General features: G+C 35.5%; 1 long non-coding RNA gene across 24 annotated transcripts; it reads left to right on the top strand.

Annotated features, from left to right (window-relative positions):
• Window positions 1-23,498: 23,498 nt before the first annotated feature.
• LOC140887419 (uncharacterized) lies at window positions 23,499-40,143 on the top strand. 24 transcript variants are annotated; one of them, XR_012151829.1, is made up of 11 exons: window positions 23,499-23,787; window positions 24,912-25,719; window positions 25,812-26,068; window positions 28,690-28,794; window positions 29,256-29,306; window positions 29,437-29,509; window positions 29,593-29,691; window positions 29,762-29,866; window positions 30,685-30,832; window positions 31,410-31,607; window positions 32,154-32,387. It is a non-coding gene; the product is annotated as an uncharacterized lncRNA (long non-coding RNA). The 24 variants fall into 24 exon arrangements; XR_012151831.1 differs by having other exon boundaries at window positions 29,423-29,509; XR_012151832.1 differs by having other exon boundaries at window positions 29,414-29,509.
• Window positions 40,144-72,089: the final 31,946 nt, after the last annotated feature.

The raw sequence follows: 72,089 nt of genomic DNA, 5'->3' as shown, positions 1-72,089 counted from the left end.
CCTCGAGTTTATAGGGAGTTCACTTTGCATGCATGTATACTCATACTCTCATACTGAGCGTTTTATGCTCACGTCTCGTACTTTGTGTTTCTGGACACCCTATTTCTATGGAGCAGATGCAGGTGCAGGTATTGCGCCAGGTGACTCGGAGGAGTCCGTGTTCAGGGAGGACAACAGGTTTAGCTGTAGGTATTGTTTCTGTTAAGATTCATTCGATTGGGTTGTATATCAAATGTTGTATTTAGTCGGTTGTATTTCGCCGACCAGCATTTATTTAAGCTTCCGCAGTTATGTTTCTGATTATATGTTAATTGCATGCTTAAGTTTTGATTAGTAGGTGATTCCGGGATGGGTCACTACAATGGCCCAATTTGAATTGTCATTTGTAATAAAAAGTGGGTCTGGTTTATGGCCCGTTCCCACCCTTAAATATGTATCCCCTACTTGTCATCGAAATTTATTGTAAATTTATTAGACGTAGTGGGAGATAAAGATTTGAAGACAATGGTGGGCCCAACAGACAATAAAGACCGAAGAAATGTAAATTGGAAGCACAATGTAATAGGATTGCATTGCATGCCTGCATATCACCTAGGATTGGACTTAGACTCGTGATTGGAAACCACGGGTCGATTAGTTATTGGGGTCGATCATCCTTTAAATAATATATGATATTATTGTTGTATGCATGTTTAGACTAAATTGTATGAATCCCGCAAGCATACAAATATTAAATGATGAGACAGTTTTCAAAATTAAAAATCCCTCATTTTAAATATGATTTAAAACTGATATCAAGATAAATAAAGGGAATTTAAATATTATTTAAATGTTCCTATCTTCCATCAACGATCAATGTATGAGATGCTACCCGCGGGTACGGTCCGGCTCATATTATTGGGGGGGGGGCCCGTTCGTCGAAAAGCTGTACATTGGATCGACACAAGTTGTAAGTTGGGTGGAACTCCCATGGGATTGGCTCATATTATTGGGGATCCACATGGCGACCGTCCATCACAACTTAATATTGATGGGTTATCTTGACATGTCACAATAAACGGCGTCATATTATTGGGCCCTTATTGGACATGAGGTAAAAACATGGGGATTGCTTTGGAAGCAATTGGGATCTATCTTTTGAAAATTATGGTTGGCTGATATTATTCGGGACTATAGTTTGTCAATTGGACTCCATATTCCCACTAAGGAAACAAGTTTCCCGTTTTCACTAGAGGGTAGTGAAATCGTTAAAATAGTGGGAGTGAAATTCATAAAATTAAATCTCGCCATATTTTATGTCTTAGTAAATTAATTAAACAATCACTGATTATTGTCTGTTTATTTTCAGTATTTCATTACAATGAATTCGCGAAATCCTCTCGAACAAAAAAAATTGACTGGTGCAAACTATACGGAATGGTTCCGTAAATTAAAGATTGTTCTAAACTCGGAGAAAATTTTCTACGTGTTAAAAAAGAATCCTCCAAAGGAAGCACCAGCTAATATAAGTTCGGAAGAATTGGCAAAACTTGATCAATGGTGGGATCATGATATCAAGGCTAAATGCTATATGCAAGCTTCAATGTCTGATGAACTCCAGAGGCGATTTGAGGATGCCGTGAATGCTGCTGACATACACATGCACCTCAAGGAACTTTTTGGAGCTCAGTCAAGGTCGGAGAGGTATGCCACCATCAAAGAGCTCATGACATGCCGCATGCGAGATGGGACTTTGGTCCGTGAGCATGGGGTACACATGATTGGACTCATTGAAAAGTTGGTAATACTCGATTTGACATTGGAGCATGAACTAAACGCGGACTTGTTACTTCTTTCTCTTCCTTCGTCGTTTGACGGATTTGTGGTGAACTTCAATATGAACAAGATAGAGGCCACCCTTGAAGAGATGGTCAATATGCTTGTGTCTTATGAGGCCACATTAAAGAAGAAAAAACCGGTACTCTTGGTTGGCTCCTCTTCTTACTCCAAGAAGGGGCCAAGTGGAAAGGGTAAGAAACGTTCTGCCCCACCCAAAAAAATTGTACCACAGAAGAAGGGCAAGACAAAAGCTTCAAACGTGAACATATCTGGAGATGTTTTCCATCACTGCAAGAAACTCGGTCATTGGAAACGTAACTACAAGGAATACCTCTAGCAGTTGCGTACTGCAAAGGGTATGTTTTACATTGAAATAAATGTTTCACTTAATACTACTTCTTGGGTATTGGATACCGGATGTGGATCTCACATTTGCAATGATTTGCAGGTGATGACAAGAAGTCGTAAGCATAGGATGGGTGAGACCCAGCTGAGGCTCGGAAATGGTTCCAGAGTTGAATCCAAAGCAGTGGGAGACGTTTATTTAGTTTTGCAGAACATTTTAAGTTATTTTTGAGAGATGTTTTATTTGTGCCAGATTTAGTTAAAAACATTATTTCTGTTTCTATGCTTGATAGAGATGGTTTTTCTTGTAATTTTGTAAATGGGATTTGCAATATTTACAAGAATGAATGTTTGATTGGAAATGGACAACTTGAAAATGATCTATATAACTTAAAATTAAAAGAAGTTCTAATTAATTATGTTGATAAACCGGTAACAACAAATAAAAGGAAAAACGATAGTCAAAACCCGGCAAACCTTTGGCATGCTAGGCTAGGTCATATTTCCTCAAGGAGGATGAACAAGCGAGTGGGAGAGGGCATGTATGATATGTCTGATATTAACTCTCTACCTACTTGTGAGTCCTGCCTAAAATGAAAAATGACTAAATCTTCTTTCAAAGGGAAGCCTGAGCGTAGTCAAAATCTGTTGGATTTGATCCATACAGATGTTTGCGGACCATTTAGTATCGGTACTAAATTTGGTCACACCTACTTCATTACCTTTACTGATGATTATTCTAGGTATGGGTATTTATATTTAATGAAATATAAGTCTGAATTATTTGAAAAGTTCAAAGAATTCAAGGCTGAAGTAGAAAACAAACAAGGTAAAAGTATTAAAGCACTTCGATCGGATCGAGGTGGAGAATACTTAAGTACCGAGTTTTTGAGCTATCTAAAAGAGAATGAGATTCTCTCTCAATGGACTCCTCCATGACACCTCAGCTGAATGGTGTCTCGGAGCGTCGCAATCGAACTTTGTTGGACATGGTTCGATCTATGATGAGCTTCACTGAGCTCCCTCCTTCGTTTTGGGGATATGCACTTGAAACGGCGGTGTTGTTGTTGAACAATGTTCACACCAAAGCAGTGAATAAAACTCCATACGAGTTATGGAATGGAGAAGCTCCTAAGTATTCGTACTTGAGGATTTGGAGATGTCCTGCTTACGTGAAGCAGACAGTAGGAGATAAATTGGATAGTTGATCCACCTTATGTTATTTTGTAGGATATCCGAAGAATTCAATCGGATATTATTTCTATCATCCTACTGAAACAAAAGTGTTTGTTTCGAGAAATGCCAACTTCATGGAGAAGGAGTTTTTATTAGATAAGAAAGGCAAGATGATGGAACTCCAAGAAATTTGAGAAGAACCTGAGATACAAAATAACGATCTCACACCTCAAGAACCTTCAGTGGACACGCCTACATCTAGGAGATCCAAGAGGAATTCTAGACCACCTATTCGATATGGTCTTCTTCTTGAAGGGGATCAAAGTGAACCCGACATTGGATATGATCCAAGAAACTTCAAGGAAATAATTTCTGATGCAGATTCGAATTTATGGCTTGATGCTATGCAGTCAAAAATAGACTCGATGCATACAAACCAAGTTTGGTCTTTAGTAGATCCTCCCGATGGAATTGTTTCAATAGGGTGTAAATGGATCTACAAGAGAAAACTTGGGCCTGATGGCAAGGTACCAACCTATAAGGCACAATTGGTAGCAAAAGGTTATACTCAAAGACAAGGAGTTGGCTATGATGAAACCTTTTCACCAGTCGCAATGTTCAAGTCCATAAGAATCCTTATTGCCATAGCAGCATGGTATGACTATGAGATATGGCAAATGGATGTGAAGACTGCATTTCTTAATGGAAATATTAAGGAAGAAATCTATATGATGCAGCCCGAGGGATTCACATCCATGGGAAGCGAGCATAAGGTATGCAAGCTTTAGAGATCAATTTATGGTCTCAAACAAGCATCAAGAAGTTGGAACCAGAAATTTGATGAAACAATAAAGGACTTTGGTTTCATCAAAAACCCGGAGGAACCGTGCGTGTACAAGAAAGTAGTTAAGGATGCGGTGACGTTCTTAGTACTTTATGTTGATGACATCCTACTCATTGAGAATGACGTAGGGATATTGCAGTCAACAAAGATATGGTTATCAGGTAGATTCTCGATGAAGGATTTGGGTGAGGCCTCCTATATTCTAGGGATACAGATCTATAGAGATAGATCTAAGAGAATGATAGGACTTACTCAAGCAACCTACATCGACACCATATTGAAAAGGTTTTTTATGGATGATTCCAAGAGAGGACATCTACCTATGTGTCAAGGAGTTTCTCTATCCAAGTCTATGTGTCCCAAGACTGACGAAGAGATAGAGAAAATGACACACATACCATATGCGTCAGCCATAGGTAGTATTATGTATGAGATGATATCTACCAGACCGGATGTAGCCTTTGCTCTAAGTATCACGAACAGATATCAGGCCAACCCCGATCAAATGCATTGGAAAGCCGTGAAGGATATTCTTAAGTACTTGAGAAGGACTAAGAATATATTCATGGTTTATGGAGGAAGAGAATTGAAATTGGAACGCTATACCGACTCTAGCTTCCAAAGCGACGTGGATGACTCGAAGTCAACCTCTGGATTTGTATTCATGCTCAATGGTGGTGCTGTCTCTTGGAAGAGTTCCAAGCAGGACACCACAGCGGATTCCACCACTGAGGCAGAATACATTGCAGCATCAGCTGCTGCTAAAGAGGCCGTTTGGATGAGGAATTTCGTCCAAGAGTTGGACATAATTCCTGAAGCTGTTGGTCCAGTTCCGATGTACTGCGACAACACTGGTGCCGTTGCTCAGGCAAAGGAACCAAGGTCTCATCAAAGATCCAAATACGTACTGAGGAAATACCACATCATCCGGGAGATTGTGGAAAGAGGAGACATCACTGTCGAGAGAGTGGCCTCTATAGACAATATCGCTGATCCACTTACTAAGCCCTTGTCAGGACCATTGTTTGACAAACATCGTGAAGCAATGGGATTACGTAGTATGACTAGTTGGTTTTAGGGCAAGTGGGAGATTGAAAGAGTGGGTGCCCGGTTAGCCAACTTGTGGCTAAGGGCTTTTATGACTTTATGTATAAACAATCTTTGTTTAATATAATTTACATTAATTAATGGCATTTTCTTTATCTTTCTTCATATTGTTATATTGTGATATACTATTGTTTTTTTGATAAAGACCTTGAATATACTATAGTGTAAGTAAGATGAGATAGTGAATAAAGAGAGATCACTATTATGAAACACATCTTATAGTCACTGTATATTCTAAACAGTTCCTAGTCAATTGAGTCGTCCGCTAATAAAGATAAGGATCGCTCGAGATTGAGACTAGCATTTGTGATTCCAAGTACCACGTTTCATTGGTAGTGGACATGGAGATGTTCAAAGCATGCAAATGGATATTCATATGATGAATGATCGAACTACCCTATTCGGACTTTCCAAGTGGTTATTATTATTTGAGTGGATAAGTCCGCGGTTTTGGTTGTACACCATTAGTCCTTACTACTTGAAACATCATTGAGACTCTATATGCTAGTACTATATTTTGACTCGTTTACCGACTCTATGGGGGTCATCAGGTGTCAGGATTGGGTACAGTTACGACACATATAGGAGTCGATGCTTTGTTGTCAAGCATTCACCACACGCTTGCGAGTGTGGATATCCTATGCGATCTGAGGAGATATTAGTGTGACAAATCTCTGGCCAGAGTACTCGATGTGATTTAGGTTACTTGGTTTCCTAGTAGCACATGCGATGTCACTATTTGATCTTCAAGATGCATTGCATAGTTATCGAATCTTGAACGACTCTTGATGTACCAATGGTTGTTGATTCGATCGGGATATATGGATGAAGGGACTGTACTGTACGCTAACCAAAACTTACTGGTTCTTGCAGGCACTATCAGTGATACCTAGGGAATCATGGGGCGATATTGCTAGACGCGCTTACCATGATTCGTTGGGTAAGTCGGAAATCGTTGTTCCGAGTCACAAGGAGTTGTGAGCCCACGGCTAGCTGTATCCCTGAACCATTGAGGGTCACACAAGTAATGGATTACTAAAACCCGTTGATATAGTTAAATTTAAAGAGTTAAATTTAAAGAGTTAAATTTAATGAAAGAGAAGTTGTACTTCTTAACTAAAGGGAGTGGAATTTCCTAAAATGACATAGGGATGGACATTTTTGTAAATCACTGAATTTGGATTCAGAAAAATTATCTTGACTTTAAAAGGTGCAGAAATGGTTTCTATGCACATTGGTGAAATCGGTTTATCAATCGGAGTCATGATGAATTTTATATTAATTTCTATAATAACGGGCTTGGCTTGTTGGGCTTAATTTATGGATTGTGGGCCATAAGGAGTTAGTGTCATAATAAAATTATAACTTAATCCAGTCTAGAAATTATATATATATATATATGTGTGTAGGTTTCGAAAATAAAAACTTCTGATCAAGAAATTTTTGAAAATAAAACTCTATATTTTCTTAGGGGAATTTCGAATTCCTCTTGTCCCTTTTGAGAAAATTCAGTCTGTGATTTTTTTGAAAAATTACATTCTGAATTGACAGATCAAATCTGTTTATTCTCTACGATAAACATCTGATTGATTTCTAGTGCAATCAATCAGAGGGTTTCTGTTTTCTATTCGTGGACCTAAGTTCGGAGATTGATCGAGCGAGTCATCGGTTCCTGTGATTTACAACAAGAGCAGATTAAATCTGTTGGAGTCCATAATCAAGCCTTAGCTTGAAGAGGTAAAAATATTTAATTGTGATTTTTATTTTTACTTGCAAGATTTTAATCGTTTGGATTTGATACCCACGATATGGAATCGTTCCATATCGAAAAATAAAATTTTTAAACTTCCGCTGCTCCGGGTATCACATCCGTGTGATCAGAGAACGCGTGTTCCAACAGCATTGCACCATTCGAGGATTTGTATAGACGCCACTGTCGTACGCTTTTGTTTTGGGACGAAGTTGGCGAACGTCAAGTCAAAGGTCCACAGATGATTCAGCAGATGACCGATGCAGTGGAATTGATCCATAAGAGGATTAAGGCTGCCCAGGATCAACAGGCTAGCTACGCTAACACTCACCATAGACCATTGCATTTTGAGGTAGGGGAGCATGTGTTCCTGCGAGTGTCACCTTTCCGGAAGGTGATGTGATTTTGTCTCAAGGGCAAGTTATCGCCAAGGTTTATCGGTCCGTTCGAGATTCTCGAGAAGGTTGGGGACGTGGCTTATCATCTCTAGCTTTGCCACACTATCTTTTCAGCATTCATGATGTGTTTCACGTGTCTTTGCTGAGGCAATACGTGGCAGATGAGTCGCACATCTTACATCCAATCGAGGTGCAATTGGACCAGGATCTGTCCTATGTAAAAAGACCTCTCAGGATTCTCGACAAAAAGGACAAAGTTCTTCGCAATAAGCGCATACCTTGGGTAATGGTGCAGTGGCAGCATAAGGGAAATTAAGAAGCAACTTGGGAGATTGAGAGCCGGATGAGAGCTGAGCATACATAGTTGTTTTGATGTTTTGTACTTTCCTCTGTTAGAAAGATTTGTACTTTGTAATGTTCAGTTGTAATAAAGAACAATTGGTTGACTTTTCGTGTTTTTCTCTAGACTTAAATTTCGAGAATGAAATTTCTTAAGTGGGCGCGAATGTAGTAACCCGTAACCAAATGAAGTAATTAAGAAGTAATTAAAAATAAGTAAGCAAATTAAGCCAGGAGAGTTCGGAAGGCCTGAGAAAGGGATCGGAGGATCCGAAGACGTTCGGACGATCCGAAGTAAGGATCGGACGCTCCGAACGTGATCAGACGGTCCGTCGGCAGGATCAGAAGGTCTGATCAGGGCTAGGTATTACGTCATCAAATATGTCAGCAAAGTGACGTCATTTCTTACGTGTTGATGGGACTTCGGATGCTCCGATCGTGTTCGGACGGTCCGAACGTCATCTATAAATAGAGGAGCCGAGATTCATTTTTAGGCGCACCGAATCCCTCTCTTCTCTCATTTCTTTAGCCTTCTAACTTAGATCTAGGAGATTCTAGGCGTCCTATTGGGAATCCGAAAGTAGCGGAGCTGTGGCCTAGTTTTGAGGCAAGCGACATCAAAGGGCTAACGACGGACGCAGGTTATAGCTTTGACTTTCTAAAAATATTTAGGAATATAAAATAGATTAATTAAGGCTTTTAGAGCTTAAATAGTGATGCATGTGTCTTTGCATTGTAGACGCAGTAGTGTGGACTTGTAGGCGTAGGATCTAGACCAGTGGTGCTAGGTGTTGTCCTGTAGTGTTAGAGGTACGTAAGTACTGACCGAGATAGCCGACATGATATATATGCTTATATGTTGCATGAGTATGTGCTATATGTTTTACCATATTTTATTGCTTTAGCACATGCATGTTTTTACACCGGACTGCATCGGGTATGATGTAAGTCATGACAGTTTCCATCGGTGATGAGTTACTCCTTATGGATTTGTGTCTGGGGAGGCTCAGCCCGTGGTTTTGCTATCACTAGGAGCGACCACGGCGGTGGAGTAGACACTATAGTTGATAGGGGAATATACGAGTACCCCGCAGATTCGCTCTCTTAGCACGATACTGTGTATTCATTGGCGCCCTGAGTAGACTGTTTTACCCAGTATTTTAAAGTCATTTTCTTGATGCATATTAGTTTATATATCATTGCTTTTGTATTGAGCGTTGTCACTCACGCCCCTGTGTTGGTGTTTTTGGGATACCTTGTGGAGAGGCGGGTTTGAGACTGGATGATCCAGGTGACTCGCAGCAGGGTTGAGGTTGTTACCTGTTGCAGCGAGAGTTTAGTTGTAGGGCTTGTTATCCTAAGACTTTCGATTTGGTTGTATAAGATTATTATACACTTTTGCTATCGTCGGTTGTATTCTGTCGATTGGATTTGTTGTATTTTAAATTATCCGCTCTTTATGCTTTAAGTATTTATTGCATGCGCTAATTAACTTTGATTAGGTAGTGGATCCGGGTAGGGTCGCTATAGTTTATTAACAATGTCCTGCAATTGATTCAAAAATTCTTTAGAATATGCTCCATTCTCCATGTTATGCCCAAGAAGTTGATTTGAAAATTTTGGGTAGTGGGATGTTGGAGGATATTGGTGACTCCAACCATGTACTGAAGAATACCAATGTCAGTTGTAAGGCAAGCACATGGCGACTGTAGATTGTTTCCAGAAAGTGGTCAGATTTAGACCAGAAATGGCAGCTGAATGGAAATTTATGGTAAGGGTTCTCGAGCCAAGATCCCTTTGATATATATGTTATCTATGACCCTTTTATTGCTGAGAGGTGCATATTTCTGATTTATGCAGTCGATGTATTGAAATCCAGTCCAGCAGTGACAGATATTCCAGTGGTGCATGAATTTGCTGATGTATTTCCTGATGAAATTTCTGATTTACCTCCAGTTCGGGAAATAGATTTCAGCATTGAGTTAATTCCAGGTACGCAACCAATATCCAAAGCTCCTTACAGAATGTCACCTATTGAATTGAAGATGTTGAAAGATCAATTGGAATATTTGCTAGCCAAAGGGTACATTAGGCCGAGCGTTTCACCTTGGAGCGCTCCGGTACTTTTTGTACGAAATAAAGATGGTTCAATGAGATTATATATTGATTATCGTCAACTGAACAAGGTAACGATAAAGAATAAATATCCATTGCCTAGAATAGATGATTTGTTTGATCAGCTACAGGGTTCAGCTATCTATTCTAAGATTGATTTGCGATCTGGATATTATCAGCTGAGAGTACGAGATGAAGATATCTCTAAAACTGCTTTCAGAACAAGGTATGGACATTATGAATTTATTGTCATGCCTTTTGGTTTAACCAATGCTCCTTTAGTATTTATGGGATTGATGAATATAATATTTCAGAAATACTTGGATGACTTTGTCATTATATTTATCGATGATATCTTGATATATTTCAAGAATGTGCATGATCATGTTGAACATCTCATAATCATCTTACAGATTTTGAGAACTGAAAAATTATATGCCAAGTTATCAAAATGTGAGTTTTGGTTGCAGAAAGTTGTGTTTCTTGGGCATATTATTTCAGGTGATGGTATTTCAGTGGATCCAAGCAAGGTAGAGGCTGTACTTAATTGGCCTAGACCTACATCAGTGCCAGAAATACGGAGTTTTATGGGCTTAGCAGGCTACTATCGCAGATTTATTCGAGATTTTTCCAGCATTGCCAAGCCTATTACGCAATTGACTCAGAAAAATATGTCGTATGTTTGGACTGAATCTTGTGAAGCTAGTTTCTTGGAGTTGAAGAAGAGGCTTACAAGTGCACCTGTATTGACGATTCCATCAGGTACGGGTAATTTTGTTGTATATTGTGATGCTTCTTACAAGGGTCTGGGTTGTGTGCTCATGCAGCGAGGGCATGTTATCGCTTATGCTTTGAGGCAGTTGAAGCCACGCGAGACTCGGTATCCTATTCATGATTTGGATCTTTTCGCTATTGTCTTTGCATTGAAGATATGTCGACATTATCTGTATGGTGAGCAGTTTGAAATCTATTCTGATAATAAAAGTTTAAAATATCTGTTTTCGCAATAAAAATTGAATATGAGACAGCGTAGATGACTTGATTTACTGAAAGATTTCGATTGCGAGATCAAATATTATCCAGGAAAATCCAATGCAGCTGCAGATGCCTTGAGTAGAAAGGTATGTTCATTATCCTTATCTACGATAGGTGTATCTCAATTGGTGGAAGATTGTTGTATTTCTGGATTAGTATTTGAAACAGATATTCAGCCTATCTGTGTTTGTGCTATAAAAGCTGAGCCATAATTGTTGATACGAATCAAAGAAGCACAGAAGAATGATCATAATATTCAGAAATCGATTGTTATGGTCAGATCTGGACATAATCCAAATATCAGGTCAGTGCTGATGATGTGTTATATGTGAATAACAGATTGGTTGTTCCAGATGTTTCAAACTTGAAACAGCAGATATTGAAAGAGGCTCACAGCAATCGATTCAATATTCATCCTGGTGGCAGAAAAAATGTATAATGATTTGAAAATGCACTATTGGTGGAAACAGATGAAGTCAGATGTGACTGAATTTGTATCCAGATATTTGAATTGCCAACAGGTAAAAGCTGAACGAAAGAAGCCAAGTGGTTTCTTGCAAAGTTTATCAGTTTCAGAATGGAAATGGGATCACATTTCCATGGATTTTGTCACACAGATACCACGTTCATCCAGAGGGTGCGATGCCATTTGGGTGATTATTGATCGTTTGACGAAATCAACATGTTTCATTCCGTACAAGATGACGTCCAGACACGATCAGATGACAGAGATCTATGTCAGAGAAGTGGTAAGATTACATGGGTGCCTAAATCTATCGTTTCAGCTCAAGACCCTAGATTTACATCACACTTTTGGTATAGCTTGCAACAAGCTCTTGGTACTCAATTGCATCTGAGTACAGCTTATCATCCTCAAACAGATGGACAGTCAGATCGGACTATCTAGACATTTGAGGATATGCTGAGAGCTGTAGTACTAGATTTTGGTACTAGTTGGCAAGATTCATTACCACTTGCAGAATTTTCTTATAATAACAGCTATCAGACGAGCATTGAAATGGCTCCTTTTGAAGCACTGTATGGAAAGAAATGTAGATCACCATTGTATTGGGATGATATCTCAGACGTACCATGTAGTGACCCTTACCCGGATCACTTACTAAACAGAACTTAGGCATGCAATTAAACTTAATTAAAACAGATATCAGAATAAAACTGCGGAAACCAAAAATAATTTACAACCCCAAGTAAAGGAATCTGTAATTTATCCAATAATATACAACCAAATCGAATAGCTGTATAAACCCAAAACAACAGTAATAAAACCTAAGCGAAGCTCCAGCTGGCCAACCACTGACTAGCCCCTCCTGGATCCACCCTCCTCGTCCAATCGCAAACCTGCCCCATGGAATAGGGTGTCCAGAAAATACAGAGTACGAGACGTGAGCATAAAACGCTCAGTGCGAGAGTATGAGTATACATGCATGCAAAGTGAACTCCCTATAGACTCGAGGTCAAGGATCAGATAACAGAGACAGACCGGGCCCTGGTATGTAGCACGCTGTGCCGTCGCTTCAGGAGGTGGCTCCCATACCGAGATAACCGTGGATACGCCGGACCCAAATCGATGGAAGTCCATCCACTAACAGGATAGGGTACAACCCTACTAACAGAAATCTCGAAAGAGATATAGCAAGATGCAAATGAATGCAGCATAATATCATGGCATATAAATCATGCAGTCACATAATACATGCATAATCAGTCAGGATATCTCGAACAGTACTTTCGTACCTCAAAACAGTGCAAGCTCTACCAACTCTAGGTCCACGCCTATAGTCTGCCAAATGATACTACTATCATTAAAGTGCTCTAAAAGCCTTAACTAAGCTATTGCATACTCCTAAATATTTATAGGAAGCAAAAGCTATACCTTCGTCCGTCGTTAGCCCTTTGATGTCGATGCCTCCAGAACTTGGGCACAACTCCGCTACGACTACCGAACGCCTCGCCGACCTTCGGACCAAGCCTAAGAAGACTAGAACAGCTCCAAAAGGACTAGAATGGAAAGGAGAACTCAGAATTGGAAAATGAAAGTGAAGACTCGGCCTTTTATTTATAGAAACGATCGGAACTTCCGATCCTTGATCGGAACGTCCGAACCTCGATCGGAACGTCCGATCCTGCCATCGGAGCTTCCGAAGATCCTGATCTGCCACGTGTCAAAATATCACTTGTTGACTCCGGATAGGGGTGATCGGAGCTTCCGGTCCTGATCGGAGCTTCCGATCTTGCCACACGTCATGCCTGACGTAATATTGATCGGAGCTTCCGATCCTGTTCGGAGCTTCCGATCCTGATCGGAGCTTCCGAACTCACCTTCGGAGCTTCCGAACTCTACCCAAGTAATTATGATTAATTCCTTAATTACTGATTTTGGTTACGGGCTACTACATTCTCCCCCACTTAAGATATTTCGTCCTCGAAATCAGATCTTAAGTACCGAATGCAAATACAAAAATCAGAAACATTCTTTATTCAAATCAAACATTTACAGAGTTTGCAACTGAATACAACTTTAAATAATGAAATCAAAACAACTCAGGATGGTCTTTACGCATCCTGTCCTCGAGCTCCCAAGTAGCTTCCTCAGTGCCTCGGCGCTGCCACTGAACTAAAATCAAAGGAATGACTTTGTTCCGTAAAACCTTATCCTTATAATCCAGGATACGAAGAGGTTTCTCAACATAAGTCAAATCCTTGTCTACCTGAACCTCAGACCGCTGCAGAATATGAGATTCATCCGCCACATACCGTCGCAACAGAGATACGTGGAACACGTCGTGAATACTGGATAGATGCAGTGGCAAAGCTAGTCGATAAGCCAAATCGCCGATGCTTTTCAAGTTCTCAAACGGACCGATAAATCTGGGAGACAACTTGCCCTTAAGGCCAAATCTGAGAATCTTGCGGAAAGGTGAAACTCTCAGAAACACTTTCTCCCCGACCTCGAACTGCAAAGGCCTACGCTTGATATTAGCATAGCTGGACTGACGATCCTGTGCAGTCTTAATACGTTTCTTGATTTGATCAACAATATCTATCGCCTGCTGGATAAACTCCGGTCCCTCAGCCTGTCTCTCCCCCACTTCTTCCCAGAAGAGTGGAGTACGACAACGTCGTCCATACAACGCCTCAAAATGTGTCATCCCAATACTAGTGTGATAGCTGTTGTTGTAAGCGAACTCGATCAACGGCAAATGATCCTGCCAGGCTGAACCAAAATCCATGACGCACGCTCTAAGCATATCCTCTAAAGTACGGATAGTGCGCTCTGACTGACCATCAGTCTCCGGATGATAGGCTGTACTCAAACTGAGAGTAGTACCCATCGCACGCTGAACACTCCCCCAGAATCTAGAAGTAAACCTGGGGTCCCGATCGCTGACAATGCTCACAGGCACTCCATGAAGTTGGACGATCTCCTGAATGTACATCCGTGCCATGCGATCCACAGAGTATTCTCGGCTATAGGCAATGAAATGCGCTGACTTGGTGAGTCCGTCCACCACAACCCAGATAGCATCACAGTTCCTCGGGGATACCGGCAAATGGGTCACAAAGTCCATTGTGATAAACTCCCATTTCCATTCAGGAATATGCAGACTGTGAAGCAATCCTCCAGGTCGTCGGTGCTCTGCCTTGACCTGTTGACACACCAAACATCTCGAAACAAACTGATAAACACTGCGTTTCATTCCCTTCCACCAGAAACGAGTACGTAGGTCCTTGTACATCTTGTTGCTCCCAGGATGAATACTCAACTTAGTGCGATGCGCCTGAGACAAAATCTCTTCTCGCAACTCTTCATCCTGCGGAATCACAAGCCTACCAGACAAACACAGAAAGCCATCTAACTGATAATGAAATCCAGACGAGCTACCCTCGTTAGCTAGACGAGCTAAACGCTGGGTCTTCGAATCAGACATCTGAGCATCTCGGATCCGCGAATACAAGGCTGGCTCAGATAATATCGCAAACATCTGGATACTCTGCATACCTTTCTTATGCTTGAAGGTATAACCTGAAGTACAACAATCACTGATCGCACTAGACATCGAACAAGTCTGAAGTGCGAATAGTCGCACCTTGCGACTCAAAGCATCAGCGGTGAGATTATCAGCTCCCGGATGGTACTTAATCTCGCAATCATAGTCCTTAAGCAAGTCCATCCAACATCTCTGCCTCATGTTCAACTCCGCCTGAGTGAACAAATAATTGAGACTCTTATGGTCGGTGAAGATCTCAAATTTTTCGCCATACAGATAATGACGCCAGATCTTCAAAGCGAACACAATGGCTGCCAATTCCAAATCATGGACTGGGTAGTTGTCCTCGTGAAGCTTCAGCTGTCTAGAAGCGTATGCGATCACATGCCCATTTTGAGTCAGGACACAACCTAACCCCTGAAGAGAAGCATCCGTGTAAACTACATACCCTCCAGATCCTGACGGTAATGCCAACACCGGAGCAGAAGTCAACCGCCGTCAAAGCTCACGGAAATTCTCCTCGCACTCGGAGGACCACTCGAAATCCACACCCTTGCGGGTAAGTTGCGTCAACGGTCGAGCTAACTGAGAGAAGTTCAGAATGAAGCGACGATAATACCCTGCAAGACCCAGAAAACTACGGATCTCAGCAACTGTGGTCGGACGCGACCAATTAAGTACCGCTTCAATCTTGCTTGGATCAACAGAAATACCTTCCCTGGATATGATATGGCCAAGAAAGACCACTCTATCCATCCAGAACTCACACTTGCTCAGCTTGGCGTACAACTGCTCATCTCGAAGAGTCTGCAGTACTAACCGCAAGTGAGAAACATGCTCTTCCGTATTACGTGAATACACCAAGATGTCGTCAATGAAGACCACGACAAACTTGTCCAAATACTCCCTGAAGACACGGTTCATCAGATCCATGAATATAGTCGGCGCATTAGTCAAACAAAATGGCATCACTAGGAACTCGTAATGTCCATAGCGAGTACGAAATGCAGTCTTGGCTACGTCCTGATCACGTACTCTCAACTGATGATACCCAGATCTCAAGTCAATCTTGGAGTAAACTGATGTGCCCTGCAGCTGGTCAAACAAGTCATCAATACGAGGCAATGGATACTTGTTCTTCACAGTGACTCGGTTCAGCTGCCGATAGTCAATGCACAGCCGCATCGACCCATCCTTCTTCTTCACGAAGAGAACAGGAGCTCCCCAAGGAGATACACTAGGACGAATGTACCCCTTGTCCAAAAGATCCTGTAGCTGATTCTTCAACTCACGCATCTCTGACGGAGCCAGACGATACGGTGCTCTAGAAATAGGCGAAGTACCCGACATCAACTCTATGCCAAACTCGACTTCCCTAGCAGGAGGAAAACCCGGAATCTCATCAGGAAATACATCTGGAAATTCATCCACAACAGGAATGCTCTCTATCCCAATACTCTCAGCGGACAAATCAACTGCATAGATAAGGTAGCCTTCCCCGCCAGACTCTAGAGCTCGACAGGCTCTCAAAGCTGATACCAAAGGCATCGGGGGTCGCGCTCCCTCACCATAGAAAAACCAACTCTCACTCCCCTCTGTATGAAAGCGTACTAATCTCTGATAGCAGTCCACTGAAGCTCGATAGGTAGTCAACATATCTATTCCCAGAATGCAATCAAAGTCGTCCATCGCCAGGACCATGAGATTCGCTAACAGAATGTTCCCTTCGAACTCTAAAGGGCAACCCATCACTAGACGCTTAGCCAAAGCAGATTGGCCTGTCGGAGTAGAAATAGACATCACTACGTCTAGTGCAATGCATGGTAACTTATGCCTCTTAACAAAACGTGCAGAAATGAAGGAATGAGATGCACCAGTGTCAATAAGTACAAGAGCAGGTATACCATAAAGCAGAAATGTACCTGCGATGACTTTCTCATTCTCCTCCACAGCCTGATCATGTCTCAGGGCAAACACCTGGCCAGAAGCTCGTGGCCTCAAATGAGAACTCCCAGCAGACTGTCCCTGCGACCTCTGCTGTACGGTGGCCTGAGAACCCGATCCAGAACCAGATCCAGAACCGCCTCCCCCAGACAGTGGACAATCCCTCCGGATATGACCAGTCTCTCCACAACGGAAACAAGCTCCAGAAGCTCTATAGCACTTGTCGGATGGATGGTTCTTCCCACAGTGATCACACTTGTCCTTCTTACCGTAACGGACAACACCTCCAGAACCAGAGGAAGAAGAAGATCCAGACTTCTTGAAAGTTTGGGCACGGGGACCCAAAGAACTAGCAGGCTCGACTGAGGGAAAGACCTGTTCCGCCGAATGCTGTCCTCCGCCTGGTGACAACGGCTCACCAAACCCTCGTAGGACATGTCGTCGCCAACCGCCACACGGTCATGGATCTCAGGGTTAAGGCCCTGAAGGAACAGATTATACTTCATCTCTGAGCTATCAGCAATCTCGGGGCAATAGGATAGCAGATCAAAGAACCTCTGCTGATACTCATCGATAGACATGGCTCCCTGTCGCAGACTCAGTAGCTCGCCTGCCTTTGACTGACGGAGTGCAGGAGAAAAATACCGCTTTTGGAAAGCTGTGCGGAACTTGGCCCAGGTGGCCACTCCTCTCGCCGCAACAAAAGGTGCAGAAGTAAACCTCCACCACCTGCGCGCACGCCCATCCAGAAGATAGCCAAGGGTCTCCACCTTCTGCTCCTCGGTGCATTGGAAAGTCTGAAAAGTCGTCTCCATGTGGTCTAACCAGTTCTCCGCATCCTCCGGAGACTCACCTCCAACTAAGGGCTTAGGACCCATAGCTAAGAATCGACGCACAGTGAAACGCTCGTCGTCATGATGACGATGTCGCCGTTCTCGACGAGGCTCCCGGTCGGCATCACCCCAACGCCCACCAACACTGCCATGAGAACTCCGGTCGTCATGATTTGCCATCTACAAAAATACCTCATAATGAGACTAAATCCCAAGAATTCTTTTGCATGCTTTGATACCATAAATGTAGTGACCCTTACCCGGATCACTTACTAAACAGAACTTAGGCATGCAATTAAACTTAATTAAAACAGATATCAGAATAAAACTGCGGAAACCAAAAATAATTTACAACCCCAAGTAAAGGAATCTGTAATTTATCCAATAATATACAACCAAATCGAATAGCTGTATAAACCCAAAACAACAGTAATAAAACCTAAGCGAAGCTCCAGCTGGCCAACCACTGACTAGCCCCTCCTGGATCCACCCTCCTCGTCCAATCGCAAACCTGCCCCATGGAATAGGGTGTCCAGAAAATACAGAGTACGAGACGTGAGCATAAAACGCTCAGTGCGAGAGTATAAGTATACATGCATGCAAAGTGAACTCCCTATAGACTCGAGGTCAAGGATCAGATAACAGAGACAGACCGGGCCCTGGTATGTAGCACGCTGTGCCGTCGCTTCAGGAGGTGGCTCCCATACCGAGATAACCGTGGATACGCCGGACCCAAATCGATGGAAGTCCATCCACTAACAGGATAGGGTACAACCCTACTAACAGACATCTCGAAAGAGATACAGCAAGATGCAAATGAATGCAGCATAATATCATGGCATATAAATCATGCAGTCACATAATACATGCATACTCAGTCAGGATATCTCGAACAGTACTTTCGTACCTCAAAACAGTGCAAGCTCTACCAACTCTAGGTCCACGCCTATAGTCTGCTCTACACTGCCAAATGATATTACTATCATTAAAGTGCTCTAAAAGCCTTAACTAAGCTATTGCATACTCCTAAATATTTATAGGAAGCAAAAGCTATACATTCGTCCGTCGTTAGCCCTTTGATGTCGATGCCTCCAGAACTTGGGCACAACTCCGCTACGACTACCGAACGCCTCGCCGACCTCCGGACCAAGCCTAAGAAGACTAGAACAGCTCCAAAAGGACTAGAATGGAAAGGAGAACTCAGAATTGGCAAATGAAAATGAAGCCTCGGCCTTCTATTTATAGACAACGATCGAAACTTCCGATCCTTGATCGGAACGTCCGATCCTGCCATCGGAGCTTCCGAAGATCCTGATCTGCCACGTGTCAAAATATCACTTGTTTACTCTGGATAGGGGTGATCGGAGCTTCCGGTCCTGATCGGAGCTTCCGATCTTGCCACACGTCATGCCTGACGTAATATCGATCGGAGCTTCCGAACTCACCTTCGGAGCTTCCGAACTCTACCCAAGTAATTATGATTAATTCCTTAATTACTGATTTTGGTTACGGGCTACTACATACCAGATGTTGGGCCGGATATGATCCAAGATATGACTAAAAAGGTGAAGCTTATACAGAAAAGAATGAAAACAGCTCCGGACAGACAAGCAAAGTATGCGAATATCAGACCACGACCTCTATATTTTGATCAGGGAGACAGAGTATTTTTGAAGATTTCTCCATTTAGATGTACAGTCAGATTTGGCAAGAGAGGAAAATTATCTCCGCGTTTTATCGGTCCATATGAGATTATCAAGAAGATAGGCGATCTTGCTTATCGACTCGCTCTTCCTCCATCTTTGTCTGGTATTCATGATGTATTTCACGTCTCTATGCTGCGGAAGTATCAGCCTGATCCTTCCCATATTCTTCAGCCTGATGAAGCTGAACTTGACGAGACTCTCAGTTATTTTGAGCAGCCTATTCAGATTCTTGATCGTAAAGATAAACAGCTCAGAAACAAAATGATTCAGCTAGTCAAAGTTCAGTGGAGTCGACATGGCACTGAAGAAGCGACTTGGGAGACTGAGTCAGATATGAAACAAAGATTTTCAGAGTTGTTTCATTGATGTGAGTTCTTATTCTGTTTTATGTTATTTCATTATCTTATGTGTATACAGATTGCATATACAACTTGCTTATGATTTCGAGGATGAACTTATACAACTTGCTTATGATTTCGAGGATGAACTCATGCCTTAGAAGGGGAGAAATGTAAGGCCCGGGATTATTTAATTTTAATTCGAGATTATTTAATTTGGGAATATTTAGAGTTTAGAATTAAAGTCTAATATTCTTAAATGAATAATGATTGAAATTGAATTAAATCACTTTCTCGGGGACTGAATTGCAAATAGCCAAAAGTTAGGGACTAAACTGCAAATATGCAATATATATCTAATTCCCACTTGTTTCTTCTCCATTCACATGTGAAGTATCAGAATAAAATAAGGAAGAAAGTAGAACCCTTGTTCACGCCATTTTCAAGAATTTAAAGCTTCGATATCTTGTGATCCGACCGTCAGAAATTCGAGATAAATATATATCTGCGATCATCGCTCCGAGACCTTCGTTTTGGTACAAATTTTATTGAGTTATTTCATACTTTATTTTTATGTTGAAGATGGAATTTTATGATTTTAATATATATGCATATATGAGCTATACCGATTACGTATTCGCAGACGATTCGGAAAAATACTGTCGTTCGGATTTTATATGAATTTATGAAGCTATTTTTGAAAATCTGATTTATGATTTTGTGGTTTTGAGCATGTTTATGGCTGATATAAGGAGGATTATGTTGTGAATTGATTGTTGGATTGATTTGGATATTGTTTCGGTTGTCGGTTTTTAGCCGTTATGCCGTCGGTTCAAGAATTATCAAGATTTTGATATACGTTCACGCCTATTGAATTAGCTATACTTGAGATTGAATGATTAGTTGATCTTTGAGCTGATGATACTTCATTTCAGATTTGTTTTGAAGTGTTCGAACTCGGGAATTCAACGTTCGAATCGGAATAGAAAAGTTTGAGGTTTGAAGTAGTTTGATTGATTGAATTGCAACGACTTCGAGCAGATTTTAGATATGTTCATTATGTTATGTTTTCAGATATGAAGTATTTTCAGACTCCACATTGAAAGGTATAAATTACAGCTAATCCAGATGGGATAGAACACTCGAAATAGCTATTGTTTCGAGTATTCCCTTGTTAACCACATACTTGTTTGATTATGTGCTTTATGTGATTAAATGTTTTTTGTTGCTTTGCTTGTTTATTTGATTAAGTGTTCAAGGTGTTTTATAGCATTTAATGCATACAGATTATGTTGCATGCATCTTGAACTCCAGCCTAAAAAGCATAGAGGGTTGAAAGGCCTAGAGTGCATATGACTTTTGGAAAGCTGTAGTTGACTGGCACGGAATGTAGAGTTACTTCCAGAGCCAGAAGACTCACTATAGTTATACCAAAGTCAGAGAAAATAAAATACTTGACTTCACCTCGAATGGGTAAGTTGGTGTTCGTTTGAGATTTTATTTCCTCGGGATCCCAAAAACCAATATTTGTTTGATATCAGATTTGATAGTCTGCCATTGAAACATGCATTGCATTCATGTTTATTATACTGCATGTTTTGTTATTTATACTGAGATTTATTCTCACCGGAGTTATCCGGATATTGCTTTATTTTGTATCTGTGCATGGAAATAAGGTGGGGCAGGAGCTGGTCAGAAACGACAAGAATAGCTCGAGAGAGAGTAATAGCATGTGGTGATTAGGGTTTCAGCAGTTGATGTACTAGATCTTGTATCGAACATGTTAGAACACTAGACTTTGGTATATATGTTTGATATTGTCACTTTTGAGATTGGTACATATGGTGTATTTTAGAATATGATGTTTATGTTGCAATTTGTAGTTGGCCATGATTTTATGCGCTATTTAGAATTGATGTTGCATCGTTTGGCATATCGAAGAGCAGCCTGGAATCGCTGGTTTGTCGACCTGCGCGCGGGCGAGAGGGCTTCTCGCGCGAGCGCAGGCCACCAGCAATTCTCGCTGGAACATTGTCTCGCGCGCGGGCGAGGTGATATCGCGCACGCCCGCGAGCCAATGGTTCGCCGTGGGAAGTTTTGCTCGCGCGCGGGCGAGAAGTCCCTCACGCATGCGCGCGAGTCATGGATTAAAAAAAAAAATTGGTTCTAATTAATTGAACTAGATTGTGTTATATGATGTTTAAGAATAAATTGCCCCAAGATAAGATTAGCAACCCGGGTCCCCACATCAGTGATAATCGAAATCTGTCATATCATTTAACAAGTGCATCGCATTGTTGAAATCTCTGTTGAACAAGTGACTGCCAGTTGCCAAAGCTCCATAATTTACCCAACTTCTTGTTGTCTCATCCAATCCACCGTAGAAAAAATCGAGTAAGCACCAATTTGAAAATTGTGGCATTGGAAATTGTTAGACAAATCATTGAATCTCCCCCATGTGACATAGAATGACTCTGAGTATTGTTCGGCAAAACTTGTGAACACTTGTCGATGATCTATCTTCAAGTACCTCACAAGAAAAAATAAATGATATTAATAATAATAATAAATAATAATAAAATACCAATAATAAAATATCGAGTCTCAAGCAAATAATCTATCTTAATATTAACTAAATGTACAGTCCCCGACAACAGCGCCAAAAACTTGACCGACGTTTTTGGTTATGACTAACAAGTGCTCTAGGTCATGTAATAGTATATGGATAACAAGTACAAGTATCGATCCCACAGAGACCGTAGTCAATTCTCAAGATTTGATTATTTAACTTAATCTAGACAAAAATAATAAAAAAGATGCGATGAGTTAAATAAAAATTCAATTACTAAAAAAAAGAAATAAAATAGCTGAAAGATAAATTTAATTAAAACGAGACAACTAAGACACACGAAAGTATTGAACTAATTTATGCATCCACGTTGCATCGAATAAAAATTATGTTTATTCCAATCACGGTGAATTTTTCTATCTTATTCAACAATCTATTTCTAGACTTGCTAAACCTATTCAAGTTGGACGAATTAATTATTTCTAATTATTTCTAATCAAACTTAAACGCATTCAATATTTATACAAATTCAGTTTTCACCTAAAACATAATACTGAAATCGAATATTATTTCTAGTCGGTTTAACCATATGTTTTTTGATATTTTTGAAGCTATCTTTAATCAATCATCTTTCGATTCATGATAAATCTACACACATGTGACTAGGTGATCAAGATATTCACAAGAAGTATTAAATTAACATCAATCAATAATTGAAAATATTCAAAATAAATCAAACATGTAACCAAGTCTCAAACATAAATTAAGTTCGACTCAATCTCGTGGTCTTGGTTGAAGAAAAACTACTCAATCACTACAAGAAAATCCTCAATCCACAACAGTAAATAGACAACATTTTTAAGGCAAAAATGTTGTCTTCTAACTTTTGACAACATTTTTATTAAAAAATGTTGTTGTTGAGCGTTTTTATTCTGAAAGACAACATTTTTTAAAAAATTGTTGTCTTTAAACTGTTTTTTTAGCTACGACAACAATTTTTTTTACGATTGACAACATTTTTTATATACTGTTGTTAATGAGAGTGTTTTTTCGAATAAAAGACAACATTTTTAAAAACTGTTGTATAAAAATGATGTCTTTTAATTAAGGTTATTTTTTTTAAAAAAATTAAATAATAATTATTTCCCCGGTTAAACAATCGGGATCCCAACAATATGACCTAAGCCCCAAATTTGGCCTAACCTCTTCTTCCACGTCTTCTTCATCCGCTTTTTTTTCTTCTCTCCGGTGGTGGCGCTTTCCTCCTTCGGAGCATCTTCCTTTGTTGAATTCTTAACTTTTTTTCTTCTGTCACCACGAAGTTTCTGCTGGCCGATCCAGAAAGTGAATAAAACTCCTCGACATAGGGAGAGACGGAGGAGGCTGAAGCTGAACCCTAGCTATCTATCCGGCTTCAAAGCAGAGTTTTTGGGCTTCTGAGCATCACAGAACGCTTTAAGGTCAGGGACCGGTTTCCTTTTTTTTCTAACTCTTTGTTTTAGCTTTATGAAATGATGCTGACGAAGGTTTATTTCATTGTTTCGGTATTATTATTCTAGTATTTGTAGTATGCTGATTATGAGTACTAGCCGCCGAATCTACTGACCTTTACGAGATTGAGTTTTTTTTTGTGTGATTGAGTTGATTTCTTATTTTCTGGTTGGGTTGTGGCATGTGGGTGTGTGGATTTCCATTTGGATTTAAGATCTATTATGTTTTGGTGACTCTTGAGTCAGTGCCAGTTTTTATCATGACGTCCAACTCTGCTTCTGGGGTCTGTCAGAGGAAATTCCGAGAGTAAGAGCCACCCAATGATGTTCTGGCACATACAAGAAGCAAGCTGACGAAACACATCTAAATAAAAATTAATAGTGATGAATAAAACAACTTATCAGAGGCATCGAAATGTCAAAACTTCTTATTGACTTAGAGGGTCTGCCATGTGGTGGCACTGAATCTTGGCACCTATTTCTTGGCACTGGTTCAGAATGATTGGTGTTGGGACAACCGCAATGTGGGGAACACAACAAGCCTCCCGCATTCTCCCTCCTATATACGACAACTCTCTTCTAAGTGGCAAGAAAATGTTGGTCAATTTTTGTTCCAACATTCTACTTAATTTCATCTAAAATGTTTTGTAAATATACGTACACTAGTTCCTTATATAATATAATATAATATAACATAATGCATGAGGGTGGAGAATAGATTTATCCAACTAACAATTCACATAAAGAAAACTCTTAACTCACTATTTGATGTGTTTTAGAGTCTCACCCTTGCAACTAAAAAAGTGATCCTTGGTTACTTTATTTCATTTTAGACTAGTGGACAAAACGTTATATTTGGAAAAGGATAAAATTATATGTAGATAAATTGAAATGATGATTGTTGTGGAAAAAGGTCTCAACGAATCAGCGATCTCCATACTTCATCAACCACTTGTTTTAAGTTTTCCTTTTCCTTTTCCTCTTTACTGTTACCAAGTAAATGTAATACTGACGCGCAAAAAGGTCTCAACGAATCAGCGTTGAAAATTTATTCAGAATTAGTTGTGATTTTTGCTTTCTTGGCCTGTGTTTAGGGTATGATTTAGGACAATTCCCCCTAGAAGTTAATTCTCCAGCAGTGTTCCGCTGCGTGAGAGTCAGTACAATGGATGACGCGGAGGAACATTTTTCTTACCAGAGAACTGTAAGCATCGGAGGTCATGTTTTCAAGGGAATCTTATATGATCAAGGACTCGAAAGCCGATACCCTGGTGGTGGTGGGGAGAGCTTCTCTGCCTGTGGAGTTTCACATCAGCAGCCTATTGATTTCATCTTCTATTGAAGTTCGAGAGGACATATGTTTCACTAAGTTGCCAATTTGACAAGTGGTCATCATGATGCATAGCTCCATTAGAGCCAGCACTTGAGACAGGGACCGAGATGCACTCATGCACGACCACTCGTAATGAGTATAGCCATCTGTTCTATTTCATCTTGAGCATATTTCATATCTAGTGCACTGTTTTGAGTTTTGACATTAATCGGATACTGGGCTGTTTTTATTTAATTATTCTTTGAGAATGTCGAGATCAATTTTTTAGTTGAAGAATTCGAGATATGCATCATTGGATATTTCGCTTTTCATTGGATTGAAGCTCCTATTATGATAAATCAGGTTTGTTTGGTGTGTTTTCTAGTTCCTTGAATTGATTCTAATGTATGATGCGCACTGAGACTGAAGGTTCTTGTTATCGAAAAATGTATGGAGCATGAATCGAGGCAGTGATTGATTTCCAGCTTCAATCCAAAGTTTCGGACCAAGGAGATGGGCATATGCTTTACAATCTGCTTTTAGAAATTTTCAGCGTCAGGGTTCTCACCATTTGTAGCTACATGCTTCAGGTATATACATATATATATATATAGATATATATATATATATGTGGGATTTTGAAAATATTGAAACTTATAATTAATATAATGTTGCATTGAAGGTGTTACCAATGTGCGAAACGAACTTTGAAGACAGTGAAGGTGAAAGGATTCAAGGGGACAGACGATGAAATAGACGTGCTCAAATATTTGCTCAAATTCGGGCTTGTTCTGGAGATTCTGTTCGTTCATCTATCGAAGGAGAAAGGTGTGAATGGCGTCGACATGGAAGCAACGTATAGAGCCAACCTTCAGAGGTTGATACAGTTGGGGACTTCGTCTCTGCTGTTGTGGGATCTGGCACCCAATTGTTGTTTCTGTAAGTTTTTTTTCCCCAGTTTTCTTTACTCAACAATCGGTGATATCTTTTACCAAGAAACAGATACATGGTATTGATGTGAGCCATGGAGATGGGTTCCCCACAAAAGTTTACTTCAATGGGGATGAATGCTCGCTGCCAACAGTGCTTCCGAGTAGTTCTTATAGAATTGCTTCGTCCTCATTTATATTCATCGCCATCTTTTTTTATATGTTGTTTTGCTTGTATACGTAGGTATCATCAATAATTGGATTCTTTTTTATTTTTGGCATTGTTAAAACTTAATTACATGATTGTATTATGAAACACCATCCAAATATCTATTTGTTAATCCGGGGTATTTTTCCTTTCCAACCTTTATTGTTTTTCAGATTCGTAACATAAGCCTGATGATCGATTGAGAATCCAGTGAACTAGTGAAGTATATATGAACTTAGTTTAGTTTGTTTTATATATTATTATTGATTGATCATAGGTGATTCAACGTCTCAGGCTGGATCGTGGAAGAAACATCTTTCCATATAATTCACAGACTTGGTTTTAGCTTCTTTTTTTTTTGCAGTACATGATGTACGTAATTAGTTTTTCGTATGTTGGGATTTCATGTAATACTACTGTACGTACTGTTGGCATGCAAATTAGAATTAATTAGAAGAGCCATTCAATAAAGTCTATATACACGTATGTATGTAGGAATTGCACCAAAAATTAAACAAACATTTATTATGTATAAACAAATGGAAGAAACGAAATATAATTTTTGACATATTTACATCTATACATTTTGAATAGCTAGCTGTATTGTTTTTTGCTTGATCTTCATAGTTTCTGGCTCTAAAAAAAAGCATGCAGCTCCAAAGACTACGAGAATTTTATTAGTTAAGTGCCAATAAATCAGGTGGATTACCTTACTTTTGCTTGTTACTTTTTGGTTCACTTTCAGTAGTTTGGCTCCTAATCCGTGAGAAGACAGTTTTCTTTCACTTTGATGACCTGGGGTTGTGTAAAACATGTCATAACATTTTTGTGATGATGTCAATTAAAGCATTACAAAGCAGGTCTTTCTGTGAGAGTTAACCAAGGGTTTGAATCAAATAGGTGAGGATAACATCAGTTCAAACTAAAACTTTTCTTATTATCGGTATGATATGAGTCATTAATTTGTTGCTTTTTCTTGGTGCAGTTTATCATCTTAATTATGTCTTAAATTATATGATGCTTAATTTTATAAAATCTAATTGTATATTTCAATAAATACCTAACTGTATTTTAATAGCTTGAGATGAAGTCAGTCATTCATTCCCTTTCCTTCTCCTATCCGTCATCTCATGGGTCTTATGTTCTTGTCTATCCCAGTGCGTATGAGAAGTTTTCACACTAGCAGTACATACTTATTATTTGCACTACAAGAAAAATGCAAATAGAGAACACGCAAAAGACAACATTTTCATGCAAAAATACAAGAAATTTCGATATGTTTCCTTCATTTCTTGTCACTGATGGCTCTTGTATGATAGATTGGCGAATGGGTATTCATGGGCATATGATAATTTTTCTAAAATTGGTCATGTACATGTTACTCGAGTTCATGTCCCAGGCAGTGTGTTGTTGTGACATCTGAGTAATATTGATTAAGAATCTATAGACATGGTGTGCATAAAACTTTTACATCATTGCATTTACTTCGGAATGACACCAACATCTTGTAATTTGATTTATTAACAAGGGAGTTATGCTAATATTGCTAGAATGTGTATGGCTTGGAATTCTAGTTCTGTGATTTCCTGAAATTTGAACTTTTGAGCTACTATTTTTTTTTTGTTCAGCCCTTGCTTGATTGAGTAAGATTTTAGCTGTCAAAGGTGTGGATTTCTTTTAGTAAAATTGAGCTATTGTTTCTCTATAGGAAAAAGCAGTCAAGTGCTTCAAAATACCAGAAAATGCAGTCCATATGTGATCTGAAAAACGTGTTTTGTGATCTATATGCTTTCAGATTTTAAAGTTACAATGTGAATAAAAGTTTTAGTTCTCTCTATTATCTTCGATTTGGTACTAAGATGAAGTCATTTCATACAAATTTGATAGAGATATGCCCATTTTTCTGAAACGGGTCTGTGTTAGAATCTTACTTTTTATTTGTGCAATGACTTACTGTTCTTTTGAAATCTGGTATTGGTTGTGACATAATTCGAAGTTGAAGTTCAAATAAAACTTGTATATAATTGCATTTTCTTCGAATTGCCACAAGTTACAAGCCATTTGGACATAAAATGAATTTTATGTGATTTTTCTATGTTAACTGCTCCAATCTGCAGGAAACCAAGCATGCGAGTGTCATGTGCAAGTGCTGACAGATTTATGCTTCCTACAAAAATTTAAAAAAAATTTAGAATGTTGTTTCCGTTAACTTTTCTTTCTTTTTTGATTGAGAGTTTAACCTCGTAAAAATATGTGCAACCTGCAGGCACATCCACATGAGACACTCGGAGCCTCATAAAAATATGTGCAACCTCATCTGCTTCTTTCAATAATAACGCTTGCATTTTTATATCATTATGATATGCATTGTCAGATTTATGGATTTTTATTACTGGAATTACGGTTGCTGTTTTTGCTTATAGGGTTTGACGTAAATGACCTTTCAGAAAATGATAGTGAAGATTTAGAGGGTTTGGATGCTTCTGCTGCATACGTTGAAAGCTTATTGGCTAATGAGCCCCCTAACAGTGAGTACTTTACCGTGATTTTCAACGTCATTCTAATTTCCGCACATGTTTCTATTTTTACTTTATAAAATGTTGAAACCTTATAACCCTTCCAAGCCAACAAGAAAGAAAGAAAAGAGAGAAGAAGTTTTGAAGTGCAGAATATCAGAATATACAAATGCTTTCCTCAAATCTTATGCCTTTGGTGGCCTAATAATTGTATTGTCGAATTGGCCCTTTGCTTATTCAGATTACCAATTTATGTATTTCTATCAGTAAACTTCTGCCAAATCTGTTTTTTGTCATTTTGATTTGATTCATATTAGATTTAATTAAATCAGGATCTAAGTTATAGGGAACAAGTTTCTTAGTCCAATTACATGGTGGACAATTAGCTTCATAGGAACATATTAGGCCGAAACATTTTACTCAAATTTCACAAAAATAAAGATTAGATTTGCTGATATGTTTCTTCTTACCAGGTTTTGGGTAATAAATACCAGAATCAAGCTGCTCGAGATCATTGACGCGAGGTAAATATTCTCCGGAAATTCAATTACTTGCATATCATAAAATACCCATTTCTTGTTAAGGCGCTGCAGTTTGAATCTGTTGTTTTGATCTTATACAAATCAATGAGTTGACAAAGTTTTTGGGTGGAAGTTGCACTTGTGCTGATAAGGGAGGCTGCATGGTTTTTTACAAGGGCCCCTGGAATGACACTGAAATTATGAAGGTTATTATTGTTTGCATCAAATCTCTAATGTGTAAGCCCTCACATCAAGAATTCTCAAATTTTGTGATTACCGTGACTTCAAGATGGTTCGCAACCATTAACACAAATGCTCGAGCAAGACAAGTGTTTCCGCCAATGTCGATGAGAAAACTATTTCAGTAAATGACTATACTACCTCCAAGGTATCATGTTTTGCATGATTTCGAAATATTTTCTTTAATAGTGATTCTTGAAATTGAAACCGAGTGCTAGTTATGAAATATGCAAAATGTAAAGAAAAACTACTCCTGTAACTCAATGACAGATTCTTCAAGAAACTACTTTGCACATCCACAACTTTCCCCTGTTTGTGAAGAAGTAAGTTCTCACAACGATTAAGCATGGTTATATTGCATTAGCTTGCTGCATCAATCCTATGTATAATCATGTTTAGGTCTCATGCATTCGACTTTCCCTACTTAAACCCCAAAGGATCATCAATATCATGTCTTGCATGATTTCGAAATATTTTCTTTAATAGTGATTCTTGAAATTGAAACCGAGTGCTAGTTATGAAATATGCAGAATGTGAAGAAAAACTACTCCTATAACTCAATGACAGATTGTAAGGGCCGAAAATATTAAATTATTAATTATGGGATTTGAGAATTAAATTCCATATTATGGGCTAATATTGATTTGAGAAGTTATGGAAATGATAGATTTAATTTCCGAGCCGAAAATATTAATTTGAGAATTTTACGGGTTTTGAGAATTAAATTCCGGGAATTCTTAAATTAAAAGAATAAATATTCGATTTGAATATTTATGGAATTCAAGGTTAAATTCCATGTTTCGGGAATTAAAGAATATTAGTTTTGAAGATACAACCCGATCAGGGACTGATTTGCAAATATCGAAGTTGAAAGGCTAAAATGCAAAAGGCCGGGATTATTTGATTAATTCAAATTTATTTAATTTTAATCCGAGAATATTTAATTTGGGAATATTTAGAGTTTTGATTTAAATTCTAATATTCTTAAATTATTTAGGATTGAAATTGAATTAAAACGAAGGCCGAGGACTGAATTGCAATTAATGGAGACTTGAGGGACTAAATTGCAATTAAGCAATACATATCCGAATTTAATTATAATTATCAGCATGAATACGTGTATCACTCATATTTCATTCAGAAAAGTTTGAGAGCCAAGAACAGGGGAGCCGATCCCTCCATCTTTGTTGCTTCGATGATTTTCAAAATGCCGTAACTTTTGATCCAATCGTCCGATTTCGATTCAAAAAGATGTTCTGGAATCCTTGTGACGAGGACTTCGATTCGATGTAAGTATTGTGAGGTTTCTGATAGATTTTGAAATCAGTATATTGAACAGATCAGATGTTGAGCGTGAATATTGATTTTTAATGGTTATGTATTTTCGTATCGATGTCGAATTGGTTATTTGATATCGTATGAATTCCAATGAGTTTTCACAGCATGTATCTTGAATGTATACTTCTGATATGCTGGGAATATGATGTTCTGTTGCTGATATGTTGATTAGAAGCCATAATTGAAGTTGAAAATAGTTTCGATATTTCGTTGGTTATCGATTTTTAATCGCTACGCCGTCGATTGGTGTTTTGAGACCAGTTTGATAGCTGATTATCGAGATGAGATGTTCTTTGATATGTTGATGATTATAGATGTTGGTATGAAGAGTTGAATGATAATGAACGGATATGAAAAGCCGTATGAATGGAGTTGAAATTAGAAATGAATTCAATATCGTAACGATTTCCGATTGTCAATCGCTACGATGCTCGGTTATGTTTTGAAACCATACTGATAGTCTATGATTGAGCCAATGATCTTGGGATTGTATACTGATTTTGTTACATGGTAATCTTTACATTTCAGACGTGCTACGAGCTCAATCAACTCAAGAGGTCGGATTGTGAACCGAGGAAGTTTGCTTGAGGTTTGAAATGAATTTGATTGAAGCTGTGTTGATGATTTTGATTCGATTCTGAAATGAATGAATTGAACGAAGCTTGATGTGAATGTTTTGAGATTGTAGTTCAGATTTGAAGAATTCAGAACAGAAGAAATACGAAGGTAAGAGTGGACTACTATTTTGAATGGGATTATAACTCGAGATGGTTTGTATCGAGTTCCCTAAATCACATACTTATTTGCTTATTTGCTTTTATATGTTGTATTTGAATGGTTGAATGAGTCTTGATTTTAATGAATGCTATTTTGTTGATATATGTTGCATTCATCTTGTAAGACTTGTTCTTTGATTTTGAAATAAACGAAAACGTTTGATTAGACGATTTGAGGGATTATATATGTATGGACTGGGTGGTTGACTTAGCCTAGCGTCTGATTTACATATATAATGGCTTCAAAGTCTAGAGAAGCAAGATAAGTAGTCCCACCTCGATCGGGAGAGTCGGTGGTTAGTTATGATATCTTCTTCTCGGGATCCCAAACGATGAACTAGAGAACCTTGTTTTAAAACATGCATTGTAGTTACTTTTATATCATGAATTTGATATATGCTTTGCTATGCATGTTTAGTTGCTTTTACTGGGAAATATATTTCTCACCGGAGTTTATCCGGTTGTTTCTTTGTTTTGTATGTGTGCATTGCAACAGGTGGGGCAGGAGCTAGTCTGAGATGACATTGACAGCTTGGGAGCGAGATTTAGCACGTGAGGACTCGGGTTTATAGCTGAACGAATATGTATTAGAGTACATCAAACCTAGTAGAAGACTTGAGACTTGAAGCTCACTTATGTCGTTGGTGTAGCTTGTGATTTAATGTCTTTTACGGTATCTGTTTGATTTAAGAATTGTATTATTATATGCTCAAGTCGTTATATATGATTATAGCATGTTCCTAGATATTGTAGCATGCTTTTGGTGAATTAGATTGTTGGTGCACGAATTTGACAGCACCAGAATTCTTCTGAAATATTATTTTTTTTCAGAACAGAGCTCCAGGATCGATCTTGGAATTTCATAGGATCGATCCTGGCACAAAATGATGCTGGGCAGAAACTTTTCTAAAGTTCCCAGGATCGATCCTGACCAAATTTTTTTTAAAAAAAAAAATTCTGCTCTTGATTTATTATTCTTTAATTGTTTGATTAATTGTTTAATTAATCATTAGTTGTCCTAAGAAGAGATTAACAACCCGAGGTCCTCACAACAGGTGGTATCAGAGCGTAAGTTCTTGGACTGAGATAGAAGCTGAGCGGGGTAGATTGAGTCACATGCATTTTTAGTGTTGCATGATTATGCATTACTCGATTTGATGATTCAATGATTTGATAAATTGCATGTGAGCATGATCTATCTTTAAAATTCAACTGCCTGATTTACTGATTTATAAATTTTTGAATTTCATACTGTTTTGTTATAAGATTTTCCCCGGGTGATGTAAGCACCCAGAATCGAAGAGAATAGTGTTCTTTGGGTGATGTAAGCACCCCAGATTGACAGAATGGTATGGTCTGACTGAACGGAACAGAACGGTATTGCTCAGCTTAATGAAGTATCGCTGATTGAATAGAACAGAATATCAGCAAATGAATAGATGATGTTGTAGGTAACAGTTGGCTTGAAGAACTTGACCAGTTGTTTAAATATCGGAAAAATTCAGATGAATATCGAATCAGATTGATTGAATACCAACTTCGAAACCTAGCAACCAGCTGGTGGATTTTGATGAAGAAATGATGAGAAGGAAGAGGATAGATATGAAGTGCATGATATGAAAGTAATTCTTTAACTCTAGCGGACCAAGACAGAAGTGTTTGGGTCTGAATGCAGAGTATATTAGAAATTATTACACTCATTGTGGAGGAAGATATACGACCAAGCAGTGTAAAGAAAATTTAGGTAGATGTGCTAGAATCTGTTCGAAGAAACATAGATTCTAAGAAGATTCGAATGAAGAATAAATAGCAGAAGTATACGGAGGATCAAAATAACATTGCACCTGAGAATGAGACTTACAGGTAACATATTTATGTTGTTTTCACCTGTTGATGATGTAGGTGCAAGAGATATATGATAGCTGAAAGCTGTGTTATATTTTAACCTCTGTGTCAGAAAAGAGAATTTGTGAATTGAGTTGAAGAATGAAACTATTGCTTCAATGAAATGAAATTGAACATGATGTTGTTCATATGGGAAATATTTGGTTACGATGCATGATAGATTATGAGATTATAACCAAGTACTGATTAGTGATAGTTTCAGATGATTGAATCACTTGATTTTGTGATTTACCCAATCAGTATGTTTTATGCTTTCCGAAGTATATGTTTACCTGAATATCTGAGTTGATTGGAAGCATGTATTCCGTGAAAATGAAGAAGAATTGGTTCTTGGTCAGAACTCGAGTATTGAGGAGAAGTATGAATAGGCTGATCAAAGGAGAACTGAAATAGAATTGATGAATAGAAGAAACGATTGAATTAGATCAACAAGAACATGATGTGCATATGAATATGATGATATGATATGGAATCTCGAATTAAGATTCTGTGATTTCGGATTGATGCATGATGTTTGACTACAGAAATATTCCGAAATCAGTATATTCGATGCACTAAATATGTTTAAGATCTAAATCAACATTGATAGGTATGTCAATGCATGGAGATTATAGATATGTTCCAGTAAGATTTTTTTGACTTTAGTTTAAGTTGTGAACTGGAATTCAATGGTGAATTGATGAATTGATGAATTTATGAATTACCGACTTGATGAGATTATGAATTGAATATTAATTTTGAGGTTTAGAAGATATATGATGATATGAAAATCAGTTACAGATGAGTCTTTTCTTTGATTATGCTGAATCGACTACATCAATTGGACATATAATTCTTGAAATTTTTGATTTCGAGTGGCTCTCCTTGTTTTGTTCATAGAGCCTGAGTGATTTACTCATTCTGAGTTATGTGATGCAAGTGAGTTGTTTTCACTTTGCAGAGTTTGTTATCCAGAAGATTTGATTTTGAAAGACCTTGATTGAGGGATTTTCTCGATCTTGATTTATTTCTTTTGATTTTGAGAATTATTGATCATTTGATGACATTTCAGCGTATTTTAAGATTTTTAGCTCGTAACTGATAGAAGAATTTGAATATGATCCATGATTTTTTGGTTAAATGATATGAATTTTCGGTATTTGGAAAAGAAGTGAGAAATGAAATAGGCATTGATCGATTGATTTTAGATTTCTGTGTATTTTGGTTTGATTATATTCAGATGAATATATCACCAATCAGAATGATTTTGATTAGAAGTAAGCCAAAACTGTTCAGAAGATGAAAAAAACACAGAAAGTAAACTGAAGTGATGAGAATTCAGTAAAGAATGTCAGATTGAGATATGAATTGAAGCCTCAGATCCGAATGAATGAATTCTATTATGATTGATTATTTGATTGTGCCTGATATTTTCGAAAAGAGATATCAGAATTTAAAGAATTGCACAACTATTAATTCAATATTCATTCGATAATTGTTTTATCAGAAGATAAAGCAAATAGAAGTAACAGAAGTAGTACATTTTTGAAGTGAAATGTACCGAGAGTTTCCGATGAATTTGAAGATCGTTCACCAGATGAGTTCAGTGATAGTTTGGAAACTCCAAAAATTGAAACGAGATTATAATTTGAAAGAATATTTTGTGAAACTACCATGATGAAACAGTATAGATGAGGTAAACAGGTGGTAGTTTTGAACAGATTGATGGATGTTACTGTATATGATGATCTGTCGGTATGATCAAGTCACTGAATTGTGATTAGATTCGTTGTAAGATGAATAGTAAGCCAAGAAATAATGTTTCAAATTGAAACATTGGGTTTACTATTAAATTGTAATACAGATGATTCGAAGACTTTGAGTACTTTTTGAGGTAAAGGTACAATATATTATCCTTGAATTGGAAGAATAATCAGAGAAGATGAATCGAATGTCTGATGTGATACTAATTATCAACAGCTCTGAATACTTTGAAATCTGTGACTAAAGCATATTATACTCTGATTAATAGATAATCCGAATAGACTAATCAGAATTTTAGAATACACTGTATGAGATGTGAATAACAGTTATTTATTCAGATATGTGAAGAAGATAGAGATACGATGAAATTACAGGAATGATGAAAATTTATTGTCAGGATTAAGACTTTAGATTTATTCAACAGAATGTGGCATCGATGGATTGACTGATGTTCTGAGAGTTGGTTATATGTGATTGCATTATACCATTCGTCGATTGATGGATTATCTGAGTTGATTTTCCAGATATTGAGACTATTCTCAGAACTTTAATACCTGATTCGGTATTACTTGACTTGATGTGTTGCCACTTGATGATTATAATTCCTGTAACAGCTATTGAGCCGAGTTTGAGATAATGCTATGAGGATATGATGAAAGAAAATCCGATTTCTTTGTGTTGAAATGTTACTATTGAAGTATATAATATCATATCAGACATGAATTGTTGATATTAGATCAGATTTGATTTGAGACACACAAAGATTTTGAAGATGAATCTGTACGAAATGAAAACAGAGAAGAAAAAAACCAGAATTCGTAATTGAATGATAGATAAAACTTTTGAAGCTGAAACTGATTCGTTAAGCGGAAAATTTACTATTGAAACATCATTCAATTCAGAATAGAGAAAAAACAGAGTTTAATTTGCAGATTCAGAATATGAAGTTGACTATTGATCTTGAAGCACTGAATTGAATGACAGCTTAGACTTGATATATGTTCTATCTAGACATCGAATGATATTCAGAAAGAAACAAGTCGACACAAATACTGAACTTCATTGAATGAGATGTCAGATGGAATTGACGATGGGAAAGATTTATTCTTTTCAGCTTGATACAATGAATCCGAATTGTTCAATGAATTTGAATTGTTCCATGTATATAAGTGAAAGAAGTATCAGTAGATTCTTCCTATGTACTTTAATTAGATGAAATAGATATCGAAAAGATTTTGAGTTAAGTCGATTAGTCGACAAATCTTTAATTGAAGAAAGAAGCAGCTCAGAACGAATTCTTTTCAATGACTGAAAGTACAACTGAATAGATACCAAAGAGAAAATAAGCATATCCGAAGAAAGGATCTTATAAGAAATGAAGTGATGAGATACGAAGTTCAGAGTTATATGATTGAGGTGAGAATAACTTCAGATAATCATTCAATCTATCAGACTTGATATTTGATTTGACTACGATTTCGAGGACGAAATCATTTCTTAGAGGGGATGAATTGTAAGGGCCGAAAATATTAAATTATTAATTATGATATTTGAGAATTAAATTCCATATTATAGGCTAATATTGATTTGAGAAGCTATGGAAATGATAGATTTAATTTCCGATCCGAAAATATTAATTTGAGAATTTTACGGGTTTTGAGAATTAAATTCCGGGAATTCTTAAATTAAAAGAATAAATATTCGATTTGAATATTTATGGAATTCAAGGTTAAATTCCATGTTTCGGGAATTAAAGAAGATTAGTTTTGAAGATACAACCCGATCAGGGACTGATTTGCAAATATCGAAGTTGAAAGGCTAAAATGCAAAAGGCCGGGATTATTTGATTAATTCGAATTTATTTAATTTTAATCCGAGAATATTTAATTTAGGAATATTTAGAGTTTTGATTTAAATTCTAATATTCTTAAATTATTTAGGATTGAAATTGAATTAAAACGAAGGCCGAGGACTGAATTGAAATTAATGGAGACTTGAGGGACTAAATTGCAATTAAGCAATACATATCCGATTTTAATTATAATTATCAGCATGAATACGTGTATCACTCATATTTCATTCAGAAAAGTTTGAGAGCCAAGAACAGGGGAGCCGATCCCTCCATCTTTGTTGCTTCGACGATTTTCAAAATGCCACAACTTTTGATCCGATCATCCGATTTTGATTCCGAAACATGTTCTGGAATTATTGTGACGAGGACTTCGATTTGATTTAAGTATTGTGAGGTTTCTGATAGATTTTGAAATCAATATATTGAACAGATCAGATGTTGAGCGTGAATATTGATTTTTAATGGTTATGTATTTCCGTATCGATGTCGAATCGGTTATTTGATGTCGTATGAATTCCAATGAGTTTTCACAGCATGTATCTTGAATGTATACTTTTGATATGCTGGGAATATGATGTTATGTTGCTGATATGTTGATTAGAAGCCATAATTGAAGTTGAAAATAGTTTCGATATTTCGTCGGTTACCGATTTTTAATCGTTATGCCGTCGATTGGTGTTTTGAGACCAGTTTGATAGCTGATTATCGAGATGAGATGTTCTTTGATATGTTGATGATTATAGATGTTGGTATGAAGAGTTGAATGATAATGAACGGATATGAAAAGCCGTATGATGGAGTTGAAATTAGAAATGAATTCAATATCATAACGATTCCCGATTGTCAATCGCTACGATGCTCGGTTATGTTTTGAAACCATACTGATAGTCTACGATTGAGCCAATGATCTTGGGATTGTATACTGATTTTGTTACATGGTAATCTTTACATTTCAGACGTGCTACGAGCTCAATCAACTCAAGAGGTCGGATTGTGAACCGAGGAAGTTTGCTTGAGGTTTGAAATGAATTTGATTGAAGCTGTGTCGATGATTTTGACTCGATTCTGAAATGAATGAATTGAACGAAGCTTGATGTGAATGTTTTGAGATTGCAGTTCAGATTTGAAGAATTCAGAACAGAAGAAATACGAAGGTAAGAGTGGACTACTATTTTGAATGAGATTATAACTCGAGATGGTTTGTATCGAGTTCCCTAAATCACATACTTATTTGCTTATTTGCTTTTATATGTTGTATTTGAATGGTTGAATGAGTCTTGATTTTAATGAATGCTATTTTGTTGATATATGTTGCATTCATCTTGTAAGACTTGTTCTTTGATTTTGAAATGAACGGAAACGTTCGATTAGACGATTTGAGGGATTATATATGTATGGCCTGGGTGGTTGACTTAGCCTAGCGTCTGATTTACATATATAATGGCTTCAAAGTCTAGAGAAGCAAGATAAGTAGCCCCACCTCGATCGGGAGAGTCGGTGGTTAGTTATGATATCTTCTTCTCGGGATCCCAAACAATGAACTAGAGAACCTTGTTTTAAAACATGCATTGTAGTTACTTTTATATCATGAATTTGATATATGCTTTGCTATGCATGTTTAGTTGCTTTTACTGGGAAATATATTTGTCACCGGAGTTTATCCGGTTGTTGCTTTGTTTTGTATGTGTGCATTGCAACAAGTGGGGCAGGAGCTAGTCTGAGATGACATTGACAGCTTGGGAGCGAGATTTAGCACGTGAGGACTCGGGTTTATAGCTGAACGAATATGTATTAGAGTACATCAAACCTAGTAGAAGACTTGAGACTTGAAGCTCACTTATGTCGGTGTAGCTTGTGATTTAATGTCTTTTACGTTATCTGTTTGATGTAAGAATTGTATTATTATATGCTCAAGTCGCGTTATATATGATTATATGCATGTTCCTAGATATTGTAGCATGCTTTTGGTGAATTAGATTGTTGGTGCACGAATTTGACAGCACCAGAATTCTTCTGAAACATTATTTTTTTTCAGAACAGAGCTCCAGGATCGATCCTGGGATTTCATAGGATCGATCCTGGCACAAAATGATGCTGGGCAGAAACTTTTCTAAAGTCCCAGGATCGATCCTGACCAAATTTTTTTTTTAAAAAAAAAATTCTGCTCTTGATTTATTATTTTTTAATTGTTTGATTAATTGTTTAATTAATCATTAGTTGCCCTAAGAAGAGATTAGCAACCCGAGATCCTCACGCAGATTCTTCAAGAAACTACTTTGCACATCCACAACTTTCCCCTATTTGTAAAGAAGTAAGTTCCCACAACGATTAAACATGGTTATATTGCATTAGCTTGCTGAATCAATCCTATGTATAATCATGTTTAGGTCTCATGAATTCGACCTTCCCTACTTAAACCCCAAAGGATCATCAATAATTGATAAGAACTCCTCAGGTTACCATTAATCGTGTCGGTGCATATGAATCTGATAAATATGCTCAAATGATTGACAAGTGTGTTACTGCAACTTGGATAAAGGGAGGAGGATCAAAACATATCTTTATAAACAGTTTATTTAACTTGAATACGAGTTTTTTTTTTTTTTGAAAGGGAATATGAGTTTTTTTTTGTTAGTTAATTAGACATATTTTTTTTGGTGTTATTACATTAACTGTTTGATTATTACATGCAAGATACGCATTATTTTTTGGGGCTATTCCAGAATGAACAATGTTATAATTTATTTTTGGTTAACGAACTAACATCACTTCAGCAATTATGGCTAGTGTTTTTTTTTCGCAGACAATTGGAAGGACAGAGAAATTAGATCAACAAGCTACGTATGAGTTTCTAGTTAATCTCAGATTTTTATGTTTATGGTTTTTGTTGTATTTAATTTATCATGTATACTTTAGAATTTTATGTTTATGTCATTTGATTGGTTGCGTATGTAATTTTTAGAATGTCGTAAATATTATTTTGGAACGTTGGAAAATTTTATAATAATTTTATTTTCATTTATTTTTATTTTGAATGATTTATAATATTATAATTTTTATTTAATTTTTTTTGTTTTTTATTTGAAAAAACACAACATTTTTTTTTCAATTGTCGTATGGGGTTCAAAACTGTTGTAAAATCCCGTGTTGTTAAAAGTCACGCTCAAAGACAACAATTATTAACTGTTGTTTTTGAGAGAAAAGACAACAGTTTAACGCTCAAGGACAACAGTTAAAAATTGTTGTCTTTGAGATAAAAGACAACAATTTTTCAACGTTGTAAAACTGTTGTCTTTTTTCTCAAAGACAACATTTTTTAACTGTTGTCTTTGAGCGTGAATTTTAACAATACGGGCTTTACAACAGTTTTGAGCCCCCTACGACAACTGAAAAAAAATGTTGTCTTTAGGAGTTTTTCTTGTAGTGAATAATCGAAAAAAATATTCAAACAAAAGTTTAATCAACAAAAATTAAGAAAGAAAATAGAAGGAAAATAAAAATAGAAGAAGGTTTCATCCTTCAAGCCTCCAGCCGCCTCTCGCGTTTTTCTGGTATCTGGAACCCTTCAAAATATGTTTAATCTTTTATTTATATGACCCAGATCCACACATAAAATATTTCCTTCTGCACAAGACTTTTTTCGAACCAAAACTCCTTACGAATTCGCGCTCGAGCAGAAGAAAGTCCCGCTCGAGCGCCAATGTTTCTGTCCGAGGAATTTTTTCAATCCTGGTCGTGCCCCAGCGCATAAAGTTCCCGCTGGGGCGCAAGCTATTTTTTCCCAGTGTGCAGCGTTTTTAAAAAATTCATATCCAGAGTTCTAGCTGTCGGATTGAGCTGAAATTTGGATAGCAACATCAAAACATCTTGAAATTTTTTTTGAATAGTAGAGATCAGATTTGGATCTATCTTGCATCAAAAATTATTTTTTGACCTTTGCTGCTTCGTAATTCATTCTTGCGGCTCTTCTCTTGCTCCAAATTCTTGATTTCTTCATTTTACCTTCATTCAAAATAGGAAATTGAAATGTAGACCACATGCATGAAATAATAAATAAAAAAACAAAAAACACTCGTGAGACACAACAAAAGCATGAGAACTAAACATGAAAGTGACACAAAATAATGCACAAAAACATACTTATCAGTCGCCATTCATGCAATTATCAGAGACACCCCCTGTATTAGCTAGCCGTCAACTTGGACCATTTAATGGCACATCTAAACCACTTCAAATAGCAAATTCAGCAAAGCTAATTGTAGCTTTGAAGGAGCAAATTAAAACAATGAAAGGCCTTCGCAATGCCTAATGGCTGCCTACGATAAGGAATGGTTTAATAATTTGCTCTTGTCTAGGTCATGACTTGGATCTTCCGTGAGTATAAGTGATCTCACTGTCAATGGGAAGCAATAATTCAGATGACTATAAGATCATCTAGGAAATGGAAATCAGTACTGTCAAAAGATGTATCATCTATCCTTGTGCCTTACTATGTTCCGACCTTTGGGTTGCTGTTAAGATCAATATAAAGTCCACATCTATCATAATTTATGATTGTAGAATCATTTTGAACAAAGATTGATATGGAGTCATATCTTTGTCAGCTACAAGTTTTTATTCCTCAATTATTGAATATTGTGGGTGTAGAAACAACTGATACATGAAAGTTTACACAACCACCGTCTTTCCCTCAAAATAATGTTGGGTTTGTTTACTAAATTTAATGTAATTTTATTTTACAATTATTCGATGTGTAATTTTAATAACATTTTTCTTGTAGAGGTGATTACGGTGCATGGATGATCAAGACTATCAAGGTTGAATTGGCAGGTCTCGGTCCGTATGAAATAAATGACAAGATAGTCTATTCATGTAGATATTATTTAGTAGCATGTGTCTGGAATGAAGATTGGATTTTGTAGACTTGAACTGGTGGTTGTTGCATGTTTTGTAGCTTTTAAATTTCGTACAAGTGCAAACAAAAACTAATGATTTGCATCGGTTGTATTGAAATAGAGTTTTGTGTTGTTTTGGATCCCACAATTTAGTAATTTGTGTTACATTTTTTCAAAAGTGAGACATTTCATGTTTTTATGGATATTTACTATATTACGGTATATTAACATGGATATGATGGTACATATGTTTATAAGACAAAGAGCGACTGAAAGCGAACGAATGATGACCGATTGATATAGTAAAAAAAAAGTGAGTCAATTCATGTTTTTAAGGATATTTACTCTATTACGGTATATTAACTTGGATACTACGGTACAAAATTTGAATCAAGTGTGAAATAAGACATAGCGACTGAGGGAGACCGAATGACGACCGATTGATATAGTAAAAAAAGTGTGTTAATTCATGTTTTTAAGGATATTTACTCTATTACGGTATAATAACCTGGATATGACGATACAAAATTTGAATCAAGTGTGAAATAAGACAAAGAGAGACTGAGAGCAACAGAATTACGACCGAGTGATATAGTAAAAAAAGTGGGTTCATTCATGTTTTTAAGGAGATTTACTCATAATCAGGACAAACTTGATAAAAAAGAAAAAAGAAAATAAAAAGAGGGTATGCATATAAATTTTATGATTATAAATACGTTGATTTAATTGATTTATTTTTCCTCCAATCAACTATTAAACCATGAAAATAAAAACGTCATATTTTGGGGGATCTGAAAAATATATTGTAAATATTATGTCAATTGATTATATTGAAAGTTAAGCTCGTGTGATAAATTCATTACAATAAATCTCTTGAAAATATTATAAATATGTTGGAAATAAATTGGATCTTATGATCAGTTATTTTGAGCAATGATATTTTTTGACGTGAAATTCTCCTTTGTTATTTTTGTGAAACAATGTTTCCAACATTGAAGAGAGAAAATAAAAGCTACAAGAATATTTTTTTAGATCGATCCCACTAAAATATATATTGAACATGGCGTTCAAAGTTTAAATCTCAAAATATATTATTTGATCTTGTGTAATATTATCTTTATACTATTTACTTATTTAGCTTCATTTATGTTCAAATTGAACAATGTATATAAATCGTCTTTAGTGACGAAGTACTCTTTTAAAGAAAATGAGTGAATGTCTCAATATTATGAAATAATAACGGAGGTTGATCATTATAAAAGAATCGATGTCCTGCAGGATCATATCTTATATTACTTGGAAGTAAATTAAAAATGACGCTAGAAGCGTGAACGAACAATTATTTCAATGAATTTAATTTGGATCATGTTATTCTTGAAGAATAAAAATTATATAAAATATGAGATTTCACAAATTATTTGGGATCGAAATTATATAACTATTTTTTTTTTGCTATTATGCAAAATAATGACTGTCAATAATAAATGATTGAAAAATGTCATGTGACATATGAGAAAATATTTGCAAAGTTTCTCAAAATATTATAAGCGAATTATGAGAAAATATTTGCACTTATCATGGATGTACTGATTTAAAAGTGATATATATAAATATCCTCGAAGGATTTTATGCTCAAAATATTATTTTTTCCAACTTGAAGAAGAAAATATATTTGGTTTTGAAGTACCATATGTATGAAAAAATCAGCATCTGAATCAATTCTGGACAAATTAGTGCACAAGATTGGAATCAAAAGAGTAAATAATTTCAAGTGATTCTTGTAATAGGGGAAGCAATCAAAGTTATACTTTTTTTCCTTTGTTTAAGATTTTTTCCACGTGATTTTTTATAACCAAGTTTTTAACGAGGCAACTAACAAGTATCGCGAGATGTCACACTGTTTTTCATTCATTAGGATTTTGTCCCACTGGGTTTTTTCTGATAAGGTTTTAACGAGACGCATATTTCTTTGGGAAGACATCCAAAGAAAATATAATCTAAGGGAGAGTTTTATAAATATATTGTTGTTATAGATGATTATCCTTATCTATGTAGATTTGGAAGATTTGTGATCAAAATAAATATGTCAAGATAATATTTGTAAAGATTTGTATTCAATTATTTTCTCCTATAAATACAGGTGATTGAGTTAAATGAAAATTGCATCGATTATTGATTTCACATGAATTCTCTCTCCTCTCATGAATTCTCTCTACCTATCTTTATATTTCTATTATGATTTATAACACTATCAGATATTTGGTATATATGAACATTTTTTTGAATTTTAATTTAAATGTTAATTTTAAATTCTATTAAGGAATTAAATTGATTGATTTTGTGTATCTTTAATTGATAGGTTGTATATTTGAAAATAAAATATTATGGGATTGAATCCAAAACGTATGGGATTTTTTGTATGTTCTATTGACAATTATCGATATTATTATAGATATTGCACATATATATTGCAAAAAAAAAAAAAAAAAAACTAGACATTTCTTTGACATTTTCGATTTTATTATAGAGTAACATTTATATATATACTCTCAAAAAAAAAAATTATATATATGGCATCCATCGTATATTTGGTACATATGGATATTTTTTTGAATTTTAAATGTTAATTTTAAATTCAATTAAGAAATTAGATTGATTGATTGATTTTGATTTTGATTTTGATTTTGATTTTTTGTATTTTTAATTTTTGGATTGTGTATTTGAAAAACAAATATTATGGGATTGAATCAATAACTTACGTGATTTTTTATATGTTTTATTGACAATTTTCGATTTCGATTTTATTATAGATATTTTATGACTATATCATAAAAAAAATATTTGGTATTTCTTCGTTATTTTTCGATTTTATTATAGAGTATGTGACTATGTAGCGAAAAAATATGATTTTTTTTTTATTTTCGCATCACTAAAATCCACTACCGGATTTTAGTGGTCGCGGACTAAGTGAAAAACATGATTTTGCAGCTGAAAATTCCTATATATATATATATATATATACACTATTTCGAATGTGGCTTTTGTTTGATTATATATTAAAATAGAGGTAATTTCATAATTATCAAAAATAATTAGGGATCATACTGCAATTAAAATTATATGGGTGAAATGATAAATCTTAAAACAAATAGGGGTAATTACACACTATTTCGAATGTGGCTTTCGTTTGATTATATATTAAAATACAGGTAATTTCATAATTATCAAAAATAATTAGGGATCAAACTGCAATTAAAATTAGATAGGTGAAATGATAAATCTTAAAACAAATAGGGGTAATTGTGCATGAAAAAACAGATCAGAAAAAAGTAGTAAAATAAAAAGAAAGGGAAAAAAAATCAACAACGAAGCCGCACCATCCGGACCAAGTGGTCGGTCTCCAATTTCATAATTATTAAAAACTAGTATTCGCGTGCGCACGTTGCATATTTATGCAATCCGATTTTTTTTTACAAAAAACCAAAAATGAAAGTAGAGAATAATTTAAAAAGTGTTTTTTATATAAATAAATTAATTTTATAAAAGTGGTATTTTCACAAATTAGTAGTTATTATTGGACAAAAATAAAATGACATTTTGGTAATTAAATATACATTAAAGGATAAAAATAAAGGGGTTAGACATAGCAACATACCAACCTCTCAGCTTTAATAGAATAAAAAAGATAATTAGGGGGGTCAAACTGCAATTAAAATCAGATGGGTGAAATGATAAATTTCAAAACAAATATGGGTAATTATGCATGAAAAAACAGATCAATATAGTAATATTAATAGATATAGATTCTGCTAATGGACCCACAAGGAAGACGAAGAACATAAATGGGGATATATATTGTTCTAGAATGCGGAAGATAATGTCAATTGTGATCAAATGATCTGATTTTGTCTAGGTAACAACAGACATTGACAAATGTTCTCATCTAACGTGTTAAATGCTTTCTTTTATTATGTTGTTCTTGGAAGTGCAACAAACATCCAAGTAATTGTTTATCATATATCGCTCATACCCTAGTGACTTATACTGCCTCTTTTTCCTTAAATATGTGCTTGGGTTTTAGATATTTTCTTAATCGTCAACTCATAAATCTTAAGTAGCTACAAATATAAGTATTTTCTTTCTGCAATAGTGATGAATAAAAGATGTGAAATGAGACTGTCTCTATACAAAATTTGATCATTAAAAAAAAAAAAAAAACTCCATTGAAATTTGAAATTGAATTCTGATAACAAAAATTAAATTTACAACTAATGGTAACAGAAAGTAGAACTTAACTCTGGAATGATAACGATGATATGCTTGAAATATGAAGGTGCAGATTGTAGGCTTGTAGCCTCTGATAATTTTCCAGCATGCGATGCTAATATTTACTATTACACCTTTCTTAACAAAACAAGAAGTTATGATGAACTAATTTTAAAGATGAACCTTGCTGACAATATTTCCTTGGGACCGGTTAGCTTAGTCACAAGATTCTGTCCAAGCATCGTCCCTGGAAATACATAGATTGGTAAGGGGATGCCACTTCAGCGAGCCACACAAGTAATCTTTTGAGGCAGTTAGTTAACCAGTTGCTGCGTTCAAACAAACAACTCAAAAGACTATTTCACATGGACAAATTATACACACACACACATACATATATATGAATATATGAACCTACAAGCACTTCATCTCTAATACAGTTTCTTGAAGAATTTGTAAAAATAAGTGGTGGAATGCAGCATCCACAACTTATGCAAGATATGTTACTTGCACACCTTAAACAACTTAACATTTCCCCAAACATATCTCAAGATGCAAGAAGTTAAAAGCATGCATAAGTAGCTTCCGATACATAACATAAAATTCTGAAATTAAAATCCATGTGAGATTTGGGACTTCACCACCACCTATCTATTATCTAATATCTATCTATTATCTATTAGCTTCCGATACATAACATAAAATTCTGAAATTAACATCCATGTGGGATTTGGGACTTCAACACTCTCATTGCAACTTAAGGCATATTAAAATTAGGGAAAAAAAAAAGAAAGAAAAAACAATTCGACCAATTCCCACCCGTCATCCCTTCAAAATATTTCATTCGTTTATAAATGGTTTCCTCTTCGTTTTTTTATATTGTTATCTAATGCAACACATTTATACATTTTCATAGAGAATGCTAGTCAATGGCACATCTCGATTATACAAGAAAATACTCCATCCCAAGTATATTTGTATAAGTTACGATGGATCTCATATATTGTAGAAAAAACATGGGACACGTACCTCAAGGCAAGTGTCAGGACCCGGTGTCATCCTCATCCTCTGCCTCCTCCTCCTCCTCCCACTAGTGACTCCATATCGTCCTCGGCAGGCTGGTGTGACCAAGCTGGTGGCATTGGGAAGAGCATATCAGACGAGCTGGAACTAGGGAATCGCTGGGCAAGTGCCACCGTGAAATCATGCATATATGCCATGTGTTCCCTGGTCAGCTTCCACTGAGTCTTCATCCGCCTCTCCAACTCATCTAACCTCTCATTAGTGCTCCTTTCCTATGCCGTTTTTCTCTGGGCAATGACATGAGTAGCTCAATCGGTGCTCGTGTCGGTAGTAGCTGCTCATTATTGTCCCACACGACCCCCGGCTGCACGGCACAACTCTGTGATCAACGAAGAGTGAGGCATACCCATAGTCGAAGTACCTCGTGCCGCATCATAGATTGAGTTTTGAATTACTCGACCTGCATCTATAGTCTTTCCCATCAGAATACAGTAGATAAGCCCCGCTCTGGCCTGAGTAACATGCGCCGTGTGTCCGGTTGGCATCGGCAGGCGGTTTCACAAATTCCCCCACCTTTTTTTTGAGCAAGAATCAAGGCGATTGCGTCCGGTTGACGCATGTCCATGCCCCTCTCTTTGTGCATATTTTTTTTCAGAAGCTTGCTGTAATTCACTGCGGCTTGGGCGTCACAGAAATGCCTCATATCAAAAGTTGCCGATGAAGATGAAGGATCCCTCTTTCCCTTTTTTTTCGGCCGCATGATGCGCTATAGATCAAAAACTCACTAATGGACTTACTGAAATCGTATTTCACAACACAGCAAGGCAACGAAGACTTCCTAATTTCAATACTACTAGCCCAACTCAAACAATTCAACAAACACTTGGGGTGCACCAATTAACTTCTTCAACTACCTCAAATTTCGTGGCAATAATGAAAGTTTGTGCAAGAGCAATTGTTACCTTGTAATGTTTTTCCCAAAAATATATCCAGATCTCGGTCGAATCCGTCCTTTGTGACGCTTTCCCTTCGAAGCTCCAACAACCCTAGATGGATTAATGATGGGATGGAGATGAAGATTTGGATTGTTGATGGAATTTGCCTTTATTTTGTGAACTCAAGTGAGGGGATATGAAGATTTGTTGATGAAGATGGGAGAGGGCAGCGGCGCTGGGTGAAGATCTGTGTTCTCGGGATAACGACGATAATGAAAGATTTAAATTTATTTTTTTACTTTTGTTATCCTTATAATACAATTTTACTTTTGTTATAACACTATCTGTACTATCAGTACTATTTTATAAAAAGTTATTTTATAAAAAATGGGAGGTATATAATAACTGTACACATTGAGAACACAATTTTTTCTTCCATTTTTATCCCTCATTCACGTTGGCTTTTAATTTTTTTAAGTTTTACGGCTTTATTATTTTTTTTCCCATCACGTTCCGACTATTGTCATGATCCCGAGTTATGGGTAATGGGGCAGTTAGTGGGTTTATGCTTAAAAGTGATGCTTAATTTAGGAGAGAACTTCACAATCTAAAAAAGCAAGTAGTTAACATATATCCACCATTTTTAAAAAATAAGTTTTTAAATTAATATATAATATTCATTAGCTTTTTTATACACATTCTCAGATTTATTTTTCAATTTAATATTCAATAAAAATGTTTTTTTTAAAAAAAAAAACCATTTAGTGTTTAATTAGGCTTTTTTCTCTAAGAAATTTAATTAGTAGTCAATGTTTGTATATGGCTTCCATTCTATTTTATTGAATTGCTATTAATTTAAATTGAATTATCGAAAAAGATTGGAACAAATCTATTTCGATTATTTCGCAATAAGTTGAATTTTGATTTTTTTTAAAAAAAGTTTACATTATTTTGTTATCTAATTTAATTGCATTATCGAAAAAGATCGGAACAAATCTATTCCGATTATTTCGCAATCAGTTGAATTTTGAATTTTTTTTAAAAATATTTACGTTATTTTGTTACAAAATAATTATTAAAATCTACTAAAATCTTTATACTGATTTTAGTTTAGATTAGCAAATCTGCATGTGTGCCCCGGTCACTCAAATATCTAAAATCAAAATAGTTTAGTTTAATTTTCAAAATAGCAATTCAAATATTTAAAATCTTTGCCTCGGTTACTAAAATCTAATGATTTTTAAAATATTTGAGTTTAATTTATAATTTTAAATTGCTATTTTTTTACAAATCTAAACATGTGCTCGATCACTAAAATATCTAAAATGATTTAAGTTTTAAATAATTCTTGGGTTTATAATTCTTGCGTTTATTATGATTTTCATGGTTTAATCTCACTTATGTAACATATATTGTTCTTCGTATTATATTCTAAAATTTACTTCTCAAATTATTTTTGTCCTTTTGGAGCTGCAAATGTATTATGACTTCGAATTTTAATGACCTTTATAAATTTTAATAATTTTAATTTTAATTTTTTTGGGTGAAGGTTTGTGGACCGTACAATTTGAACAGTTGATTCTCTAATTTTATTTTGAGCAAAAAATCTTATGAGAATAACAAATTAATAGATTTATTCCTATGAATCAGTTCGAATAACATAGTTGTTAGAAATTTCAAATTTGAGTATTTTATTAAATTTGAAAATAAAATAGCATTTTCATTTTTTCCAAAAATTTAGTACGGTGTTATTATTAATTAAATTTATTTTTCTTTTTAAGCTTTTACACTATTTTATTCTTTATTTTATGCTTTTACCCAAATTTCAAATAAGAGAATTTTTTTTTTATTTGAAAATATAATTGTGTTTAGATAGTTTCTGAAATATAAAAAGTTTTATTATTAATTTTATTTATTGTTGAGTTTAAGCTTATACCCAATCTACAACTAGGATTTGAAATTTTAAAGTTATGAGTGACAATCATGATACAATCCAATTGCATTATAATAAATCAATTTAAAGTTATGAGTGCCAATTACATTTTAATAAATCAATTTTATATTTATGAGTGACAATCATGATACAATTCAATTATATTTTAATATACAATTATTCTTTTACACTTTCAATCTTGCCATAAAATTAAATCATATAACACATATAGTTACTCATGTTACGCTTAATATTCATGTATAAACGTCGCACACACATCGCGTGTGCCTCGGTCGCTAGTCCTTATAAATAACCTCATGTCTTCAAATTCATCTAAATTACTAAAGCTAAAACTGTCTACAAATTTCATTTTTCATAAGATATTTTTCCATCTTCTCCTAACACTACCTGCAACCTCCCAGATCAAAATCATATTCTCAATTTTCATTCATCAATGTCTTTTAATAGAATTTACACATTAGAGATAAAGATTCATACATTAAATAAATAAATTATTCACTTAAGCTGAATTATTATCATTTTCCAATCTCGTTATTCGAGTTTCGCATCTCGAAGGGGAATACTTAAACCATATATTATACTCCATTTTAACTGATCTTAATAATACCGATATATATAAAAAAAAATAATGATAAGTTTTAATAGTTGGTAGTTGGTACCATACAAACCAATATGATCAAAAATTTTAAATTAACATAATTTTTTCTTTAAAAAAAATATCTTTGATGCATTCCCAATAATTCATTAAGAAATAAAATAATCCAATTAATAGAAAAGAGATACTCAAGGTTTAAAATTGAAATGGTTGAGAATTCGATAGTGTGTGTTGAATATTTTGAAAAATAAAAAACAAAGCCCCCTCCATTAATCATCGAATTCCCTTAATTATACATGTACCTAAAACTCAACATCGCAGTAATAGTAATGCACAAAAATATATAAACAACTGCCTCGCAAGAACCAAGTTCTATGTATATGGACTTGCCAAATGTCCAAATCTTAAGAAATCAATTTTTGGTTTAGATAAGTGTATAAAAATATTCAATATTCAAAATAAATAAATCCATAAAAACATAAGTAAACGAAAACGGTGAAATATCAAAGGAGAATGGAAGAACGGGCGGGGAGGAAAAAAAAATTTAAGATTTTGGATTAGTGTAATTATGTTTTAGTGGGTCAGGGTAATTTTGGAAAAAATATGATTAGGAAAAAATATGATTAGAATTTTAAATCAAGGTTAACTTTCAAAGTTTAAAGTAGGTAAGGTCAAAAGTCAAAAGAAATTGGGAGAACAGGTTGAAATATTTAAAGAATTAACCTCCATGTGACTCCAAATTTGAAATATAACATTCTCTTTTAAATTTATTTATTTATACTATTTTACCCTTTTTAAAACAACTTTCTTTAACCATATATATGCAAATTCGTCTAAATCACAAATTGTCAACAAATTTCATTTTTCGTAAAAAAAAATTTCAAATTTTTTTTAACACTATAGCCTCCCCAACCAATCACCAATAATACGATATATATTTATATATATATATATATATATATATATATACACACACACACACATTTTTTTCTTTAATTTACATATGTGAAATCTGTTTTCTTTCTCTTTTTTTCACAATGACGATTTGATTGCTAATTTATCTAATTATTTTGAAAATTATACACCACAAAAGTAACCTCATCGTGAAAAATAAGTTTCATATTAGTGCCTTCATAAGTTTTTAGCATGGGATCATGCATTTCAAATAAAAAAGATAATTCTAATACTTACAACATTATAATATTTAATATCCACTAATAATATCATTCAATCATAATCTATATCAAAATTTATTGGGATGAGAGGTCGAATTTTGAAACTCAGATAACAAATGTCTTCCCCAACTATAAAAAAAAAAAAAAAAAGAATACAAAAATCCTAAATATAACCAGCAACATCTAAAACTAAAAATATTATTTTTAATATGGTTTTACCAACTTTAAAATTGAGTCTATCCCTGTATGCATCTGCTAAAAATTACTCATTTAAAGAGACTTATAAATTGATTTTAATTATCTCCCCTTTAATTTATTTTAAATTGTCTCTTGTATCCAAATTTTTAAATCCATGCATGTTCATTTATGAGAACGTTTAGTTCTGAAAAAAATTATGAACGTTTGTCTCTTATTTTTGTATTATATGTTTCCTCTTCATGCGATTAATGAATAAAATAATAAATTTTGATTGGAAAAATAGATTGCCGAAAACAATACATACTAGAGATAGAGAAGCGAGGTTTCAATGCATCGGAAACAAGTAGAAGAAAAAATGAACATGATTTAGTGTTTTTATGACAAGGAGAAACATTAAATATTTTTAATACAAAAGATAAAGAGATAATAGTTGAAAATTTTGAAAGCATGGTTAGTGGACTGGGGTGGGAAGGAGATTAAAAATAAAAATAATGATTTTGGACTAGACAATTGTGTTTTAGAGGGTCGTGGCAAATTTGAAAAAATTAGGATTTGAATTCTAATTGAAGGTTATTTATCAAAGATTTAGGTAAAGAAGGTCAAAAATCAAACGGAAATGGGATTGAAGGTCATATATCTAATTGTCCCCGGAGTGAGAATGAAAATAAAAAACAAGACTAATCCAAATAGTATTTATATTAAAATTCAAATAAAAATAAAAGAGTATAAATCATATCATATACATGCTATGTTGATACACGAGCAAGTGTGTATCTAGCAAGTTAACACATACTCCAATATCATTATTGGAAGAAATACGAGAAAGAATTAAAAGTTTGAATAGGAGACATATCAATTATTATGATTGATACAATAGCGAAAAATTAAAAATAGAAATAGAAAAAACAAAATTTATAAGTGGAGTGATATTTACCATCCAATTTTTGTTAAATACACTTCATCTTTAATTTTTATAGTATATATTGACAGTGATATCCTTTTATTGATTTTTATATTTTTAGTAAATTTATTAATGATGATCTTAATTCCTAAAATAAATTACTTAAAACATTAAATACGTAAAAATTTAGAAAACAATATTACAAACATAATTCATTACCTTAAATTATCGTTACTTTTGTTTTTCGGTTTCTTTTTACCGATTTTTTATTTTTTAATATTTTTTTAGTTTAAATTTTTTTCAACCAAGTGATATTGCATTCCCATATTTTAACATCTTAATATATTTGTTTGTATTTTTTTTTTTACAATAAAAAATGGCTATGGTAATGTTCACAATATTTGATTAAAATTATACAATTTACTTTTAGAAATTTTGTAAAAAAAATAAAAATAATATAATCTAAAAAAATAAATTTTATTTAAATTCTTATTTTATTCCAAAATTATTACACCCCAATAGTTTAAAATATTTCTGAAAATAATTATTTATAATTTGTAAAACTTATTAAAAATTTGGGACAAAATATGAAAAATATTATTTAATATTAAAATTATTTTAATATTATGTAATAAATAAAATTATTTAAATTTGCATTTTATTCCAAAATTTTTACACCCCAATATTATGTATACGTGATAGAAAATTATGGTAAATGAATGAAAATATTTAATTGTTAAACGTGAGATCTATATTGCACTTACCTCAATTTCATCATTAAAATATATATTTGAAAAGAATAATGAAGAAAAGAATATCATTGTCAATTTATGTCATAAAACTTAAAAGTGGAGTGCATTTAACAAAAGATGGAGTGTAAATATCAATGTCCAATTTATAATACCAATCATATATCAAATAGAATCAGGAATGAATATTATAATAGGAAATAACTTTTTAAGACATTACATTCCTTTTAAACAATTTGAAAATCATATAACTTTAAACAAGGGATCATCAATGATTCACATTCCCAAAATACGAACGGCATTTCTATAAGAAAAGAATGATTTACAAATAATTTTCATAAACGAAATATAAATCCAATAGAATTAAAAATAGAGAATATGCTCGGCGGCCTACTCGATCATATATATAATATAATATTATATTTATTTATTTATTAATTTATTCATATATTATTTATTTATATATATATATATTTATTTATTTTTCGAACTCAAGTAACTCGAACTATAGTCGAGCTCGAGCTCGAATACAAAATTAATTACTTGATCGAGCTCGGGCACGAGTTCGAGTAGTCAAATGCGAGTCAAGCTCGAGCTAGTGTAGTATGATACTCGGGCTCGGATCGGCTCGATTGCACCCATAGACCGGCCCGGCCCCGCGAACCCGGAGGGTCCAATCCGGGTTAAACCTGTTGGACTCGCCAAAAATTAAATATTTTTAAATTTATTAAATTGAAAAGTTTGAAAATTAACAAAAATCATTAAATTTAATTTCAAATATATATATATATATTGATAATATTTAAGAAACAAATATTCTCACAAGTTAAAATTTATCAACTTGTAATTAATTAATAATTATAAAATAAATTCATTTCAATCCAATAATACTCAAATTATGGATAAAATATTAATTATTTAATATAAAAATATAATTATATATTATTAATATTACTTATATATTATATATATATATATATAAATGTATATTTTAAATTTATATACATATATATTATGACGGGCAAGGTCCGGGGCGGGTTTGGCTAAACTCGAGACCCGCTCGGACCCATTTAGGTGGGTCTAGAGTCTATACCCGTCCCGCCGGGGCAGGTTTGATGCGGACTCGACCCATTGTCATCCCTAAATAAAACTTAAAGATTTTAATATCACAATTCGTGAAGCACCAAGAAGATGTAACATGGATGATGTAAAAATATTCAAAAAAGAGGTCCAATAATTACTCAAACTCAGGATAATCATTTCAAGCAAGAGTCCACACTCTTCACCAGTCTTTTATGTCAGTAAGAAAGATACTGACAAAAAAGAATGATAATTGATTATCGGAAAATGAATAATGCAATAATTATGGATGTATACTACATCCCAAACAAAAATTATCTATTATATTATATAGGAGGAATGAAATATTTCTCCAGTTTAGACAGTAAATCAGAATTCTGAAAAATATAGTTTGATCCAAAAACACAATTACTTACAACATTCAGTTGTCCAAAAAATAATATCAATGGACAGTATTACCTTTCGGGCTCAAACAAGCATCAAGTATTTTCCAAAAATATATGGATGAATCATTTAAACCATATATATATATATATATATATATTATTGTTGTGTCTATATAAATGATATATTAATTTACTCAAAAATATTAGAGCAACATTATAAAGACCTCATGAAAGTACTAGATATTTTTCATAAAGATGAAATTATACTCTCTAAAAAGAAAACACAATTGTTTAAAACCAAAATAAATTATCTAGGATTACAAATTAAAGACGTAAAAAGAAAACACAATTGTTTAAAGCCAAAATAAATTATCTAGGATTACAAATTAAAGACGAAAAACATTGTTTACAACATCATATGCTTAAGAAAATTCATGATTTCCTTAGTAAAATCAAATATAAAGATCAATTAAGAAAATTTCTAGGATTACTAACATATTCTGAAAATTATATTAAAAAACTAGTAGATATAAGAAAACCTCTACAGACAAAACTTAAACAGGACTATAAATGGAAATGGTCAAAAGAAGATACTAATTATATAGATACAATTAAGAGAAATAATTAGTAATCTACTTGAATTATATTTTTCATCAAATAAAGATATAATAATAATTGAAACAGATGCTTCTGATGAATATTGGGGAACATGTTTAAAAGCATACACAGGAGAAAGAAATTTAGAAAAACTTACTAAAACAACTACCATGAATAATAAAGAATTATGCACTTATACATCAGGAACCTTCCAAGGCGCATAACTAAATTATCACTCAAATGAAAAAGAATTACTAGCTTTAATTTTTACAATTAGGACTTGTGAAATTAATCTTATCTTTAAATCATTTTTAGTCCGAACAGATAATATGAATTTAACATATTTCAAATCAAGGAAAATATCAAGAAATGCAGCACAATTAATTAGATGACATTTGGAATTGAACTACTATTAGTTCGAGATTTAGTATGTCAAAGGAACAAATAATTCATTACCCGATGCATTAACTAGAGAACTTCACCCAAATTATACTATCTGTAGTAACGGAATAACAAAAGAGTTACTAAGAGATCTAGAAAATAACTTTGAGTGATCCGAACATGTCTCAGAAAGCATGGAGAATATAAATTGATGAAAATATATTTATATTCAGAAACATAAATTACTCTATGAGTAAAATAATCAATCTCATTTTTGAAGATTTGTTCGATTCTTGTAAAAGGATCCATAAATGCAATGATACGCATAATAAAACTATCCGAATTACTCACAAGAAGAGTTAAATTACTAAAAATTTTATATATATGTATGAATACATTTTCTTGTGCAGTATGGAACAATTAAGTCAATTGAAAGAACAACTGATTGACTTACAGGAAGAAATTAAAATTCTTCAACAAAAAGGAAAAGAATTTAATCAGAAAAATTCAAAGGGAAGAAGAGAAAATGACAACCTCGTCATCATCCTCGCCAAGAACACCCATCAAAATGGCAACTCCATTTGACAAAATGATGGAGATTAAAGAAAAACAGTCAGTGGTCATAGCCTCGTCATCATCCTCGCCAAGAACACTCATCAAAATGACAACTCCATTTGACAAAATAATGAAGATTAAAGAAAAACAGTCAGTGGTCACAGCCATCACTGACAACAAATAAAAATAAAAAGAAAATGGAAAATAATAGGTGGTCACAGCCAGCACTGAGAAAAATAAAAAAGAAAAAGAAAGGACGTTAAAAAATGCCCTTGAAAAAAGAGATAGAAAGATGGTCAATCTACGACCACAAAAACATATTTTTGAAAAAACAAATTTTACAGAAAAATTCAAGACTGAGTTCATTAAAACATTAAAATATTTGAGAACGGTCAAAACATCTGCAGGATTTTGGCTACAAAATTGTGACACACAAAGCATATCCAGAGCAAGAACATTACAAAGAGCAACAGCGCATGAAGTCGCAAGATTTTTTTCAAATGAATTATTAAGTGGATTGAAGTGTAACGCCCAGAATTATTTAATTTTAATCCGAGAATAATTAAAATGGGAATATTTGGAGTTTTGATTTAAATTTTAATATTCTTAAATTGATTAGGATTGAAATTGAATGAAATGAGAATTTGAGAACTGAATTGCAATTATTGATAACTTGAGGGGCCAAAGTGCAAAATCCTTATTTTGAGCTGGACACTTGTTATTCCTAAGCTTATTCACGTGTGATTCATCAACTTCTATCAGAAAATCAGAGGAAGAAAACGAGAGTGCAAGAGCAAAGAAACCAAGTTCATTCTTCATCTTCAAATTGAGATATCTTGAGCTCCGGATATCCGATTTCGATTCTGAAAGATGTTCTGGAATCCTTGCAACGAAACCTTCGAATTGATGTAAGTTTTCTCTTAGTTCATCAGGGTTTGGAAATTCGAAATTGACAGAGATCAGAAGTTTGGATTGAATGATGTTGATGAGCTTCTATACCTTGTTTTATTGAAGTTGGGTTGAGGAATGATTGTTGTATCATGTTCTTATGATTTCCCAGCTATTATTCGATGTATATTCTTGCTGATATGTTGAGGATTATGCTGTTTTGAATCCTATACAGCTGATGTGAATGTTAGATTGATTATAGTTGCGTTCGGGATTGCCGAGTTATACCGATATGTCGTCGAACTCATAATTTGAAGTGATTTGCTATTGTTCTTGGACTAAGAAGTTGCTGAATTATTAGCTGATGATTCCTTGCTTGTTATGCTGTGATTTCAGTGTGTAAACAGGGCATTTCAACTCATTGATCTTGACTCCGAAACCGATACAAGAATGCACAAGGTTGGTAGCATTTTGCTTTGACGTTTGGGTTGAAACTTGAGCAGATTTTGAGATAGGTTTGGTGGTTAACTTGTACAGATTTGGACAAGCTAAAAGACATCCTAAACATCACATTTTAAAGGTAAAAGTGGACTACTATTTGATTGGGATTACAACTCAAGATGGTTTGTATCGAGTTCCCCTAAATCACATACTTGTTTTCTTAATTGCTCTTATGTGCTTTCCTTTGAGTTGTTGAATAAGTCTTGATGTTAATAAATGTGATTGGAATGATATATATTGCATTCATCTTGTAAGACTTGTTCTTTGATTTCGAAATGAACGGAAACGTTCGAATAGACGATTTGAGGGATTGTATATGTATGGCCTGGGTGGTTGTTTAGCCTAGCGTCTGATTTACATATATAATGGCTTCAAAGTCTAGAGAAGTGAGATAAGTAGCCCCACCTCGATCGGGAGAGTCGGTGGATTAGTTATGATATCTACTTCTCGGGATCCCAACCGACGAATGAAGAGATGAACCTTGTTTTAAAACATGCATTGAAGTTATGTTCTTTATATCATGATCTTGATATATGTTTGTATGCATGTTTAGTTGCTTTTACTGGGAAATCTATTTCTCACCGGAGTTATCCGGCTATTGTTTTGTTGTATATGTCATTGCAATAGGAGGGAGTGGAACCGGGCAAAAGCGAACGTGAAGAACAAAGGATAAGAAGATAGCGTGATGATCCGAGTGTAGATGGTTGTGTGAGCTATCATGTTGTTGTTGAGTGTCTTAAACATGAGCATGTTAGAGCTACTTGTTCTAAGACTTGTTGATGAATAAGTTAGTATCTTGTTGTTGTATTTAGGATTTGATAGATGTGTAAATCCTTGAGACAACATGATGTATCTTGATCTTTATTATATAACAATGCTTCTTGCATGTTTTTTTGGAGAGCCTTGATTATTATGATTGTAAGGCCTTGTTATGATTTAATTCTATCCATTGTATAGCATGTTAGAATGCATGTTAGATGCTGATATGGATTAGATCATGTATTAATCCTTGTATGAGTTGATCGTGGATGGAAATGCATGAATGAACTCGTTTTTGACAGCAACCTTATCTGATCTTTTGCTTCTGGAATTGTGCTCGCTCGATCGGGCAATTCCTACCGATCGAGCGAGGCTGTTATTTCTTGAACAGAGAGTTTGAGCAGGTGTGCTCGCTCGATCGATAGAAAATGACCGATCGAGCGAGGCCACCATTTTGTTCACCTGAGAGTTTGAGCAAAGTGCTCGCTCGATCGGTAACTTTTTACCGATCGAGCGAGGTGCTCACTCTTTAAAAAAAAAAAAAAAAAATTTCTTCATTTTGTTTAGACATTGATTATTGTCTATTCTATTTGATGATTTGATTATCGAGAGATTAGAACTCGGGTCGTCACAACAGGTGGTATCAGAGCAAGAAAATTCTGGATTTAGTTAGAAAGTGAGTGGGGTAGATCGAGTCATCTTCCTTGCTTATTTATTTTATCATGCTATGATTTAATTACATGATTGAATTACATGTTGTAAATGCTAGCATGATTTACTTTCAAGTATTTATTACAAGATGTTGTATTTATTTTATTTGAAAGTATGATTACGATGATTAAAGATGCATGCTTACTGGAATATCGGAAATGATTAGAGGCATGTATTCTTATGATTTATGACATGCTACCTGATTATCTGAATTGATTGGAAGCATGTTTTATCTGAAGACTGTGATTATTTATTTAAGATTGAATCAGAACCGAGTCTTGATCAGAGGTAAGATGATCAGAGGAGGACTGAGATTGATTTGAGGATTATGGTGTCCTAAGAATTTTGATAATCAGATATGTCTCGAAGACCAGGACGACCTCCTCTTAGACCACGGGCTCCTACTCCGATGCCAGAACAGACAGTTCCTATACATCTTCCAGAACAGACAGTGGTAACACCGATTGTGCCTCAAGCTACAATCCCGAGTAATGAACAAGGAAGCACTTCAAGAGACATGACGATATGACTGCGACTCCAATGGAAACACTACTGAAAAGATTTCAATCCTACAAGCCGCCAACCCTGAAAGGTACCAAGAATGCAGTTGAATGTGAAGGATGGCTTGATGATATGGAGATGTTATTTGATTCACTTGATTACAGTGATGAGCGGAGAGTCAGACTTATTGGTCATCAGTTGCATGAAGTTGCAAAAAGCTGGTGGTTCACAACAAAGAAATCTCTGGAGCGTAGAGGAACTGTTCTGACCTGGAATGTCTTCAAAACTGAGTTTTACAATGCTTCTTTCCAGTGTCTTATCGTAAAGACAAGGGTGCCGAATTTGCTAATCTGAGGCAGGGAAACTTAAATATTGAAGACTATGTTGCAAAATTCACGACATTGCTACATTTTGCTCCACATGTTGTAGATAGTGACGAGGCTATGGCTGATCAGTTCATTAATGGACTGAATCCTGATGTTTTTACATTGGTAAACACAAGGCGACCGAATAATTTTGCTGATGCCTTGAACAGTGCCAAAGGAGCGGAAGCTGGCTTGATACAGCAGCGAGGATCTTCGTATGTTGCTCAGCCTCAGAAACAGTCACAACCTTCAGCTCCAACTCCGCAACGGTCTTCTCGATTTGAAAGTGGTGGCAGCAGCAATGGTAAGAAAGGATATTTGCAAGCTCGAGGAAAACAGTTTAAGAAGTCTGGGAGCAGTTCTTCGAGTTCCAGTGGCACGAAACCGAAGTCGGGAGTGTTTTGTAACAATTGTGGTGGAGGACATCCAATCAATCAGTGTCGAGGGATATCTGGGAGGTGCCATATATGCCATCAGACTGGCCATTTTGCGAGGGTATGTCCTCAGAGAGGTTCTGGACAGGCACGAGGTGCAGAGTCATTACGATCAGTGGCTCAACCCGCAAGACAAGCCTCTTCTGTCCATTCCTTTAAACCGTCACCTCCACAGCAACAATCAAGGCTAGGAGGAAGTCAGACAGGCAGTCAGCCTCAAAGACAGCAGGCTCATGTCTTTGCATTGACGGAGGAACAGGCACAGGGAGCACCAGATGATGTGATTGCAGGTAACTGTTCTCTTTATGGTTATCCTGCTTATGTATTGATAGATACAGGTGCATCCCATACGTTTATCTCTGCTCAATTTGTTTCATTGCATTCTTTGCCTGTTGAAACATTACCTGTTGTAGTATCTGTTTCTTCTCCTTTGGGGAGGGGTCTTATATCGATTCAAACAGTTAAGAATTGTGTACTACAGTATGATGGTAATGAGATCGAGATAGATTGTTTTGTACTTGGTATGTCTGATTTTGACTGTATTATTGGGATTGATATGCTGAATAAGTACAGAGCTACCGTAGACTATTTTCAAAAGATAGTGAGATTTAGACCTGAGATGGCTGAAGAATGGAAATTCTATGGTAAGGGTTCACGTGCTGAGATTCCTCTTATTTTTGTATTAGCTATGACCCGACTTTTGCAGAAAGGAGCAGAGGGATTTCTTGTATATGCAGTTGATGTTTTGAAAGCTAGCCTGAACATTGCTGATTTGCCAGTGGTTAGTGAATTTGCGGACGTTTTTCCTGATGAGATTCCAGGATTACCTCCGTATCGTAAGATTGATTTCAACATCGAACTGATGCCAGGAACTGCACCGATTTCGAAAGCACCTTATCGAATGACACCAGTTGAACTGAAAGAGTTGAAAGAACAGTTAGAAGATTTACTGGCCAAGGGATACATTCGACCAAGTGTTTCTCCTTGGGGAGCTCCAGTACTATTTGTTAGAAAGAAATACGGTTCAATGAGATTGTGCATCGACTACCGACAACTGAACAAGGCAACGGTAAAGAACAAATACCCTTTGCCTCGTATTGATGATTTATTTGACCAGTTGCAGGGTTCTTCTGTGTATTCCAAGATCGATCTGAGATCTGGATATCATCAGCTGAGAGTCAGAGATTCTGATATTCCGAAAACTGCGTTTAGAACCAGGTATGGCCATTATGATTTTATAGTTATGCCGTTTGGTCTGACAAATTCTCCAGCTATGTTTATGGCTTTGATGAACCGTGTGTTTCAGAAATATCTCGATGACTTCGTGATTATTTTTATTGATGATATTCTGATATATTCGAAGAATTTGATTGATCATTCTGAGCATTTGAGAACCGTGTTGAAGACTTTAAGAGCTGAGAAACTATATGCTAAATTGTCGAAATGTGAGTTTTGGCTGAAACAGGTTGTTTTTCTTGGACATATTATATCCGAAAATGGTATAGCTGTTGATCCAAGTAAAGTCGAGGCAGTGATCAGTTGGTCGAGACCAACATCTATTCCTGAGATATGTAGTTTCATGGGTTTGGCTGGGTATTATCGTCGATTTATTAAAGATTTTTCCAGTATTGCGAAGCCGATTACTCAGTTGACTCAGAAAAATGCTCCATTCATCTGGTCTGAAGCTTGTGAATCCAGTTTTCTTGAGTTGAAGAAACTACTGACCAGTGCACCAGTTTTGACGATTCCTTCAGGTACTGGTGGTTTCACTGTTTATTGTGATGCATCTCATCGAGGTTTGGGATGTGTATTGATGCAGCGAGGGCATGTGATTGCTTATGCCTCAAGACAGTTGAAGCCTCACGAGATCAGATATCCGATTCATGATCTTGAATTGGCCGCTATTGTATTTGCTTTGAAGATTTGGCGACATTATCTGTACGGGAAACAGTTTGAGATTTATTCTGATCACAAGAGTCTGAAATATCTGTTTTCATAGTCAGAATTGAATATGAGACAACGACGATGGCTTGATTTGCTGAAAGATTTTGATTGTGAAATTAAGTAATCCGGGGAAATCGAATGCAGCAGCTGATGCATTGAGTCGAAAGGTATGCTCCTTATCCTTATCGACGATTGGTGTATCGAATTTGATTGAAAACTGTTGTCTATCTGGATTAGTATTTGATACGAATTATCAGCCTCTGCGACTTTATCAAATTCAAGTTGAACCAGCATTGTTGTTGCGAATCAGAAAAGCTCAGAAACTTGATCAGAGTGTGCAGAATTCAATTGAGAAAGTCCGGTCAGGGCATGTGTCTGAATATCAAGTTCGAGATGATCTTCTTTACGTTCACAATCGCCTAGTAGTGCCTGATATTTCTGATGTACGTCAACAACTACTGAAAGAGGCGCATTGTAGTCGTTACAGCATTCATCCTGGAGGGAGGAAGATGTACAATGATCTGAAGACTCGATATTGGTGGAAATCAATGAAGTCTGATATTACTGATTTTGTGTCTCGATGTATTAATTGCCAACTGGTGAAGGCTGAAAGGAAGAAACCGCCTGGTTTGTTACAGAGTTTATCAGTGCCAGAATGGAAATGAGATCATATTTCCATGAACTTCGTGACGAAGTTACCTCGATCTTCTAGAGGTTGCGATGCTATCTGGGTGATTATTGACAGATTGATGAAATCAGCGTGTTTCATTCCTTATCGCATGACATATAGACACGACCAGATGGCAGAGATTTATGTTCGAGAAGTTGTTAGATTGCACGAGTGCCGAAATCCATCGTATCAGATCGTGATCCTCGATTTACATCACATTTTGGGCACATTTTACAGAGTGCTTTAGGTACTCAGCTACACTTGAGCACAACGTATCATCCACAGACAGACGGACAGCCTGAGCGTGCCATTCAGACATTGGAGGACATGTTGAGAACTGTAGTGCTTGATTTTGGCACTAGTTGGCAAGAATCACTATCTCTTTGTGAATTCTCGTACAACAACAGCTATCAATCGAGTATTGGAATGGCTCCGTTTGAAGCTCTGTATGGTAGGAAATGTCATTTCCTCTTTATTGGGATGATATCTCTGAAGTACCTGACATTGGGCCTGATATGATTCGAGATATGACAGAACAGGTGAAGCTTATTCAGAGAAGAATGAAGACAGCTCAGGACAGACAAGCAAAGTATGCCAATATTCGACGTCGACCTTTGTGTTTTGAACAAGGGGATCGTGTATTTCTGAAGATTTCTCCGTTCAGAGGCACCGTACGATTTGGCAAGCGAGGGAAATTGTCTCCACGATATATCGGTCCTTATAAAATTCTGGAGAAAATAGGCAATCTCGCCTATCGATTAGCTCTTCCTCCATCTTTATCTGGAATATATGATGTCTTTCATGTATCGATGCTTCGAAAATATCTGGCTGATGAATCTCATGTGCTTCAATCTGATGAGGCTGAACTCGACGAGACTTTGAGTTATTTTAAAAAGCCAATTCAGATTCCTGATCGAAAAGAGAAGCAACTACGAACGAAGACTATTCCACTTGTGAAAGTTCAGTGGAGTCGTCATGGTATTGAAGAAGCAACTTGGGAGACTGAATCAGATATGATGCAACGATTTCCAGAGATGTTTCATTGATGTGAGTCTCCTTTAGTTTCTGTTATCTGATATCTGTTATATGATCTGTTGATACTACTTGAGATTTCGAGGACGAAATCGTGTCTTAGTGGGGGAGAATTGTAACGCCCAAAATTATTTAATTTTAATCCAAGAATAATTAATTTGGGAATATTTGGAGTTTTGATTTAAATTCTAATATTCTTAAATTGATTAGGATTGAAATTGAATGAAATGAGAATTTGAGGACTGAATTGCAATTATTGATAACTTGAGGGGCCAAAGTGCAAAATCCTTATTTTGAGCTGGACACTTGTTATTCCTAAGCTTATTCACGTGTGATTCATCAACTTCTATCAGAAAATCAGAGGAAGAAAACGAGAGTGCAAGAGCAAAGAAACCAAGTTCATTCTTCATCTTCAAATTGAGATATCTTGAGCTCCGGATATCCGATTTCGATTCCGAAAGATGTTCTGGAATCCTTGCAACGAAACCTTCGAATTGATGTAAGTTTTCTCTTAGTTCATCAGGGTTTGGAAATTCGAAATTGACAGAGATCAGAAGTTTGGATTGAATGGTGTTGATGAACTTCTATACCTTGTTTTATTGAAGTTGGGTTGAGGAATGATTGTTGTATCATGTTCTTATGATTTCCCAGCTATTATTCGATGTATATGCTTGCTGATATGTTGAGGATTATGCTGTTTTGAATCCTATACAGCTGATGTGAATGTTAGATTGATTATAGTTGCATTCGGGATTGCCGAGTTATACCGATATGCCGTCGAATTCATGATTTGAAGTGATTTGCTATTGTTCTTGGACTAAGAAGTTGCTGAATTATTAGCTGATGATTCCTTGCTTGTTATGCTGTGATTTTAGTATGTAAACAGGGCATTTCAACTCATTGATCTTGACTCCGAAACCGATACAAGAACGCACAAGGTTGGTAGCGTTTTGCTTTGACGTTTGGGTTGAAACTTGAGCAGATTTTGAGATAGGTTTGGTGGTTAACTTGTACAGATTTGGACAAGCTAAAAGACATCCTAAACATCACATTTGAAAGGTAAAAGTGGACTACTATTTGATTGGGATTACAACTCGAGATGGTTTGAATCGAGTTCCCCTAAATCACATACTTGTTTGCTTAATTGCTCTTATGTGCTTTCCTTTGAGTTGTTGAATAAGTCTTGATGTTAATGAATGTGATTGGAATGATATATATTGCATTTATCTTGTAAGACTTGTTCTTTGATTTCGAAATGAACGGAAACGTTTGAATAGACGATTTGAGGGATTGTATATGTATGGCCTGGGTGGTTGTTTAGCCTAGCGTCTGATTTACATATATAATGGCTTCAAAGTCTAGAGAAGTGAGATAAGTAGCCCCACCTAGATCGGGAGAGTCGGTGGATTAGTTATGATATCTACTTCTCGGGATCCCAACCGACGAATGAAGAGATGAACCTTGTTTTAAAACATGCATTGAAGTTATGTTCTTTATATCATGATCTTGATATATGTTTGTATGCATGTTTAGTTGCTTTTACTGGGAAATCTATTTCTCACCGGAGTTATCCGGCTATTGTTTTGTTGTATGTGTCATTGCAATAGGAGGGAGTGGAACCGGGCAAAAGCGAACGTGAAGAACAAAGGATAAGAAGATAGCGTGATGATCCGAGTGTAGATGGTTGTGTGAGATGTCATGTTGTTGTTGAGTGTCTTAAACATGAGCATGTTAGATCTACTTGTTCTAAGACTTGTTGATGAATAAGTTAGTATCTTGTTGTTGTATTTAGGATTTGATAGATGTGTAAATCCTTGAGACAACATGGTGTATCTTGATCTTTATTATATAACAATGCTTCTTGCATGTTTTTTTGGAGAGCCTTGATTATTATGATTGTAAGGCCTTGTTATGATTTAATTCTATCCATTGTATAGCATGTTAGAATGCATGTTAGATGTTGATATGGATTAGATCATGTATGAATCCTTGTATGAGTTGATCTCGGATGGAAATGCATGAATGAACTCGTTTTTTACAGCAACCTTATCTGATCTTTTGTTTCTGGAATTGTGCTCGCTCGATCGGATAATTCCTACCAATCGAGTGAGGCTGTTATTTCTTGAACAGAGAGTTTGAGCAGGTATGCTCGCTTGATCAGTAGAAAATGACCGATCGAGCGAGGCCACCATTTTGTTCACCCGAGAGTTTTAGCAAAGTGCTCGCTCGATCGGTAACTTTTTACCGATCGAGCGAGGTGCTCACTCTTTAAAAAAAAAAAAAAAAATTTATTCATTTTGTTTAGACATTGATTATTGTCTATTCTATTTGATGATTTGATTATCGAGAGATTAGAACTCGGGTCGTCACAACATGAAGTCAGTCCAAACAATCAAGATATAAAATTATTTTCCTATCAACTGAGAAATAGTATTATCCAGTTCAAGAAAGCGGTCTTCAAGGAAGATCCAATATTAACATTGAATATTCATTTAACTCTTCCAGATTGAGATAATGACAAATTCTACCAACCAATGGTATACATTCAATGTCGAAGAAATAAACAAAAGTTCTTATTCGAAGAATCAAATGCAGAGAAACTAGTCATGGACATCTCAACACTTTCGGAGATAAGAATAAAAACATTAATTGACATGATCTCGAAAACATGAAAGATTGATGAAAATTCAAAGGTTAAAATAAATTTTGCATCTAGTAAAATTTTATTAACCACTGGACACAAGTAGCTCATTCAAATGAAAGATCTAAAAATGTTAGCACAATCTGAAGCTTCAATCTATGAATCAAGAGTCGACATGACAAAAGAGACTCAACAAATGCTATGTAAAAAAATAGGAACAATGATTTTCACTCACAAATGTGGACATTGTCTACCAATAATGTAACGTCCGGAAATTTGCTACGTAAATCCGCATGCATAACTAGGGGATTTAATAATTTTAAAATAAAGTAAAAAGGTGTTAAATGATTTTTATGTGTTATTATGTGAATTATATGATTTATCTGCATTTTTAAATGTTATTACGACATTTAACCCATTTTGTTGCAATTTATTAATTTATTTGAGAAAAGTTATTTTGCGATCGCGTAGGCGGGATCGTGGACGAACGAAATGTTGGACTTTCATCCAAAATATTTTATGGGATTTTATAGACTTTAAAATATTATTTTAAGGTATTATTTCATGTAAATTTTAGTATTTTTAAGTATATATGTATAGTATTCCATTTTTCCCCAAATTAAGCCATTTTAATGACTTTTAAGGACTTTTAAAAATCCATTTATTTATTATTTCGGGATTATGCTTATTATCAGATTAGTTAGTGTTTTAAAAATATATTTTATTATAGTATTTTAACTAATTAATTATCTAGTTTAATTTTACATTAAAAATCCTAACCTAAACCACTCCAATCTCACGATAAAACACTTAGCCGCCACCTTCATCACCTTCATCAGACACCCTCCATCAGTAGCAGCTACCATACCCATAGCTTGAAGGTTTTTAACTCGGTTTGAAGATCCGTTCGTCCCGGAGACCAATCTACGCGTCGGTAACGTAAATTCGAGCGTAAATAATGCAAAGGCAAATTTGAATCCCTTCTTGAACACCATTTAAGTCATATTATTCTGATTTTAGAATGAAAATTATGATCTTGCATGATATATGTGGTTTTAATGAAGAACATTCATGAACATGCATAGAACCTACGTTTTTAAGGATTATGAATCAATTTTCTCACGTTTTTCTATCATGGATTGTTCTAGCTTTCTTACCGACGGGTTGAGGGTTGATATAGGGTCCCTAGGGTCGTGGTTGGATGATGGTTCAGTGGCTTTAGTCGTTGGTTTGGGCTAGGTTCATGCTGGACACGGGTTTAGACGCAAACTGAGCGGTTTGCGTGCGAGGGCTCGTTCTTGGTCCACAGGACGATTTTTAGGTTGGTTCTAGTTGATTTATAACCCCAAGACCTTTGGAAAGGTTTTCCAGGTGGTTCTTTGGCCGGTGGTGGCCGGATATGGGCGATCGAACGGCCGGAAGTCAGCGGTCGCATTCTGCATGTACAGCAGCAGATGGGCTCTGTTGTTTTGGTTTGTTATCCTTATACAAAGCTTGGTTTAAGGTAAAAGTTTTTGGGTTAGAACCATCTGGGTGTTGGCTAAGTATGGGAGGTGGTTTCACGGCCAAAGGTGGCCTGAGCAGGCAGCACGATCAGATTTTCTGAAGCTGCTCAGGGCTGCCTCGAGTTGGGCTTAGGGAGAGGTAAGCTAGGGTTGTGTCTGGTGTTTTGGCAGGTCGGGCTCGGCTTTTCGGGTCCGGGTTGGGTCTAAAATATAATGGTCCAAGTTATTTTAGTCCAGGTCCGGTTTATATTAGTTGGGCTCGGGTATTTTTATTTTAAATTAAATAAGAGATTAAGTTAATAATTAATGGGTTTGGGCTTGACTTAGTTAATTAATTAGACTAATTTAATATTAAGTATGGGCTTAAATAATTAATGAAGTGAGCCCACTACTTTGTCATGGGCCGCGTGATCCATGAAAATTATTGAGCTTGTGTCGGGTTTAGTAATTTTAACGGTCTAATCCCTAGGATAATGAACTAGTTAATAATTTATTGGATTAATTTTAAGTTAAATAGTTTAATGGGCTTAATTAATGTTTTAAATGAGCCCATTAGTTTGCCATGGACCTGGGGGTCCATGAGAATTAATGGGTCAGGTCATGTTGGGCTTAAGGCTTATTGGGCCAGTCTAGAAATTTTTGAGTTTCAGTCTGGTGGTCAGCAGCTCGAACAAGTTCTTGGAATAATAAATGTCCGTAAATATATATTTAATTCATGCATGCATTTTTATTAGATATATAAGTATGATTTTTAAGAAAATAAATTAAATATATATTTATGGGCAAATTTTCATGAAAATAAAGAAATAAGTGAGAATTTTCAAGTTCATGCATCATGTAAAAATTTTTATGATAAGTTTAAATTCATGTTAAAAAAAATATAATTTTTATGGAAGTTGAAGTGAAGGTGGAAAGTGACGTGGTTGGAGGTCGGGATACCTGGGCCCGATGACCTTCCTAATAATGTTTATGTATGATGAGCTTATGGATCCAGCTGAGAGGGCTGGTGAAGTGGCAGCACAGAGATGGAAACCCCACTGCCGCGTACGTTGGTTTAAGATTGATCAATCGCTTAGTATGAGGCCACCGACATGGATACGACCTGTTGAGAACTAAGAAATCATGTTATGTCATTTTATGAGATTTATTAAGTATGATGATATATGTTTTAACATGATGATAAAGCAGTATAATTATTTATTTCATGTTTATATGCATATAATTTTAAGATCATGCACGTATAGTTATATTCACGTATTTTATATAATGTGTGCTTGTGTGTGGTTTCATGTTGTTGGAGATCAAACCCTAATAGTTTCGGTGATAACAAGTCAAAACAAAACCAAGTAATAAAATAATTTATGGGCTAAATGAAAGAGTGGGTGCCCGGTGAGCCAACTTGTGGCTAAGGGCTTTGATGACTCTTTGTATAAATAATTTTTTGTTTAATATAATTTACACTTTTATTAATGGCAATGACTTTATCTTTCTTCATATTGTTATATTGTGATATACTATTGTTGTTTTGATAAAGACCTTGAATATACTATAGTGTATGTAAGATGTGGTAGCACATGGGGATGTCTATCATGAAACATATCTTATAGTCACTGTATATTCTAAACGGTTCCTAGTCGATTGAGCCGTCCGTTAATAAGGATAAGGATCGCTCGAGATTGAGACTAGCATTTGCGATGCCGAGTACCACGTTTCATTGGTATGGAACATAGAGATGTTCAAAGCATGCAAATGGATATTCATACGATGAATGATCGAACTACCCTATCCGGACTTTCCAAGTGGTTATCACTTATCGAGTGGATAAACTCCGCGGTTTTGGTTGTACACCATTAGTCCTTACTACTTGAAACATCATTGAGACTCTATATGCTAGTACTGTACTTTGACTCGTTTACCGACTCTATTAGGGTCATCAGGTGTCGGGATTGGGTATAGTTATGACACATATAGGAGTCGATGCTTTGTTGTCAAGGATTCACCACATACTTGCTAGTGTGGATATCCTATGCAATCTGAGGAGATATTAGTGTGACGAATCTCTGGCCAGAGTACATGATGTGTTTTAAGAAATGGTTTCTTAGTAGCACATGCGATGTCACTATTTGATCTTCAAGATGTATTGCATAGTTATCGAATCTCGAACGACTCTCGATTTACCAATGGTTGTTGATTCGATCGGGATATATGGATGAAGGGACCGTACTGTACGCTAACCAAAATCTATTGGTTCTTGCAGGCACTATCAGTGATACCTAGGGAATCATGGGGCGATGTTGCTAGGCGCTCTTACCATGATTCGATGGGCAAGTCAAAAATTGTTGTTCCGAGTCACAAGGAGTTGTGAGCCCACGGCTAGCTGTATCCCTGAACCATTAAGGGTCACACAGAGTAATGGATTTTTAATCCCCGTTGAGATAGTTAAATTTAAAGAGTTAAATTTAATGAACAAAGAAGTGGGACTTCTTATTTAAGAGTAGAGGAGTAAGATTTCCTAAAATGACATAGGGATGGGCATTTTTGGAAACCACTGAATTCGGATTCAGAAAATTTATCTTCACTCTAAAAGATGCAGAAATGGTTTCTGTGAACATTGGTGAAATTGGTTTATCAATCTGAGTCACGATGAATTTTATATTAATTTCTGAACATGCGGGCTTTGCTTGTCAGGCTTGAACTTATGACTAATGGGCCCTAAGCTGTTAGCAGCCCACATTATAAATAAGTTATTGCAGTACAGAAATTACAAAACAGAGGCTCACAATTTTCGAAAACCCTAGTTGTTTTATTAAAAAGTGGCCGCCCCCCTACCCTCTCTGCTCGGGAAAATCCAGCCTGTGAATTTTGAATTTGCAGTCTGGTTTAACGGATCAAATTCGTTAATTCTTTTCGTAGAAACTTCTGATAGATTTTTTAGTGCAATCTATCAGAGGGATTAAATCTCTGTTCGTGGACCTGATTGAAGAATTGTTCGTCCATCAGTTCCTGGGATATACAACAAGAGCAGAGTAATCTGTTGGTGTCCATAATCTCGATTCGAGATTGGAGGTAAAAATTTAATTGTTATTTAATTTTTACATGCACAATTTAATCGTAAAGTTTTGATACCCATTATGGAATCGTTCCATATAAAATTTTTAAACTTCCGCTGCACCGGGTATCAATTCTGATTGATCTGATCACCGTTCTCCAACAGTGGTATCAGAGCCAGGTTGCTCAGATCAAGCGATTAAATTAATCGATTGTACAAAATTTTTTTTAAGCCTCGGTTTT

This window comes from Henckelia pumila, chromosome 3 (assembly GCF_033568475.1).
Source record: "Henckelia pumila isolate YLH828 chromosome 3, ASM3356847v2, whole genome shotgun sequence".
NCBI classification, from domain to species: domain Eukaryota; kingdom Viridiplantae; phylum Streptophyta; class Magnoliopsida; order Lamiales; family Gesneriaceae; genus Henckelia; species Henckelia pumila.
The sequence above is the reverse complement of the archived record's forward strand: the minus strand, read 5'-3'. Positions and strand labels throughout refer to the sequence as shown.